General features: G+C 39.2%; 2 protein-coding genes, 1 non-coding gene and 3 pseudogenes across 5 annotated transcripts; 3 read left to right on the top strand and 3 right to left on the bottom strand.

Annotated features, from left to right (window-relative positions):
• Positions 1 to 19,815: 19,815 nt before the first annotated feature.
• LOC143534856 (seipin-2 pseudogene) lies at positions 19,816 to 21,815 on the top strand (annotated as a pseudogene).
• A 4,622-nt stretch (positions 21,816 to 26,437) lies between these two features.
• On the bottom strand, positions 26,438 to 28,021 carry LOC143534833 (aquaporin NIP1-1-like; annotated as a pseudogene). Its single transcript, XR_013135613.1, has 5 exons — positions 27,890 to 28,021; positions 27,372 to 27,596; positions 26,864 to 27,061; positions 26,718 to 26,779; positions 26,438 to 26,621 (listed from the first exon to the last, which is right to left on the bottom strand). The product of XR_013135613.1 is annotated as an aquaporin NIP1-1-like (transcript).
• Positions 28,022 to 29,588: 1,567 nt separating this feature from the next.
• On the top strand, positions 29,589 to 29,662 carry TRNAI-AAU (transfer RNA isoleucine (anticodon AAU)). Its single transcript has one exon. It is a non-coding gene; the product is annotated as a tRNA-Ile (tRNA).
• A 3,561-nt stretch (positions 29,663 to 33,223) lies between these two features.
• On the bottom strand, positions 33,224 to 35,242 carry LOC143534832 (uncharacterized). Its single transcript, XM_077029225.1, has 3 exons — positions 34,742 to 35,242; positions 34,247 to 34,664; positions 33,224 to 34,165 (listed from the first exon to the last, which is right to left on the bottom strand). The coding sequence occupies exons 1-3, from the start codon at positions 35,020 to 35,022 to the stop codon at positions 33,818 to 33,820; spliced, it is 1,047 nt and encodes a 348-aa protein (XP_076885340.1). The 5' UTR covers positions 35,023 to 35,242; the 3' UTR covers positions 33,224 to 33,817.
• Positions 35,243 to 52,173: 16,931 nt separating this feature from the next.
• Positions 52,174 to 53,875, top strand: LOC143534831 (heat stress transcription factor A-4c-like; annotated as a pseudogene). Its single transcript, XR_013135612.1, has 2 exons — positions 52,174 to 52,390; positions 53,157 to 53,875. The product of XR_013135612.1 is annotated as a heat stress transcription factor A-4c-like (transcript).
• A 321-nt stretch (positions 53,876 to 54,196) lies between these two features.
• LOC143534881 (uncharacterized) lies at positions 54,197 to 55,351 on the bottom strand. Its single transcript, XM_077029258.1, has one exon. The coding sequence runs from the start codon at positions 55,124 to 55,126 to the stop codon at positions 54,197 to 54,199; it is 930 nt and encodes a 309-aa protein (XP_076885373.1). The 5' UTR covers positions 55,127 to 55,351.
• Between the last annotated feature and the right edge of the window lie 16,738 nt (positions 55,352 to 72,089).

Genomic DNA, 72,089 nt, shown 5'->3' with positions numbered 1-72,089 from the left:
AAACTTAACTTCGCTTGATGTTAAGTTCGCTACAAGCAAGTCCGCCTACCTTAACTTCGCTGAACCATATGTTCGCTGGACTCTAAGTTCGCCGAGTCTTAAGTTCGCCGAACCTTAAGTTCGCTTAAGTTAAGTTCGCCTAACATGCATTTTAAGGTAACGAATCGGGCTAACGAATGAGTAGGTGAATAAAATAGTAACTTAAAATCCTAATAGGAAATGTGTTAAGACAGTTAATGGAAATAAAATTTTTCCAAGCTGACCTGGCAGCTCGACCCCAGCCAGGGGCTCTGCCCCTTGGACCCTGCTAGGGGCTGCCGCCCCTAAAACCCCGCTGCCAGGGGCGCTGCCCCCGGACCCCCGTTCGTTGTGGGTCATATAAAGATAGAAATACTACATGAGTAGTAGTAGTTAATTGATACATGTAAATATTATACAGTTAGCCGTGCACAGCTCAAGAAGGGAATAACGATTAACGGAGAGCGTAACAGGATTCAGGTGAGTTTCTAGCCCCATTTATGTGTTATGTTTTCGGGGCTGTGTGCATACTCAATATGTTTGTTAATACGCTTATTCTAAGAGATAAGTGTATGCCTTATGTGAATAATGTGAAATGTATGAATGATTGCTTGATGGCACGTGAACGATCTCCGGATATTGCACGTACTGTCAGGTTGTAACGCAATGTATAAGGTAAGTATGATATGTATGCTTATGTGTATGAACGTGATAAAGTTAATAAAAGAAGGAAATGATGGTTGTACGGTTGTATGGTTACGAAAAGGGTACCAAGCCCTAATAATACTCGAGGTATGATGTATGGTTGTATGGTAACGAAGAGGGAATCGAACCCAACTAATATTCGAGAACTAGGGAACCGAACCCTACTAATATTCGAGGAAAGATGGTACCGAGCCCTAATAATACTCGAGGAAGGAGGGTACCTGTAACACCCCGACCAAAGGCGGATTATACATCGGGGCGCCACATATTGTTTCATTACTCGTGACACTATTGGGTGTCAATATTTAATAAATACATTCATTCACGCACGCGCAACGTAAACACAAGATATAAATAAACCAACATAAATCAATATATTATAAATCATAATATTCGAACAGCAATAACTTGTCTTGATACATTTTAATCTAGGTCCAAAAGTAAAAACGTCCTATGTGTCCACAAGCTCCAAAACAGCTACTGCAAACCTGAACATGTGTTAAAATAAACGTCAAACACTTGCGTGTTGGTGAGAAATCAAGTTTAATACAATACATAGATAACAATAAAATCTGCGCGCAACACGTGTATGTCTGGTGTTTAACAAGGGTGCAATCAGATTGTGATCAAGCCTAAATAGATCATAGCTCATAGTTCATAGTTCAATCCGTGCTCCCAATTGAGCACAAAAACGAGAAAACATCTGTGCAAGTGTAAACAAAGAAAACCGTAAACGATAGGTCTCCCGTGTTCATCTAATGGATCCATGAAAACTGCGGAATAGGCCGAACAAAGCGGTTAATGATACACACATACAAATAAACAGCCAAGTAAACGTCCTCAACACATGGGATACTGCGCGACTAAAGCTCATAAACAAGTTTAAGACTCTAAGTTTGTATGAACACATGAACATCCCAAAACATTAAAAGCAAAAAGGGATTAGGTACGAGATTACTCACTTGATAAACGATGCGGTGTAAGATAAAGCAAGAACCAACTTTAAACAAGCACAAGTTAAACTATAATTAAAGGTTATTGTTTTAATGATCTGTTTTAAGTCTTGATTATAAGTTAGCATAATTAATAAGTAAATTATATATATAATATATTACCGGAAAAAGCAGGGCAGAACAGGGAGGAAGACGGAGGCAGAGAGGGAGGCGGCAGAGAGAGCAAGGAGCAAGAGAGAACAGGAGAGATTAAGTGTTTTGTGTGCGTAGTGTTAGGAAAAATAATACTATTATTTATAGAGAAACCCTAGGGAACACAATCCCTAGAAAAAGGGGAAAAGATCTCAAAAAGCAAAAGATTCCAAAAGCAAAAGATATCAAAAGATATGGTAGCTGCAGGGGGCAAGATAAAGCTGTCAGGGAACAGTAAAAAAGCATGGGCGGGTCAGATAAAGGTACCGGTCAAGCATGGCAAAAGCAGATCTCAAAAGATTATGTCAGTCACTTTATCTGCCAACCAATGGGGTTGGTGCGCATGCTGCGCCGAAAGTAACTTTTCAGACATAAAGCAGATTAGGTCAACAGCACAAAAGATAAGACAACACAAAAGCAAACGGCTAGATTAAACAGAAGAAAACTCAAAGGGTTTAGCGCGAGAAGGCTGACACAGAAGGTCAAGAGAGCGCGAAGGCAGACAGAACCAACCTTAACGCGTCGCGGAAAGAAATACATTTCTAAGCGCGCCGCGGGAAGAATCACATTTCTTAGCGCGCCGCGGGAGGAACTAAAATTCCTAGCGCGCCGCGGGAAGAACTATAATTCTTCGCGCGTCGAGGGATGAACTACGATTCTTAGCGCGCTGCGAGAAGAATTACAAATCCTTAGCGCGTCGCGGGAAGAACTACCGTTCTTAGCGCGCTGCGAGAAGAATTACAATTCTTAGCGCGCTGCGAGAAGAGTTCGTCTCGCGAATCGCTGTACAGGTGGTCTTCACGCAGGATTCCTTGTAAGGGAGTCTGGCGCGTGGAGCTGCGCAGACAACCTTAGGCGGGAAGGAACAAAGGACAAGCAAAGAGTTAGAAGAAAAAGAGGGAAACAAGGCGTAAGGGCGGGACGGCGACAAGAGGGAAAAGAAGGCGGAAAGAGAGAAGGAGAGGGACGGAACGGCGGAAAGAAAGAGAGAGAAAGAGGCGGGAAGGAAAATATATATTATTATTAAAAGTAAAGTATAAGCATAAATAAATACTAAATCATAAAAGAAAGAGATCGGGTCAGAGAAACGGGTACCTGGGTCGGGTCGGATCGGGTCAGATGTCACAGTCTCCCCTACTTTAAGAAATTTCGTCCCGAAATTTATCTCGAAGTAGGTTGCGCAGAGAACAGGTGCGGGTACTTGATCTTCATTTGATCTTCCCTTTCCCATGTAAACTCGGCTCCGCGCTTGGACTCCCAACGAACTTTCACGATAGGGATGCGACTGCGCTTGGTTTGCTTAACCTCGCGATCCATAATCTCAACAGGCTTCTCAACGAAATGCATAGATTCATCAACTTGAACTTCATCAAGTGGAATGTGAAGGTTCTCGTCAGCTAAACACTTCTTGAGATTGGATACATGGAACGTTGGATGCACATTACTGAGCGCGGGCGGCAGGTCAAGTCTGTAGGCAACTTTTCCTACACGCGCGAGAATCTTGAATGGTCCAACATATCGAGGAGCAAGCTTACCTTTCTTCCCAAAGCGGACAACACCTTTCCAAGGCGACACTTTGAGGAGAACAAGATCACCAACTTGAAATTCGAGAGGCTTCCGCCTACGATCTGCGTAACTCTTCTGTCGGCTTCTGGCAGTCAGCAGATGATCACGGATCTTGGCGACTTTATCGGTTGTCTCTTGAACAAGTTCGGGTCCTGTGATTTGAGTTTCACCCACTTCGCTCCAACAGATCGGGGAGCGGCACTTACGACCGTAAAGTGCTTCAAATGGGGCCATACCAATACTGGAATGATAGCTGTTATTATCAGAGAACTCGATCAAAGGCAGGTGCGAATCCCAATTACCTCCAAAATCAAGAACACAAGATCGGAGCATATCCTCAAGAGTTTGAATAGTTCGCTCAGACTGACCGTCAGTCTGGGGATGATATGCCGTACTCATGTCCAAGCGAGTTCCTAGCGCAGATTGGAGAGATTTCCAAAAGCGAGATATAAAACGGCCATCGCGATCGGATATGATGCTCAAAGGAGTACCATGGCGGCAGACAATTTCCTTGACATAAAGCTGCGCAAGTTGCTCAACACGGTAGTTTTCACGAATGGGCAGAAAGTGAGCAGACTTAGTCAAACGATCCACTATTACCCAAATGCTATCATGTTTGCTTGTTGTCAAAGGTAACTTGGTAATAAAGTCCATCGCTACACATTCCCATTTCCACGTAGGAATTTCTGGTTGTTCGAGCAAACCAGATGGGCGTTGGTGTTCAGCTTTTACCTTAGAACAAGTCAGGCATCTAGCTACGAACACGGCAATATCCTTTTTCATACCGGGCCACCAATAAGTAATGCGCAAATCCTTGTACATCTTATCAGCGCCAGGATGAATAGAATACCGAGATTTGTGCGCTTCACTCAGGATATCAGCGCGAAGATTCTCATCAAAGGGAATCCAGATGCGATTGAGATAGCAGAGAATTCCACTCAGATTAGGGACAAAGTGCGCTTCCGCGCCACACGCTAACTCGGCGCGAAGGTTACCATTACTGATGGATGCGCGCTGCGCGTCACGAATACGCGATTCAAGGTTGCTTTGAATCGGCGCAAAGTGAAGCTGCGTGCGCGGCAAGATACAGTAAAGCTGGCAGGGTTTTCGGCTGAGCGCATCGGCTACCACATTAGCCTTACCAGGATGATACCGGATCTCACAATCGTAATCGCTGATGAGTTCGTTCCATCGGCGTTGCCTCATGTTAAGTTCCTTCTGATCAAAGATATGCTGAAGGCTTTTATGGTCAGTGTAAAGGATACACTTAGTACCATAAAGGTAGTGTCTCCAGATCTTCAAGGCAAAAACAACTGCACCAAGTTCGAGATCGTGAGTTGTATAATTCTTTTCATGAATCTTGAGTTGCCTTGATGCGTAAGCGATAACCTTGCCTCGTTGCATAAGAACACAACCGAGACCTTGGTTGGAGGCATCGCAGTACACGACAAAATCATCATTACCCTCAGGTAGCGCAAGAACAGGAGCTTCACACAACAGACGCTTGAGCGTCAGAAAGGCTTCTTCTTGCTTCGAGCCCCAAATATACGGTTTACCTTTGTGCGTTAGAGCTGTTAAAGGCAAAGCGATCTTTGAGAAGTTCGAAATAAATCGCCGGTAGTAACCAGCTAATCCCAGAAAGGAACGGATCTCAGAAGGAGAGGATGGCGTAATCCAGTTCTTGATTGCTTCAATCTTGGATGGGTCGACATGGATACCCATCTTGTTCACAACATGGCCAAGAAACTGTACTTCATCAGACCAGAATTCACACTTGGAAAGCTTAGCATAGAGTTGCTCGGTTCGAAGCTTTTGCAACACCAACCGAAGATGTTGCTCATGCTCGGCCTTGGTCTTAGAATACACCAGAACATCATCGATAAACACGATCACAAAACGGTCCAAGAAAGGCCTACACACCCGATTCATTAGATCCATGAAAACGGCGGGTGCGTTGGTTAGACCGAAGGACATGACCAAGAATTCAAAATGGCCATAACGAGTTCGAAAAGCAGTCTTCGGAACATCTTCATCGCGGATGCGCAACTGGTGATAACCAGAGCGGAGATCAATCTTGGAAAAACAAGAGGCACCTTGGAGTTGATCAAAGAGGTCGTCAATACGCGGTAAGGGATACCGGTTCTTAATAGTGAGTTTGTTCAACTCGCGGTAATCAATACACATGCGAAACGAACCATCTTTCTTTTTAACGAACAACACCGGAGCACCCCAGGGCGAAGAGCTAGGGCGGATGAATCCTTTAGCAGTCAACTCTTGAAGTTGGCTGGCCAATTCTTGCATCTCAGCGGGCGCAAGACGGTAAGGAGATTTAGCTACGGGGGAAGCACCAGGGACAAGATCAATACGGAACTCAACTTCACGAGCGGGAGGGATACCAGGAAGATCATCAGGAAAAACTTCAGGGAAATCACGCACAACTGGGACATCGCGAAGCTTCTTTTCTTCAGCAGGTTTGACCACATGGGCTAAGAATGCAATACACTTCTTCCGCATAAGCTTTTGGGCTTCGGCGCAAGACATAAGCTTAAGACCACTGGAGGGTTTTTCGCCGTAGATGTGAAGATCACCATTTTCTCGAGGAATGCGAATCATCTTCTTGGCACAAATAACTTCGGCGCGATTCTTCGAGAGCCAGTCCATACCAATGATAACATCAAAGCTCCCAAGAGGCATGGGGATGAGGTCGATCAGGAAATCCTTTTCGTTAAGGTTAAGCGTGCAATTTTTAATCACTGAGTTAATTAAAACAGTTTCACCGTTAGCCAATTCAACTGAAAAATCTTCTTTTAAGTTATCGCGCGGTCGCGCAAGCTTCTGCTCGAAGGCGCGAGAGATAAAACTTCGATCGGCGCCAGTATCAAAAAGTATAGAAGCATAAAATTCGTTAAGCAAAAATGTACCATTAACTACGTCATTATTCGCTTGCGCTTGGTGCGCGGTTATGTTAAAAGCTCGTCCACGCGTCACTTGGTTCGAAATCTGGTTCACCGGATTCGCTTGCGTAATCTGAACTTGTAGTCTTGGGCACGCGTTCCGGAAATGACTGGGATCACCGCAGTTAAAGCACGATCTGGGTCGTGGGTTTTGGTAGGTTGGTTGTGGGTTCTGCGGGTAGACTGGTGGTGTTGGCGCAATTGGGTTGGCGAGAGGGACTCTACAGTATTCGGCAGAGTGACCAACGCGGCCACATCGGTTACATTGTCGACACGGGGTTTGGGTTGGGTGGTGAAGTCTACAGGTTGGGCAAAAGGGTTGATTTCCTGTGTAAGGTTTCTTAGGTGGCGGGGCAGGGAGTGCGGGATTGGTTAAGGCATAGTTGTGGACTACAGGAGGTGTTGGGTAGGCTGACAGTGGGTTAGGCGTGTAAACTGGAGGTTGGTAGATGGGTTGCTGGACAATGGGCGGGTTGGTAAGCGCATAGGCCTTGCGCCTGCGCTTGAGGTTGTTACGGTTTGAGGGTTCAGGTTTGGTTTCTGTTGGTTCAGGGGCAGTCTTGGTGAGTTTGGTCTTCTCAGCTCCCCGCAGGAACAGGGTTCCTGCTCTGACATGGTTGTCGCTGAGCACAGCGGCCAACTCGATGGCGTCAGAGAGGGTTACTGGGTTTCTGGCCCATACAGAATCTTGAATTTCCATGGGGAGACCCCCAAGAAATTTCTCTATGGCTCGGCGGGAAGGGGTAACAAGGTGAGGGACAAGCAGGCTTAGTTCATGGAAGCGCGTCGCGTACTCGCGCGCTTCGCCACTGTACTGCTTAAGATTCCAAAATTCTTCCTCCAGGCGCTTAACTTCGTTGGGAGGGCAGAATTCTCGCGTCAAGAGATCCTTAAATTCCTCCCAGAGTATGCTGGAAGCAGCTTCTGCGCCACGCGCATGAGCTACTCCATTCCACCATGTAAGCGCTCTGGATTCCAGGACACTGGAAGCATATAGGGTTCGTCTGTCTGAGGGGCATTGGGTGTGGAGGAAAGTGTTTTCGATTTTCTCAAGCCACTGGAGCATCACGGTGGCTCCTTCAAGACCTGTGAACTTTGGAGGGTTACCCGCGTTAAAGGACTTAATGTTATAACTGGAGGTATTGTTTTGGCTCAAGGCTTGGGCTATTGCGGCGGCCATTTCCTGGGAACGTTGCTGTCTACGCATGCGCGAGGCTTCTCTTCTCTGAAATCGGCGAGATAGCGGAGGCATTCTATAAAAATTTTAATTTTAGTTAATATCTTGGTTTTAGCACAAAGTATATCCTCGAAAAGCTTGGTTTCACGGAGTTAGATACTATCAAAAGTTAAAGTAAAATAAATACTTTAAATGCAGACTTAATAAAGGTAACAAATTCGAATCAAGAATCGACAATTCATGTATCACCATGACTTTCCGAATTCCCAATTTAAAATATACGGGCAAACGAGTATTGGAGATTGACGATTCATGTATCACCATGACTTTTCAATCTTCAATATAAAACATACAAGAAAATGAGTATTGGAGGTTGACAATTCATGTATCACCATGACTTTTCAAGTCTCCAACCTCAGAACATAATCATAAATGGAAATTGAAAATCAACTATTCATGTATCACCATGACTTTTCGGATTTTCAATCCCAACAAACGAATATGTAAGTAAAATCAATAAAAATCGAAATTCAGCAAAAATCGAAATATCGCGAAATAAAACATAAAATCATATACTGCGCAAGCGCGAGCATATTCATAAATAACGAGTAATTAACAATAAGCGCGCAAACATGAGATTTCTCTCATGCGCGAGAAGGGACTCTTAGGTATTCTAGGCCGTTACGTCTAACCACCTATCCTAAAGTCAACGAGCTCTGATACCAATCTGTAACACCCCGACCAAAGGCGGATTATACATCGGGGCGCCACATATTGTTTCATTACTCGTGACACTATTGGGTGTCAATATTTAATAAATACATTCATTCACGCACGCGCAACGTAAACACAAGATATAAATAAACCAACATAAATCAATATATTATAAATCATAATATTCGAACAGCAATAACTTGTCTTGATACATTTTAATCTAGGTCCAAAAGTAAAAACGTCCTATGTGTCCACAAGCTCCAAAACAGCTACTGCAAACCTGAACATGTGTTAAAATAAACGTCAAACACTTGCGTGTTGGTGAGAAATCAAGTTTAATACAATACATAGATAACAATAAAATCTGCGCGCAACACGTGTATGTCTGGTGTTTAACAAGGGTGCAATCAGATTGTGATCAAGCCTAAATAGATCATAGCTCATAGTTCATAGTTCAATCCGTGCTCCCAATTGAGCACAAAAACGAGAAAACATCTGTGCAAGTGTAAACAAAGAAAACCGTAAACGATAGGTCTCCCGTGTTCATCTAATGGATCCATGAAAACTGCGGAATAGGCCGAACAAAGCGGTTAATGATACACACATACAAATAAACAGCCAAGTAAACGTCCTCAACACATGGGATACTGCGCGACTAAAGCTCATAAACAAGTTTAAGACTCTAAGTTTGTATGAACACATGAACATCCCAAAACATTAAAAGCAAAAAGGGATTAGGTACGAGATTACTCACTTGATAAACGATGCGGTGTAAGATAAAGCAAGAACCAACTTTAAACAAGCACAAGTTAAACTATAATTAAAGGTTATTGTTTTAATGATCTGTTTTAAGTCTTGATTATAAGTTAGCATAATTAATAAGTAAATTATATATATAATATATTACCGGAAAAAGCAGGGCAGAACAGGGAGGAAGACGGAGGCAGAGAGGGAGGCGGCAGAGAGAGCAAGGAGCAAGAGAGAACAGGAGAGATTAAGTGTTTTGTGTGCGTAGTGTTAGGAAAAATAATACTATTATTTATAGAGAAACCCTAGGGAACACAATCCCTAGAAAAAGGGGAAAAGATCTCAAAAAGCAAAAGATTCCAAAAGCAAAAGATATCAAAAGATATGGTAGCTGCAGGGGGCAAGATAAAGCTGTCAGGGAACAGTAAAAAAGCATGGGCGGGTCAGATAAAGGTACCGGTCAAGCATGGCAAAAGCAGATCTCAAAAGATTATGTCAGTCACTTTATCTGCCAACCAATGGGGTTGGTGCGCATGCTGCGCCGAAAGTAACTTTTCAGACATAAAGCAGATTAGGTCAACAGCACAAAAGATAAGACAACACAAAAGCAAACGGCTAGATTAAACAGAAGAAAACTCAAAGGGTTTAGCGCGAGAAGGCTGACACAGAAGGTCAAGAGAGCGCGAAGGCAGACAGAACCAACCTTAACGCGTCGCGGAAAGAAATACATTTCTAAGCGCGCCGCGGGAAGAATCACATTTCTTAGCGCGCCGCGGGAGGAACTAAAATTCCTAGCGCGCCGCGGGAAGAACTATAATTCTTCGCGCGTCGAGGGATGAACTACGATTCTTAGCGCGCTGCGAGAAGAATTACAAATCCTTAGCGCGTCGCGGGAAGAACTACCGTTCTTAGCGCGCTGCGAGAAGAATTACAATTCTTAGCGCGCTGCGAGAAGAGTTCGTCTCGCGAATCGCTGTACAGGTGGTCTTCACGCAGGATTCCTTGTAAGGGAGTCTGGCGCGTGGAGCTGCGCAGACAACCTTAGGCGGGAAGGAACAAAGGACAAGCAAAGAGTTAGAAGAAAAAGAGGGAAACAAGGCGTAAGGGCGGGACGGCGACAAGAGGGAAAAGAAGGCGGAAAGAGAGAAGGAGAGGGACGGAACGGCGGAAAGAAAGAGAGAGAAAGAGGCGGGAAGGAAAATATATATTATTATTAAAAGTAAAGTATAAGCATAAATAAATACTAAATCATAAAAGAAAGAGATCGGGTCAGAGAAACGGGTACCTGGGTCGGGTCGGATCGGGTCAGATGTCACAGTACCGAGCCCTAATAATACTCGAGGAATGTAGGGCGTAATGCTCTTTATAACGTAAGATATGAAAGCAAGTTAGTACAAGAGAAAGTATGAAAGTATGAATGAAAGAATATAAGTTTGTGTGTATTGTATAATGTATGATTAACTAGAACTCACTCAGCGTAACTGACTTTTAGTATGCACGCAGGTGAGTAGGATGAGACAGCTCACTTGAGGGGACACGTGGCGTCGAATAAGAGACTGGCATCGGAAGGCTCAGGGCGTGTTATGTTTTAATTACTTAGTTTTTGAAAGACAAGTTGGTTGTTTAAGACAAGTTTTTAATTGTTGTGAAATGTTTTATTAAAGTTTTTATATTCCGCGAATGTTTTTAATTAACTCTGATATTAGAACTGCGTTTATGAGTAAATCCAACACGAAAGTAGGGCTACCGGTAACGGGGCCTTACATTTCAGGTTGAAAAATGTGTTGAATATCAGCAAAAAAACATATCTAAAAGAGGTCAAGATAAATATACTGCACTGTTACCGTAACAATCCGGTTAGACACCGATAGAAATATTATGTAACACCCATGTTTCGATCATAAAGATGCAGTACACTTTTATCACAAACTATAACAGAATTGTTTTGTAAGTTTATGTCTTTCAATATTATGTTTTCGTTTGAATATGACTTATAATTATAAATCATGTTGTTGTCTCATAAACGTTTAAAAAAATATGTTTAAAACTATGTGTGTTTAATCTACGATTTTAATAATTTCCGTCCATGTAGTACACGGGTCAATAACCTAGTTATAAACATACCAATACATTATCGAAAGTTTTGTAAGGAATTTTCCTAGTTACTACAAAATAACAATAATTTTATCTACTTTTTATTATTATTCATCAACACACGGTCCCCGACCTACTAATAATAACGAGTTTTTTACCCGCGTGTGGTAATAATGGACGATTGTACATAAGGGTGGTAAATGTGACCCGCTGAATTGAATGGGTTGTATTAAAATGTATATAATGGGTCGGAATGAGTCAAACTGTCAAACAAAAAAATTGATTGAAACGGGTCAAAACGGGTCAAAACGGGTTGACATTTATTTAAGGTTTTTTTTATGGAATGAGAAAACAAAAGAAACTTTTTAGTATTTTTACCTTTTTAGCTTTTTATTTATATTTCGAGTTATGATTTATTAATTATTTTTTCTATTTTTTAATGAGTGGTTTTTCAAATGGGTTGAGATTTCAAAAACCCCCCATTAAAAAATTCAAAAAAAATAAATAAAAAACTATAACTTGAAATATAAATCAAAAACTAAAAAAGTACAAATACTAAAAAGTTTTTTTCGTTTTTCTCGTTCAAAAAAAATACTATTCAGATGTGGTACATTTTTATTGTGATTCGACATTTGAAATGACAAGCATGAATAGTACATGCCAGATATGGCATTTGATTTGACAACACCTAAATTATCATTTTTTTGTTTATATATATATATATATTGTATTATATGTTTTTATTTTTATTTTATTTTTAAAAAGGCAAATAATTAGCATTGTTTATAAAATAATATAATTAACTATTAAAAATTAATTAGTATTATTAAAAAGACTAATATGTTTTTACTTTTTTTTATTTTACTATTATTAATATTATTATAAATACTAATAATTAATATTACTAATTAACATTAATTAGTATACTAATATTACTTTTGAATTAATAAATATAATATTAACCGAGTTCAGTAATATCTTTTTCGGTAGGTTTTTTTGTAATTAAAAGATATGACTGAACCTAGTTAATATTAAATTTATTAATTAAAAGTAATATTAATATACTAATTAATGTTAATTAAGAATACTAACAAATTTTTAATCCGCGCGTTGCAGCGCAAGGAGCGTCTGCCTACGAGTAGTCATTAGTTAAAAGCATTTTCAACAACAAACAATGGAGTCTTACGTGTGTGGTTGATAATCATATTATATATTGTGTAAGTATTATTGAAAGTTGGTTGAATAGGGAAATTAGTGAGAGAAAGAAATAAAAGTAAAAAAAAAACATATTAGTCTTTTAATAACACTAATTAATTTTTAATAGTTAATTATATTATTTTGTAAACAATGCTCGTTATTAGTGTTTAAAAAATAAAATAAAAGTAAAAACATATAATATACAATTAATATAAAAAGAAAAATGAAAAACTAGAAGTTATCAAATCTGGCAGGTATTGTTCACACTTGGCATTTGAAATGATAGATGTCCAAAAGACACTTGTCATTTCAAAAGATATATCACACAAAAAATGTACCGCACCTGCCATAACAAATGGCGGACCGCCAGGTACATGTCCAACTCACCCGAAAAAAACTTATAGGCTTACAGCCCTTGTATTTAATCAGAGATTCGTTATTTCAAATGATAGTTCACCTAGAAACCATTACCAATCTTTCTCTCTCCTAGAAATCATTTCTACTGCATCAAACTTCCTATATTGAAAAAAATTCCAAAATAATAAGTTCATAAATTGTTTGGATACTAAGAATAAAGCATTATCGCAAACACTTGATCGATTGGAGTGATAGTTGCCTCCGGTGAAAAAGAACAATAGAAAAGCAAATAATTAAGAGGAGGAAGGTCAAAGGAGTGATTAAACAGAAGTCTAAAAATTAACAAGAATACCTCCGATTCCGGCCACCGGTCAACACCAAATGAAACACGGTTGCAGAAGTCATGCAATGGCTTACGTTCACCGACAACGACACTCGCGCGCCACTGAAACCGTAACCAACGAACCACCGATCTTAGTCGCCTCCACAAATCTGCGGAAGTTGGTTTGTTGAAGGTGAGTTAGCCAAGTGAAGTCAAACACGTAATCTGAGTGTGGAAAAATGAGAGGTATTGCATGGTGAATTTTGTGGTTGAAATTCAATACACTGAATAGCATATTTATTGGAAGATTGAAACTTGTGGTTAAAACTTGATAATTCGATGAATAGTTGATTCAATGATAGAAGAAAATTGTGGTTTTTAATATATATATATATATATAGGATCAGGATAATGAGAGAATTTTTTTGAAATTGAGAATTATGGGAACTATTTTGGACCATAAAAAACTCAAAAATAAAAAAAAAATCATAAAATAAAAAAAACACAAAAATGAAAGAAGTAAAAAAACCAAAATTCTTATTTTAACATCCCGGTTTCATAAAAAAAACTCGGTTTAGCCAAATTATATACACATATGTATAATATATACATATATGTACATTTACATGATTTTTATACACATGTGTATAATTTAAGATAAATGACACTGTACATATGTGTATATTACGTAACTAAAGATTAAATAAAATTATACATATGTGTATAATACGACGTTTTTTATTTTTTTATTTTTTTTATTTTTTTAATGAAACCGGAATGAAATATAAGAATTTTGGTTTTTTTACTTTTTTAAAATTTTTGTTATTTTTTGTTTTACAAATGTGTTTTTAGTGGTCCAAAATGGTTCTCAAAGTTCTCAATTTGCAAAGGGTTCTCTCCTTACCCTATATATATATATATATATATATATATATATATTATAATATTTTAAACTTGCTATATAATTTCCCAAAGGTAACAAACCCTATATCTAGATCTCATAATACGGTCGACGATATTAAACGCAGAGATGGCGAATAAAAGGAAGATGGAAGATCCGATGGCAGATGCCAGGAAGACGGAAGATCCTATCAAGTTATTAATAAAAACAAAATTCCCTTCCGGCCTTCTTCACCTCTCCCTCCCTGCTGGCTACATGTAAGATTCCAAATCAACATAAAAACCTCCTGAAACCTTTTCCTCCGGTAAGTTGTTAATAATTACGTCATTTTGTTTGTTTAACTAGTAGCTAATTTCCTTTAAATTTTTATTTGATTATTAATCTGCCGGTGTATTTCTGGTATCAACTGCGACGGCCTACTCCACCGTACGCATCCAAGAGTCGAAGGCGTTCGAGTCATGGACGAAGAGTTACATGAAGCAATACAGAACCGAGGGTGAGAAGGTGAGAAGATTTTGTGCGTAATATGCGACGAATGGAGAGGCATAACTTGTTCGGGATTTATAGGCATCATCAGTTAGGTCTAGATTTGTATGCGGACTTGACTCCGGATGTCACACCCTCAAAATCCACTAACGGAGTTTTACCGTCAGAGGGTGTGAACTAACAGGATCAGAATCATTAGTTATAATCAAACATCATAAGTAAAGTTTTCAAACCACGAAACATTTGAGTGTAAATAAGTGCGGAAGCGTAAATTCATAAACCAAGTGTTGCGTCACGTAGGACGACTTAAAACCCAATAAATGACAGTTTAAAAACAAGTTTGCAAAAACGATAGAGTTCAATGAAATGCATGTTCCTATACCGCGCGCCCGCCTCGGCTACCTGAGAATAACATACTAAAAGTGTCAACACGGGGTTGGTGAGTTCACAAGTTTATATAAATAAATCGTTTGCGTTTGCGTTTTGCGTTTTGCGTTTGCGTTACCAGATAATGTTAAATCAATTATATATCGATAGGTAGCTAGCCTATACAACAAGTATTACTAAGTGTTCAACACCGAGAAGCTGACTGTTTATCAATTGCCTTGCCACCATGTCTATCCAGACCATGGAAAATGTGTTAGCCAAGATTACACCCGCTCGACCTCCAGTCGAGTTTAGCGTTGGGTGGGGTTTGTCAAACCCAGTAGTACTACTCAACAGTGACTCGCTATTATCCAATATTAAACGGTTCGACGTTATGAAGGACTTTAGTTGTTTCGTTTGCCACTTAATCTTTACAAGTGATATATAATCTAATAACAAAATTTAAAGCGTTTCGGAGTATGTATTCTCCCCCAAGTAAAAGCGTTTAAAAGAGAAAAGGGGGAAACGTGAAACTCACTGTTTGCGAAGAATTCAAAAACAAGTTAACCAAGAGATGCGCGTCACAGAAAATCCGCACTAGCGTTCTAAAACAAGAATGAGATTTTCTAAGTGTTAGAACTATTATTGAGTCTCTAGACTCGGCACATAATACCTATGCATAAGATACGTTTCGTGTTTCGTTTGTGAATTGTGTGTGACTCAACAAACACATTGGTGATACGTTACATGTGTGAACAACTACTTACGTGTCAAGTATTAATATTGTACATTACTAGCAATCACTCCCCACAAGGGCAATTTAGTCAAAAACATGGCAATTATCTAGCAACAAGCACGTTTCATGTATTTTCATATAGTTCAGCAGCTAGTTCTATCATGACAGATTTCTACTTGAAAGATTACTCTATTCAACAGATCATAACATATCAAATAATTCACCAAAAATCTTCTCAAAAGCACACATGAGTTAGGTTTCCAGAACTATTTTTATTGTATTTTTATTCCACATAGATTTCTCACAATGGTCAAAACATTACAGTAAACTCACAGCAGTCAGAATCATGCGCAACAGAATGTTATTTGTTATTCCCGTTAAATAAAAAATCCAATTAATGCAAGACCAATTGGGTTAGGTTCCTAACTCAATGTATTTTCTTCCAGAAGTGGAACCAACCAATTTGGTCTTGTAGTTAATGAGATATATTAGTCGCAAAACAGCCTAACAGCAGGTCTCCCAAATCAGCCTTGCACAACAGTTTTGTAAAATAATAAAAACAGAATTTTATACGTCCAAAAATTACAAACTCGGACTTTTTAGAAACTAGACTCGACCTAGTATACTGTAGAATCAACAATCGCATCATAACATAACATTAACATCGAGTTACAGTCGTCCAAACACGAATTCAATAATCTGTCCAGCATCAGTTTTCATCAAAACTCAATAAACAATTAACTTATGAACTAACATTCATGCATGTAACCCTAATTCATCAAGAAACAACATATGTAGCACTTAGGGTTTACAATTACAGGTTTAATCATGCAATTAATTGATGGAATGGATTAGATAAGGTGTTTGTTTTACCTAGTTAGCTTCTTAATCCTTCGATCAAGCTTGAAACCGACTTGTATACGTGTGTGTGTGTGTGCCTTGTGGCTCGGTCGACGAGAGAGGAGAGGGGAGGGGGGCTGCCGCCAGGTGAGAGGGGAGGGAGGGAGGGGATTAGGGTTTAGGTTATTAATATGTTGTTTATATATATAATTATGTTACACTTAACCCCCTTAAGCTTCTAATTTATCAATTTCTAGCATAACATAGACTTTTGCATCTTGAGTTAATGTTTTACATATGAATATCAAATAACACATAAACCTAACACATAATTCTCAAATACTTATTGTTTGGATGTTTGTCGTTTATTCACCAATGGTTTGCGTCAACTCGTTTGCGTTTCGGTGCAATCCCGAAAGACTACATGTGTAGTGATTGTCAAGCGTCATTTAAAACCCTAGTTTAAATGTAATGAGATGTGCGTTATAGATCAAGTGATCTTAAGTTTGAATTGACGGAGTTTGAATTAACGGAGTTAACCTGAAATTGACGAGTGTCACACCGGAGGAATTCAAATCTTATACTAGCTCTCCGTGTGAGGACAAAGAGGAGAATCATGCGGACGAATAAGACATTGTTGGCTCCGTCAGCAAAGAAGAGTAAAGTTGAGTATAAAGGCGTGATTTACAAGTCAGTGACTGTCTATGAAGTTGTCGTTCGTTAAATTGGTTGTATGCACACCCTGGCCATATACCATGTTAGTAAAGTTTTTATCATCTTCTCTTTGTTTATTGGTTTATCAGCTTGGAACAAGAACAAAGACGTGTGGTGGTTCAAAATATTGAGTTTAAAGGTGTTTCCAAGTTGGAAGGTTCGTATATAGCTACTTTTATGGCATTGGGGGATAATGTGTTGCTAGAGAGGTTTGAGACACCCGAGTTTGCCGCTATTGTTCATGATTTAGCGGCATACATCAAAGTTGGGGCATCATATGAGCCGTTTAATTTCCTAGATGATACTCGCCGCATCATGAAGCTGGCAAGGAAAAAGAAGTAAGATTAGTTGGCAATCATCTCGTCTGATTGTATGGCTTAACTCGTTTTAAAATTTTTAATCATCTGAATGTTTAGTCAATTCGATTTTATCAAAAGGTACAAATTATGGTTTGAATTATGTAAAGTGTGTTCATTAATCTGAAAATTTTGTAATTTTGAGGCTGTTTTTCCTTCTTTTTTATATTCTCCCGTTGAACAAAAACTATCAAAATTACATTAAAAGAAAACAAAAACAAAATGCAATTACATAAATGGAAACCAAAAGGTTTTGCAGTGGAATGCTCCTATGCAATACATCATATTATAATTTAAAAAACAACTCAAAAATACATGTTACATCGGCAATTTTACAAACAGTAGAATATACCTCAAATACCCCAATGTAAATATCTAAACCATAGTTCGTACGATCAAATTAAGAAAATAGACAAAGTTTTAAAAGTGGATTGTTAAATGCAATGAGAATTTGGCAACAACAAATGCAATTTTGACAAAATAAGGTCAAAATTGATTAGAACAGAATATGTAATGTTGACAATATAAAGTCTAAATTAAACATTAATTCAAAGGGGTTGTTTAAATGTATTCATCAACAAAGTGCGCCTTTTACAAAATAAAGTCAAAATTAAACGCTGATTGAACTCGACATTCAAATTTGACAAAAAAAAAAAATAATGTCTAAATTAAAAAAAAAAAACATCAGAGTGCTATATAATTTTGATTTTGGATTGGGCAAATTTCATATGGAAATATATGACATTATCCATGTAAAAATAATTCCAACCCCATTCTAAATATTATTAACAAACTTTTCTAACTATCTTTCATGTAAACATTATCATTTGAATAAGACCATACTCATGCTTTTTTACTCAATAACCGCTTCATCCTAAACCAAATCCATAACTCCTAACAACGTCCCCAAATCTTGTTCTCAATCCTTCAAACTCTAAATCAAAATCTATACATTAATCATGCTTACATCAAAGGTAATAAACTCTGCGCAATCGATTCAATCAGATTGTCTCTTCCTTGTTTGATTGTTTTCTCCCCTTTTTCAACAATCTTGCTTTCTGTATTTGCCGCTTTTGCCATTTTTTAAATTGCAACAAATTTATCGAAATTTCATTTCAATTTTTGTTCATTTGTTTATATAAATGACCTCTATGAAACCACCGACGTCAATCAATCAGCCCTCTCTGTAAAAACGATTTATAAATTATCATCTCGCCTCAACGTGCGGGTTGTCGTCACATATGACAACACAACAATAAACAGTAGCACTCGTCATCCTTCTATAGGTTGGATGGATATCACAATGTAATTATAGGTTTGGGAGCGCTAGCGGTTAATAAACTGAAAGATGGTTATTGGGGCACGACGGATGATAAATGGTATCTTTAAAAACCTCAAGCATTACAATATATGTTGGTTGAGTGAAGTACACATGTAAGATTTAGAATAGCAGTTGATATCAATTCTAAATGTAAGAGAGAATAATTGGTATCAGATCACGTTTGTTCTACGATTTGCTACTGTATATTATTGTTGTATTTACTTAGTTCATTTCTCTCTTAATTTGGTCAGGTTAGAAACTCGTGTAATATAGTTATGCATTTGGTTGTGGAATATTTAATTATTTTTGTCGCATTACTAAATTGTATCTAGAATTCACTATATATATCTTCTTATAAATACTTTGCTATTGGAAACATGGGCGAAGTATGCTTGGGGTCACCCCCCCCCCCCCAATGTGTTTTTTTCCGTAGTTGTTTGCATTTACCTGTTTTCCTCCGAAAATTTGTATACATAGTGAAAATTTAGTCGTTTTCGACTAAAAATTGGGGCCCGACCCCCCATCGTTTATGATTTTCTAAATAAATTTTTAGTTCAGGCACCCAATGTCTTAGTCCAAGCTTCGCCTACAATTGTAAATGATATATCAGTCATTATCCATTATATAAAGAACTGATTAATGCTTCAGAGAATGGCATGAGAGTCTCACGACATGTCTTCCTTTATTGAGTCACCCTTTTGAACTAGAGATCACAAATATCCCAGTTTTCTTTCATTAAGTCACTCATTTAAACTTGGGTCTTAATTGAAGAAAACATGTTTCTTGTCAGTTATCACTACACACATCAAAAAAGACAAGCCATTTTAACTCTAACCATGATGTATCTATATTAGGGGCTGTTTGGTTCATTCAGATCTGAATAAACCTCTGTCCTATTCAGCAACAACAATAAGTCTGAATGATTCAGGCGTAATTTTAACCATTCAGATGTTTTTCTGTTTAAAACCAAACAGTCTGAATTCTGAATAAATCAGATGGTCTCTTAGTTTAGTTTATTGTCCACAAAAGTATTGTGTTTTATGATCGTGGGCCTCGTGGCTCATAAACTAATGTATTAAAAAACAAATCATCTTCTTCCCCAAATTATCCCAAATCCAAACCCTCACCCTAACTCCACCCAATTCCTTCAATGGAACCACAATCACCAATCACCGATTTCACCGACGCACTCAACGAACTCCCTTTCACCGACGACACACTCTCCGATCAAGATTCCACATCCACCGTCATCTCCGACCACCCAACGGACTCACCATCATCACCCTCCTCATCCGGCCTCCGCCACCGTCGAGGCTACAAACAATCCCAGTTCTTTAAAAACAACCCAGATGGATTAATCGATATTATCCCACCCGTAAAGCCTTTACCCCGTTCGTTTAATAATAAATTAAACGAACGGGGACCCGCTTCGAGTTCGGTAATTACCCGAGCTAATAATAATAATAACAACTGTGATGAGTCAGTTACTGTGGACTCCCCAAATTATGCACCTGATATTAATAATGTTACTTCTATTTTAGTTGAATTAATTATTAAAGTTATTAGCTTTCAAACTAGATTTATATCAAGTTCGGTTACATTTCCAATATGGGTACTGCGTGTTTCGTATTTATTGATAACCAACCCGTTCGGGGTTATAAAGCTTGTTAGAGATTATACGTTAGGGAGTGTTAGCGAGGTTTTCGGGATTTTTTACAGTTGTGTTAAGCTGGTTAATCATGTGGTGTTGCGAAAGCACGAGTCGACGTTGCGGTTGTGTTTGAAAGTCGGGTGGGGTTTGTTTTGGTTTTGTTATTGCGGGGTTGTTTTGGTTAGTTTGTTAGTTCCGGCTTTTTTGTTCGGTGGTGTGGTGATGAGACGGATAGTGGAGGAACCGGTTAGGATAACGGAGGAGTTGACGTTTGATTATACGAAAGATATGCCGATGGCTTTTGTGCCGATAATTTCGTGTCCGGAGTCGTCGGTTGTTGTGCATAATCAGAAGAGCGTGATTGAGAGGGTTGATAAGTCATGGGTGATTCCGTTTGATCATGAAGTGCAGGCGACTGTTTCGTTAACTTTGCCGGAATCGGATTATAATGTTAATCTTGGGATTTTTCAAGTGCGGGTGGATTTTTTAGCTAGTGACGGTGGGCTAGTTGCGAGCGTGAGACAGCCGTGTATGCTGCAGTTTAAAAGTCGAATGATTCGGTTTGTGGCGTCTTTTTTAAATTTAGGTTCTCTTTTGACTGGATATTCATCAGAAACGCAAACTTTGGATGTGAAGTTTAGAGGATATACTGAAAAAGATGTGCATACTTCGTGTTCACGGGTTGTAATCGAGCAACGTGCGGAATTTGAAAGGAGGGGCGGTGTTCCTGAAATATACTCAGCGTCTTTGGTCATAGAGTCTCGGCTACCTTTTGTGAAAAGGATATTGTGGTATTCAAAGTGGTTGATATACATTTGGATTAGTGTTATGACATATATAACGGAGTTGTTATTCACACTGGTTTGTTGTCGGCCCATCATATTTCCATGGAAACGATCAGGTTTGGGTTCTTTAAATAATAATGAATCTCCCGACACGCCTTTTGGTTCAGGCTAGCTGCACTTGGAGGCTTCCATATGATGGTATGCAATCAAATTCTTGAGTAAAATAGAAATAAGTATACTTAATGTGTTTTTGTAGTTCAAGATTCATATTTGTTGTGTATATAAGGTGCCTACAAACTTTTTTTTTCTTTCAAATTCATGAGAAGTATGAACTTATAGATTTAGTACTCGTGTTTTAGCAAGGAAATGTGAAATTTGGTACCAACAGCGTGACACTGGAGATAACGAACATGAGATAAACACCAAAGATTGCAAAAAGTTATGATTTCAAAAGCGGTGAATTTGATCCTTAAAATCGATTATCAACATTAGATATCTCTGCTTTCGTGTGTTTAGTAATGGGCAGGGGTGTATACGATACCTGTAACTATTTTTGTTGTATTATATATGTATTTGATGTTTAAATTACAAGGAAGCGAGGGGATTTTGAGGTTGTCTTTATGCTTTTAGCATTAGCTACTGTGTATGGTGAAATCGGCGAAACCTGCTTTGTTTTGTATCACTTGGTTATAATCAAATATAATAAATACATAAGAATAAGGAATGGTATATTAGAATAATCCAACCAAATATTCTGTTTATAGAAAATATTCAAATAGTGTGACCATATAGTCACTATGTATTACATTGCTTGCAAGCCTTATTAGTTAGCTTCACTGGTAATATTATCTCATGCAGATAGACATATATATGACGAATCGATTATGATACAACTCCGTAAATCATTTGAGGCACACCATTGGTTATCTCACTCCCAAGGCTTATGATCTGTGAACCTTAAGGTGAATGCACCACCTATGGGTCCAATCGTCGGTCACAAAATGTAGACCCGTAACTCTTTGTACTTGTAACCCTGTGAGCATCGTATTAAGTAGTTTATCCAGTGGCAACCTCAGCTAGTTCTCCGGTCTGTGGTATTAAGCGAGTGTTTAAAATGACAATTTCTAGGAAGCTCGCTAGGGTGGCATCACATGTAAGTTGCTTCATTTACTCGTTCACATGATTATACATTCTTTATGTTATTCTTCGATCACCAGATCTAAAGCAATGCACATTCTCCTATTTATGAACTTTCACTGTTTGGCAATAGCCATATTGGCTTCTTGTCTAAGACCATCGCTAGTGGGGAGGGGGAAAACTACCCCGCCCCACCTCTATCCAACTTCAACTCTTTCTCCACAACGCTGGGAGACATTCGGGACTTCAAGTTCAAAACGCTAAGGAGGGGGGGGGGGGGGTTCCGGTTTCCCCTCCAAAGCGCTCCACTACGGGTGGTATAAGGTTTGTCTTATTCACATCATCCTCCTATAATTATCTCACAAAAAGTACGAATTGTTTAGAGGAAAAAAATATAAAAAAAGGTAACCTAGAACCTTAGTTAAGGGAAAAGTTAACGTGTTAACTGTGAGAATCAAGTAGCGTAAATATATTTACAAATAGTGTAATTATGTAATTACATCGTGCACTATGTTGTGTATATTTACACTACTTGATTTTCATAGTTAACATGCTAATTTAATGTGTATTTGATCCAAACTCATTTAGTTGAATCAAAAAATGTTAAGCTGGGAAAAGACGAGTGAGTTGAATTTTGAACAATGAAAGTTGTAAAAGGTCTTGAAATTTTACCTTTTTTTTTTCAATCACCCAAATTGAACTTTCAAAACCGAACCCTGATAAACCAGATTAGATGCTAATAAATTTTCAAATATTAATTTAATTCAAAAATAATTCTCAAGAAAACACTAATTACTAATATAAGATATAAAAAAGCCCAATGTCCAAATGTTAACTCGTAGGCCCAATGACCAATATCGAAATGTTAACTTTGTATGGACTTAATATATGGTTCAATGTCTAAATAGTGTCCAAACCCCAAAAAAGAATTTTCCCCTAGTTTTAAACCTTCTTAATAAAGAAAAAAAAAAGAAATATTGAAGTGACAAATACAGTGTTGCAGAAGACCGATCGCCATTGTCAGACACCGATCAACCCGAATCCAAACAGAATTCCAACTGGAACCGCTTGTTAGGACGTTAGGTTTGACATTCTAAATACTGAATCGTTGATTTAATGAATGATTTAGTTTGATTTAAAACGGGAATGAGTCACATGATAGAACAATTCCTCGAAAGTAATGGCTAGATTTTAAAATTTGAAATCTCGTATAGAACAACTTTTAAAAACTTTTTGCCCCATAAAAAGGTTTTCTGGGTACATCATTGATCAACATATGGTTTATGTATACGTATGTATTGCAGATGCACCATGGAATCACATTTTGGTTCAACCTTAGCTCGAAAGCCAACCTGACCCGTCCAACCCGCAAAACCCGACACCGACCTACTCTTTCATTGTCCGGTCCGTGAGTCACACTTTCCAAATTATCTGTTCTGGGCCGGTTCAGTTTTGATCCAATGCTCATTCTATCGATTGACATGATACACTTGTATCCCGTTTGGAATTTTGTCGCGTTAAAGATTTCACATCTTATAATAAAAGGTAGTAGTTAAAATATTATTTTGGACAAAAAAGAATATGTTCGGGCAACAAATGTAATAGTTTCGATCGATTAATTAGTAATAATCTGGCTTTACACAACATTAGACTGTGTGTTATCGTTGAAGTTGGGCTCCGAATTCATCCAATAATATTGTGTCATGCAATGCTAACTGGATGCTGACTGGACACTCGCTGAAGCCACTGCTGAAGCCGACTGAGCTTATTGTGGTCTAGACGAGCGGTGGCTTCAACGAATTATTTGATTTTTTTAACATAACATAATAATATAACCAAAACACTAATTTATATAAATAAAAAAACATTAAACATCTTAATAATATAAAAAAATACAAATTAAAACAATAATAAATTTAAGAATAAATATACAAATTATTCCCGATCTTCGTCCCCTCCAGCTCTTCGCCTTCTTTCTTGATTTCCTCTAATTTCCTCAAGAACAAGCGCTTGTTCTTCTTCATTACCGATCAGCGCATGGGGTCGAGGTTGCTAAAGTCCTTGGTAAGAAAGTCTAACTTCCTAAATCTATCTTTTAAAACTTTCACCCCGGCCGCAGCCTCGATACTAGTCGATATTATGTGTACATCTTCGACAAATGTGGGATCGAACTCGGTAGTTGTGGTTGATCTTTTTCCCGTATCCCTTCCGAGTGGTCAACGTAGGACTTGTGATAGATCTTGCCCATACACATTTAGGTCGATCCCTACATGAGCATCCGAGCTACAAGATGAGACATATGCACCAAACGAAGTAGTTTTCGTACGCTTTGGCATTGAGCCACCATCAATGTCCGATGTAACTAACTCGATCCATTTCGAGCACGACTTTAGTATCTGCCACAACTCGTCCTTGTCCCACGTTTTTACCGTTCCGTACTTGTTGAACACTTCGGCTTTCCACTCGTCGCATGTGAATCTTTAGACTTGAAGTCACCTCTCCCGCTCGGTCGCATTCGACGACTGCAACTGTTATTCAAATTTGTAAAATGTCCGACATATTTGCGAGTTTCGAACCATCTCCCCAATATCATATTGTCGGTACGGTACCTACTTCCCGCCAACCTATAAAACAACTTTTTCAGTTTTGGCCAAAATACACGATGCCATTAATAGTCCGCTACAATTAAATAAAGATAACTCACATTAATATTTTTAAAATTTCATCCGAAACAAAACAAAAAAAATAAAACTTTAAAAATACATGCTTTTCGATCTTCGGATATTTCAACCTAGGCACAACACAAATCATTTTTCTCTTCTTTTGTCCAAGGAGTTGTTTTTCTTTTTGGAACGAGTTCCTCGTCCGCTCGGCTTGAGCCTCCCGCCCCTCCATGGGTCTTTTTTTGGGCTCGTTGCCCTTAGCGGCCTGGGTACGAACCTCTTGTGTCTCCGGAACAAAAAAATAGGGAGAAGGTGGTGGCATTTGACTCGAGTTTTGTTCCATCTCAGTATTCCTAAAGCATAAGTTAAACTAAAATAATGGATGAAAATCCTCTAAAACTAACCATGAAACATTATCAATATTTGTAAATCAGTTATACTAACCAAAACAACCTCATTCAAAATTAGAGGATGTATAATGACTCTGACAATAACTTAAAAGTATCAGTTAAACCCAATAACTTAACTGATACTTTTAAGTTATTGTCAGAGTCATTATACATCTTCTAATTTTGAATGAGGTTGTTTGAGGATGTATAATGACTCTGACAATAACTTAAAAGTATCAGTTAAACCCATAACTTGTCAGAGTCATAACTGATACTTTTAAGTTATTGTCAGAGTCATTATACATCTTCTAATTTTGAATGAGGTTGTTTTGGTTAGTATAACTAATTTACAAATATTGATAATGTTTCATGGTTAGTTTTAGAGGATTTTCATCTATTATTTTAGTTTAACTTATGCTTTAGGAATATTTGGTTTTTCATCCATTTGACTCATTTATACTTTTATAATTATCTTTTCTCTCTTCTTCATTCACAATCACTTTTAAAAAAACATTAAAAATTATAAAGGATGAACAGTGTTCTTCAAATTTACTCATGATCAAAAGTTTCTCTATATCCTCTACTCACAACCATTCATAACTCCTCTATAAAATATAGAGAACATACTCACATACTTTTTGAAGGACCTGATGTGAATGCTCTAAGAGGTAATATCTGAATCATTTAACATATCTTTGAAGCTTAATTAACCATTAAGAGGTTATATGAACCATTAAGAGATGACTTTTTAGTGAACTTAATACACTTTATTTCTGAGTAATTCAGAGGTAGTCTTTAATGGAATCATCAATAGATAGATTTTAGACGTGCGCCGATTATTTTTTCAAGTTAGATTCTCAAATACATCGGCAAAACCTACTTAATGTTAACATAACTTGGTTATAATCAAATAGATAAGAACAAGGAATGGCATATTAGGATAATGCAACCAAATATTCTTTTCATAGAAAAGAGTGTAACTCTAGTCACTATGTATGTAGTACATCGCTAGCAAGTCTTATTAGCTTTACTTTTAATATTGTCTCATGCAAACACACATGTTTTTGAGTAGTAAATTAAGATACAACTCCACACATTATTGTTGAGATGCACCCTTGGTTATCTCACTTGAAGGCAGCCTTAGGGTATTGTACGCCCATGCACCACCTATGGCTCCAATCATCGGTCCAAAAATATAGACCCATAACCCTTTGTACTCGTTCCACACGAGCGCTGGCCCTATGCTCCTTGCCGGGTTCATAGATGCCCCTGATATCGGCCTGCCCTCAAAATACATGTTTAATTAAACCATGCATATATACTATTGAAAATCACATATGAATTATAGCCAATATATAATATATATGATAACGTACCCTGCGAACATGGCATTAAGTACAACGGTTGATCCAATGGCAACTCCGGCTAGCTGTCCAGTCTGCGTTAAGTACGTGTTTTAAATTACAATTTCATGCATAAAATTTCATTATGGTAACTATGAAAAGCTGAAAACAATACTAACTGCTCGATCATCTGTGGCGACGGCAGTGATTACGAACATGAGATAGAATGTGATAATAACTTCCACCACCAACGATTGAAGATGGGAATGTGGAGGCGCGTTTCCAACAAAGTGATCATGTTTCCCGCTTAATATTAATCGTAGGGTTCCGCTTGCTAGGATTGCAGCAAGGATTTGAGCAATCACGTAACCAGGTACCTAAACAACATGATCAATACTAAGGTAAATTGTTAAATAGGTTTATCATCTAATATCTATGGTACTTGTTATTTGATTTTTCATTTCTCTTATATATCCAGTTTGAATAATAGAAATAGTTATTCATATATCATTATCATTCTATGGTTAACTTTACTAACATTATTATCTTTGTAATTTCTCTATAGAGATCATATGTCAACTATACTTGGTTAAATAAAAATTTATTCAAGTAGTTAATTTTTTTAGTTCTTTCAGAAATATCATGACTTTGTATCCAAATGTCTTATTGATTCAAAATCAATATCACCTCTTTCCAAGGGAACCTTTTGCAAGAGGCGAAGGCAATGGTGACCGCAGGGTTGATATGTGCACCCGAAATATGGCCAACAGCATAAATCATAACCATCACAGCCGACCCCCACACAATGGCGATTCCCGGCTGACCCTCCAGATTGTTCTGGTCGATGTTCACCGCGATCACACTACAACCAGCAAATACCAAGAAGTACGTGGCAAACAACTCCGCTATCAACTGTCCAAACATTCAAACCAAAAGCAATCCTTAGGCTTGTTTGTTTGTTTGCATTTTGAATTAATATCATATTCATAGGAGAAAGTTAACGTACAAATGAAATTAACGTGCTAAACGTGAGAATCAAGTAGAGTAATTATATATACAAGCAGAGTAATTATGTAATTACACCATAGAGTGATTATATAATTACTTTTTGATGTAATTACATAATTACTCTGCTTGTATATATAATTACTCTACTTGATTCTCACGTTTAACAGTGTAAGGAGTAAAAGAACTAAAGAAAGAACCTTTTGTGAATATTGACGAGTGAACAATGGGGAGGAGGAACAAGGTGTGGTATCTTTGGTGTCATCTTATGTTATGCTCAAGGTGACTCCATGGTGCCCATTGGCAGCTCCACCGACGTCCACGGCCGCCATTGGTCTCAAAACACCAGAGAGTGTGTGTGCGCGCGCGTGTTTTAGAGATTATTACTAAGAGTAAGAATGAAAATGGAGATGGAGATGGATTGTGTATTTATAGAAGTAGTGAATGGTATGAACTATGATGAAAGGGTTAGTTAAAGTTTTATGTTCAACAGTTTATTATTCATTTTTTTGTCACAGATAATGAGTATTAGATCAGTTAAAACAATTATATTATTAAATAATTAACTAACTTTTAAAAATGTAAAATAAAATATATAGTTTTTCATTTTATTAACTTAACATTTGAGATAAAACAAACATAAAGTCGGTTTAGGTTTAAGCATCGACGTTGGAATCTAAGGAAGCTAAGCTAAGTTATATTGATTGAAATGAATATGGACATTGCCGTAAAGTATATTATCAATTTCCTAGACTATGTCGTTCACAAAGATGATTTAGATGAATCAAAACTAATCATATCAAACAATTAAATTTCCACTCATATATATTGTGAGAATTATTATAATTTTTTCCCTATAAGTGTGCTACTTTATATAAATTCTTCATTTTCATATAACTATACCATATTTAAATTTCATAAGATATAGTTTTATAATTTCTTACATAATCTTTTAATAATTTTTTTTTCTCACATTCATTCGGCCTAAAATGCAAAATTTTATGGCTAGATAGCTAATATTATTCATTATAATATTTATTTATTATTTCAACATTAACTAAAAAGAAGTTTACGACAAATTATAATGTAAACCAAGATTATAGATCATTATAATCCAAAAATTTTCACACGAGTCAAAAATAAAGTTATATACAGTTCGAATTCTATAATCGTGAGAACCTTTTAACCAAAAACTTATAAACCCTAATAATACCATATAACGAGTGAATAAAAATAGATAAAATTCATTTGTCGTAGACAGGTAACATTAGGGGTAGTTTAAGAATACTTACGTAGAATTTGTATTGTTTTTTGAATATGGTTTTGTATGAAAAATCAAAATATTGATAAATTGTTTTTAAAATGATAATAAGAAGAAAACTTAAAATGTAACGCAAAAATATCTTTGTTTTCTTATCAAATCAATCATCATATAACAAAACTCAAATAGTCAAGTTGCAAGTGTTTGCTTTTGTAAGAGATTTAATATTAAATCAAATTTTACTATATTGTACATCAAATAACACAAAAATCAAACGCATTAGGTTAATAAATGGTATAAATTCTTGTGAGCTTGTATGATTAATCGGGGCCAATGACAATAAACCGGTTTCAAAAATTAATGTATAAATTTGTGTATGTAATATGTATGATTAATAGCCAATGATATAAGAAAACAATATAAGTTAAAGGGCCTGTAATCCTAGAAGCCACTAAACTCACATTGGTATTTAGTTTACAAAACAGACCGACCACGGGTTTAGACCTGGGACTTTGACTTTCTTGACCTAATAGTCGAGCATATGTTGGACAGCTATGCCTTCAGAAATTACAATATACAAAATAACTAAATTCGATATTAATGAATAATATGTATGGATCTTGAAGACGTTGCATCAAGGCCTATTAGCTCAGTTGGTTAGAGCGTCGTGCTAATAACGCGAAGGTCGCAGGTTCGAGACCTCCATGGGCCAGTTTTTGGTTTTTTGTTATTGATTTACACGAAAATATTCAAGAACCCCCACTATCATTTAAACATTTATAGAACACATGACCAAATGATCAACTAATATTCACCAAAGTTCTAGGGTTCCCAAGAGGGAACTCAACATCATTTTGTATGTATCGCTCAAAACGAATACTTAAACAATCAATTCTTTATAGCTCAAAACACATTCTATATGTATCCTCTGGACTTCCCACGGTTTGACTACACCTTTCATGTTGCCACCACAAGCATACTTACACGATATCACGCTTTGCCTTGGGTCCATACCCGTGAGCCTGTACTTGAAACCAATTGGTTGTATTGAAAAGACTAAACGTGGGTGATGACAGCCCGTCTTGGGACGATTGGACTCCATATAGCCCACCTTGAACTGCTGAACAGCAAGGGTGAATCTTATATGTGCCCCAGGACCTCCCCCCATGGTTTTTTTCTCTTTGTAGCGTAAATTTACCATTTTTCGGCCAAACTTCGCTGCTGTTGAACCGGTTGGTGTGGCCCAGGCTTGGTCCACGTCATTCACTCTGTTGAATATTTGAATTACAGTAACGCCACTGATTATTTAAATGGTGACCAACACTACTAGAAAACTGGTCAATTTCCGACATCAATTTTTGTAGCAAAATTGTGGCAAATAGCCCATACCCACAAATTTCTGACAAAACAGTTCTGTGGAAAAAAAAAGCCGTGGCAAAGTCAGTTTCTGGCAATTTTGCTGCAAATTAACCACAAATATTAGTTGTCACTAACAATCCGACAATTTTGCCGCAACTGATTTTCCTACAAGCTAGTGACAAGTTTGTCACTGGTTATTAATAGGGATTACTCCATAGAATAGTAACCGACTTTGCAAGTTGTTCCAATCAGGTCACTGATACAAACTTTTGTTCCAATCAGGTCACTGAACTTTCATTTTTGTTCCAATCCCAGATATTTTACCTGAATAGCAGGTAATCTAAGCTTTTTTTTAATTTTCAATGTTTTTACTATGCATAATAACTTTTAAAGGTTGCGAAAATTAGTAAAAATGCGAAATATAATTTTAAAATTCCGAAAATTTGCAAAAAGAATTCGGAAAATTGAGGTTCGGGTTAGAACGGGTCAAGGTCGGAACAGGTCAAAACGGGTTTCGAGTTAGTTTTATTTTTTTTAACCAACGAATCAGCGCGTTTTCAACACGTTACAACTCGTTTTAACAGAAAAAGCTCGTTTAAGCGATTTTTTCAGTTCGTTTCAGCACTTAACAGCTCGTTTAAGTGATTTTTCAGGTCGTTTCAGCACTTAACAGCCCGTTTAAACGATTTTTAAGGTCGTTTCAGCACTTAACAGCTCGTTTAAGCGATTTTTAGGTTCGTTTCAGCAATTAACAGCTCGTTTAAGCGATTTTTAAGTTCGTTTCAGCACTTAACAGCTCGTTTAAGCGATTTTTTAGTTCGTTTCAGCACATAACAGCTCGTTTAAGTGAATTTTCAGTTCGTTTCAGCACCTAACAGCTCGTTTAAGCGATTTTTTAGTTCTTTTCAGCACTTAACAGCTCGTTTAAGTGATTTTTCAGCTCGTTAAGTGCTGAAACGAACTTAAAAATCGCTTAAACGATCTGTTAAGTGCTGAAACGAACTTAAAACGCTTAAACGAGCTGTTAAGTGCTGAAACGAACCTAAAAATCGCTTAAACGAGCTGTTAAGTGCTGAAACGAACTGAAAAATCGCTTAAACGAGCTGTTAAGTGCTGAAACGAACTGAAAAATCGCTTAAACGAGCTGTTAAGTGCTGCAACGAACTTAAAAATCGCTTAAACGAGCTGTTAAGTGCTGAAACGAACCTAAAAATTGCTTAAACGAGCTGTTAAGTGCTGAAACGAACTGAAAAATCGCTTAAACAAGCTGTTAAGTGCTGAAACGAACTGAAAAATCGCTTAAACGGGCTGTTAAGTGTTGAAACGAACTGAAAAAATCGCTTTAAACGAGCTTTTTCTGTTAAAACGAGTTGTAACGTGTTGAAAACGCGCTGATTCGTTGGTTCAAAAACGAACCTCAATTTTCCGAACTTTTTTTTTAAATTTTCGGAATTTTAAAATTATATTTCGCATTTTTTCTAATTTTCGCAACCTTTAAAAGTTATTATGCAAAGTAAAAACATTGAAAATAAAAAAAAAAATCTAGATTACCTGCTATTCAGGTAAAATATCTAGGATTGGAACAAAAATGAAAGTTCAGTGACCTAATTGGAACAAAAGTTTGTATCAGTGACCTGATTTGAATAACTTGCAAAGTTGGTTACTATTCTATGAAGTAATCCCTTATTAATAATATCTAAATTATTAACAATAATACTAACAATGATAAAAATAATTAAACACTAATGACAAACTTTAAAAATCACATTCCGACAAAAATGCCACAAAAACTCAATAAACGTTGCTACAAACTTGCCACCAATCTTTAATACAACTTGCTACAAATTTGCTACAAAACCATAATAAGATTTGCTACAAATTTGCTACAAAATCCATATAACATTTTCTACAAACTTGCTACAAAATCAAGATAAAAGTTGCGACAAAAAACTGCTACAATTATAGAAAAAAATTAAAAATTTAAAAATAGATTTTTAAATTGTCCAGAATTTGCTGTAGAAAATTGCATAATATTTTGAAAATTTCAAAAAAAAAACCTGTTTAATACAAATTAATTAATAAAAATAAAGCATATATTAATACAAAACAAAATTTCCAAAAATAACATACGTGTGACGTAAATATACGTTCTTTAATACAAAACTAACACAATTATCATTTCTAAACAACTAAAATAAAACTTACATTAACACAAAACGAAAGTTTTTTATTTCTTCCATCTTTCTTAACCATTCGGCATATTCGGCCCGTTCTTTTTCTTATTGTTGTTCCAAGCGCGCTTCTATTTTTCTCGAGTATCTCGCTCCTTCTCTAGTTCCGCTTCAATTTTTTGGAGCTAAAATTTACCAAAAGATATATAGTTAATACACATATTAACCAAAACATTGTTTTAGCATACTAACACACACATATATATTTAACAAAATGGGCTTATATGATTAAACTTCAAAGAATGGTAAGCGTCATTTTGGCATAATAATCAACACAGTAATTAACGGGTCGATTTAACAAAATCGTTGTGTTGTCTTAAAATCCTTAAAAAATCAACTATGTAAGAATACTAACCTCATAATTTACATGCTCAACATGACGTCACCCGTACAAAAAAAAAGTGAATAACCCGAAACCACACTTACATACCCTATAGACACTCCTAATAACATATATATATATATATATATATACACACATCCACATACATGCATATAGTCAAAACCAATCTAACTAGCCTGACAACAAGTCCTAGACAATAATAATAATAATAATAATAATAATAATAATAATAATAATATACAATAACAATAATGATAACAATACCTGTTTTGATTGTCATTGTGATTGCCACTACCAGCAAGACCAACTTGCTTTGTCTTCCCACCACGAAGAACACTACCACATCACGACCACCACTAGAGTTCTTTTTATCACCGGTCATAACGTAGACAACCTGCATTTATTAAAATATAATTAGTCAGATAGGTAATACAATATTGGCAAACTCTATGATAATAATTAATTCACAACATGCATACCATATGATAACTAAAAATAAGTACCCAACAGCAAACAATTTATGCTTCGAAAAATCATGGCTGTCTTCATCTGAAGAGTGGTTAGAATAAACCATTTGATCATCATCGTCACAATTATCTTCATCATTGACATCATCATCATAAAATGTAACATCTTCATCTCTAGATTCTTCCTCCTCTTCAGCCACTTGATATATTGTATTATGGTCCAAGTGTTCGGTCCCAGGAACTTCTACCGGTTACTCAAACCGTTCATCAGTCTGAAGAAAACCGTGTGATTCTGTGTTTCCATCGTTCATGGCATCAGTTTCAGGTGTGGCGACTTCGTAAATGTGTCGGGATTTTGTCTTGAGAACTGCCCACAGATCTTTTGTTTCACGTGTCACGGCAGGGTATGATGTGTAAAACACTTGTTCCGCCTGTGATGCCAAGATAAACTTGTCGTCACTTTGAAGTCAGGACTTGTGTTTGACATCAACCATATTATTTTTGTGAACTAGCACACCGTTTTTGTTATCAAACCATGTACATTTGAACAATACAACAGTTTGAGGCATGTTGGAATCATATTGGAGCTCTAGTATCTCGTCCAATAAGCCATAGTAGTCAGATTCTTCGGCATTATACGTTTCCCCTCTCACGCATACGCCACAGTTTGAGGTCACAAGTCCCTTGCCGTAGTGTTGTGTGTGGAACTTATAACCATTTACAAAGTACCCATTGTGAGATTGAGCATAAATTGATGGTTCAGTTGCTAAAACTTTCAAGTGTCGAGTGCTTCCATCAGGTAAGCCATTCGTTACCTACAGTGAAGAATATACACACAACGTGTTGGTTAATAATGCCTTATCATCAATCGTTATGAATTTAGTGGCTTTACTTACACGGTTTTCAAACCATTCAGCAAAGTGGTAATCTCTAAGAAGCAATTCTGGCTTGCCGGGATATAGTTGTGGCGCCACTTTATCAAACTCATCGATGTAAGGGTAAACTTCTGCGCAATTTAAAAGAACATAAGTGTGTGCCTTTTTAAGATCTTTAACACTCATGCGTCTCCGTGTTCCACCCTTTTGATATAATCGTCTAGATGGAACGTTAAACACACTTAGTTGAGAGCCTCCACTCAAAAAGCTATGATGTTGCGGTGCAAAATTCCGCGGCTCTCTATTATGGCGTGTCTCAATAGTCGGATCAAAGTATAGAGAGCAGTAGGTGGCGACTTCATTCACTAGGTGTTCCCTCATGATACAACCTTCCACCTGTGATTTATTTCTAATTCTTCTTTTTATCAAACCGAGCTTCCTACGTTTAGAAATTATTGTGAATGTGTTAAGAATGGTGAACCAAATTTTGTTTCTCATTACAAATAATGTAATTACCTCTCATATTGATACATCCATCTATATTGCACGGGACCACCAAGAAGAGCTTCATCAGCAAGATGTATCACCAGGTGCTCCATGGAATCAAAGAAACAAGGAGGAAATATTTTCTCCAACTTGCATAATGTTTGAACAACATTGCACTTCATTTTATGCAAGTCATCAACATGCAACGTCTTTGAGCATAAGACCCGAAAGAACATGCACAACTCTGTTACAGCCTCATATGTCTCTTTTGAAACAAAACCTCTAATAGCAATTGGAAGCAACCGTTGCATAAACACGTGACAGTCATGACTTTTAAAACTAAAAAAAGTGTTTTTTTTAAGTTTACACAATTTCCTATGTTTGACGCATACCCGTCAGGAAATTTAACCTTTTTCAACCAAGCACAAACTTTTTTCACGTCATCTTTTTGCAAACTATAATCTCCCCTAACTCTAGTTATCTTCCCATTGTTATCACATACGGGGTTTAAAAAAGGCCTATTACAAAAACAGTCAAGACTCGTTCAATGTAGCCTTACGTGTGCACCAACACTTAATTGGGCGCGTACAGTCATTGTGTAACGTGCTTACTAACACCGGTTGAGCTTCCAATGCCGCATTACGAGCATACTATTGCCGGGTTACATGTGCACTATTGCAAAGCCACACACTTACTGAAATGGTAACACGGTTATGCGTTCGATGTCATATTTTCATACATACCCCGCTGCATTACGCGGGCATTCAGCTAGTACTATATAATATACATATATACATGCGTGCATACATACATACACACACATATTTATAAATCATGCACATAGATACACACACACACACACACATACACACATACACACATACATACATACATACATACACGTATACATATTTACATAAATAAAAGTATGATTTCATTATAATTAGTTTAAATATTCATTAATTGAATCACAGTTGCAAGAAACTTGTAGCAAACTTTGCAAGTTTTGTCACAAGTTTGCCACAAATATATGTGAAAATACAAATTTGTGGCAAAATTTGCCAGTGTTCCGACCATTTTGTTACAAAAGTGTAGTTTCATTATAATTAGTGTAAATATTCAACAATTAATACGCAGTTGTCAGAAACTTGTAGCAAACTTCGCAAGTTTTGACACAATTTTGCCACAAAGTATGGGTTTTATAATAAATTATAAATTTGCAGCAAATTTGTGGCAAAATTTGCTAGTGTTCCGACCATTTTGCTACAAAAGTGTGTTATTTTATTTGAATGTTGATTTTTTTATTCTAAATGTTAATATTTAGTAAATGATTAAAGAAATTGTCGGTAGCTTGTCGAAAATGGATTTATGTTTTCCACAAAATTCCGACAACACTGTTTTATGCCGCTATATTGTAGGAAACTTGTGTGAAATTTTAAGACTTTTTTTGAATTTGATTATTGACGAAAAGTTGTGAAAAATTTGTCGGAAAATTTGAGTTGTGGAAAAATTGTAGAAAATGTTTGTAGCAAAAACAACCATTTTCTAGTAGTGCAAGTACTTTAGTCGTTTAAAAGCTAGGGATGGATGCATCATTAATTTATCATGCATGTGAAGGGCAAAGACTATTCAAGTAATGCCATAAAGGAATTATCTTATTAGACAATTTTATTTTGTTTTTATAAATAATAAAATTGTTAAATAATTTAACACATCGCATACAATTGCTAATGTAACTATGTATTCACATCTAGCTTAGTTATATGTGGTCAAGTTATCAAAGCTAACCTTAATATACCAGTTATATACTTATATCTAGTTTCGAAAGTGTAATAACATCATCTCTAATATGTAAGGTATCGATTTCATGCACATGGACTTCCTATTCCTTAGCCATGGTCTGCCATGGATCGTGACAACTCAACAACACTCGTATAAGGGACGAGTCATGAATGACTTGCGTATTCATATTTATTGAAATATCTTGTATAAGCTATTACTAATTAGTTAAACATATGTGAGTACTTTTTATCCAAGTAAAGTATTTAAGTTGTCATCATCAATTTAAAAACAAAATTGAAACATTACACTAAAATGTAAATTAAAATCATCTTAAAACTCATACAAATACAAACCAAATTTTTATAATAAAAAAAAAATAAAAATCCTAGATCTACATTAAAAAACACAGAATGTTTGATAAGAAGAATGAAGATGGTAGAGAATAACGTGGATATATTTTTCTATCAATCAAGTCTATATAACGTGTGCTTCTTTTTATAAAATATGGAAGAAACTTGGAGAATAGATTGTGTAGATCATGCAAAACAATTCACTTTCCAAATACCAATGGTCAGGAATGTCAAACCAAGGATGTAAGAAGTAGGAGTCATGTAGGACCCTTATATACTAAAATAAATGTTAATAGTTTAAAAGTCAAAATATATTACTCGTTATGTAACACATAAAAAGAAAACCGAAATGGACACATCTAAAAGAGTTTGGATTAAATATAAATTAAATTAACATGCTAACTGTTCGACTTAAATAAAGTAATCGGATATAAACATAGTGTAATTATAGTGTATTGTAATTACACTATAATGTGATTACACTACGATATAATTACATAATTACATTACTTGATTCTAACAGTTCATTCGCTAATTTAATTTATACGTTAACTTTTCCCAACATTTCAATAACACCACTTCAATCATTTTCTTTTCAGCAAATGCAATATAAGGTAATTAAGAATATAACTCATCACATAACAAAAACAATTATAATTTACCACAAGCGACCATATTAATGTTTTCTCACATTGATGTCTTTTCTATGAACAAATTAACCACGTATGACAAATACATATTTATGTTCCAGGTAACAAAACGCATCTTTGTTAATCTTTATATATTACTAGTTTAGTACCGTCGGGTCCGATTCGATACAAAGTTTTGAGTTTTCGATATCGGTACGAGACCGGTAGCGGTACGGGTCGATACGAATTTTGCACGAAATACCGGTAACGAACCGAACATTTCGGTACCGATACCAAATATTTCAACTTTTCGGGATCGGTACCGGTACTATCCCGAACTCATCCCTAGTAATTTTGGCATGTTGGAGTATTTTTTAATTAATTATCTCTATAAAGGGTATAATAGGAAAAATGGAACTTTCTTTTCTTTTCCATTCATCTCATAAACACATAAAATGCTTATTTTACTTTCCTTTCATTTAAACTCAGGAACACAAAATGAAATCACAATTTTCTTTTTCTTTCCTTTCCTTTTCCTTCTAATTTCCTTTCCTTTCTTTTCTATTGTTAAATGAAACTCGAGAAGAGTGTAAAAATAGTTTAGAACCCATGTAGTACATATATTAATGATTTAAAAAAAATTCTAAAGTATGTAAACATTAATATATAACAGGGTATCGAAAATACATTAATTACTATTTTATGTAATTTAGCTTCCATTTACTATTTGACTGAAAACAACAGTTACGTAACTAGATTTCAAAATTCTTAAGAATTTTAAAAATAAAAATGTTTTATTAATATGATTTGTATTTTCTTAAAAAAGGAATTATTATTATTATTATTATTATTATGGATATTGGTTTTTAATACTCTCAACATTCTCCCATTGGTAGATAACACTCCCAACTTTCAATTTGTCACCCACAACTCCCAACTTTCATCCTATTTTCCTGTACCACTCCTCGTCTAAATGAACACTAAACTCGTTAATGTTTTGGACTAAAAATGTAATTCAAATTAGTTGAGGGGGTAAAACAGAAATTTTATTTTTAACACACAACCTCCATTTCCGGTGACCTCGTTTTTCCGGCGACCTCTTTTTTCCGGAGAATTTGATTTTTCCGACTATCTCGTCTTCAGAAAATGGAGATGGTTCAGAAGTGTAAAAAGGTGATGGAGATCATGAAGATTGTGCACCGGTGGAGATATGATGAAGATGGTGCTCGCCGGAAACCTGCAACTCGATTTTCCGGCACGCAGTCGATCCCGGAAGGTGGCTGGGTGAGACACTGGTGGTGGCGGGGGGCGGGGGTTGCGGTTTTGGGGCGGTGGGCGGTGAAATGATGGATATGATGTTCGTCGGAAACCTGCAACTCGCCGGAAAACTCAAATTCATATGTGAAGCTCGGTGAAATGATGGATATGGTGTTCTGAAAGACGAGATAGCTGGAAAACTCAAATTCTCCGGAAAAAAAGAGGTCGCCGGAAAAACGAGGTCACCGGAAATGGAGGTTTTTTTTTGAAATAAAATTTTTGTTTTACCCCCTCAACTAATTTGAATGACATTTTTTAGTCCAAAACATTAACAAGGTTAATGTTCATTTAGACGGGGAGTGGTATAGGAAAATAAGGTGAAAGTTGGGAGTGGTGGGTGACAAATCAAAAGTTGAGAGTATTATCTACCAATGAGGGAAAGTTGGGAGTATTAAAAACCAATATCCCTTATTATTATTATTAAAAAGAGAGGTGTAACTAGGCCTTGTGCAAATGTTGTCAGTTCGAACCCTGAGTCCACCCGTGTTTTCGTCCCACCGTGTGTTGCGCCAGAGAATTTTGCTCTTGTGGTGGCACAAAACTGTCAAGTGGCAGTCGGCAGTATGGTATCCCGGGGGAACGCCCAAGACAAACTTTAAAGCCAGCGTGGATCCGGTTAAGAAAACATAGTCTGGCCAGATTGTGGTATAGGAGCTCTCCAAATTTGAAGAGTGTGGTAGCCGTTCTAAAAATAATTTACTAAACGAGAGATACGAGAAAAAAATTGATACGAAGACTGAAGAAACACTAAGTGACCCCGGGCAGATTATAGGTAATCTGGGGGCTAAGTAATGTTTCCCACGAAGGTTAGGTCCAGCAGAGTAAGTTGTACTTCAGGGAACCTGCAAAACAGACACCGTAAGCTCGTCACTGAGAAGGGGGGGGTTCCTCCTTGTGACCACCCTCCGGCGTGAGAATCAGTCTATATTGCTCTTTGAATATAAAAGTATATGAATACTATTAGAGCAGTTATCAAGTAAGTTATACGAGATAGTAGATGATGAAATGATAATACCATTTGCTGTCTTTTATAGCCGAAGGTGGGTTTCCAAGGGGTTTAGCCGGCCCAACACGCTACCAACTGTAACCTATGCACGTGCCCTACCTGTGAGTGGTGGATAGGTAGCGGCTGATACAGAGCAGGCGTGCCGTGCACTCTTCGTCTTCTACCAACTGCAGGCTAGGCACGTGGTCTGGCAGGAGTTGGTGGGCAGGCGGCGGCTATTGGTCACAGTGCTGTGGCGTGCTGTCTGCCACGCTGCTGTCAGTGAGCTGTCGCATTCTTGGTCAGATCTTTTGTCTTTACCTCGTCAGGTATCACGCAAAAGATCCTCCATCATACGGACTGGCCCATTTTGGCGGGAGTTTTCCCCCTCCCGCCTTTGCTCATTCTTTCAGGTGACACTGAATATTTGTAAGTGTTAAGCCTTATGCGTGTAGCTATGCTGTGCGGGTAGCCTTCCCTGATGGCTTGTATCCGCAACTGCGGGAACAGGCGGGTTACTTTACCATTGGGAGGCTTTTCCCTGCGTATGCAGCTTGCATACTGCGCGTAGGCTTCTCTGAGCATGGTGGGTCCTGCGGGAGTAGATGGTCTTTGCGCAGACATCCCTGTTCAAGGTGAGTCATGCGGGACCAACTGAGCCCTGCTGGGACCTACCTCTTCAAGTCCCCCCAGTCCAATGTTCTTCTCACGAATGTCTAATAAAGTGAGGTGAATTTTTGGACTTAAGCAAAGGGTTTTGAAAAGGGGTTTTTGTAAGGTTTTCCATGGGGGTTCTTCCCGCGGAAGTCCTTGTCACTTGCAGGAATTCCCGAGTTTCCTGCTTGGTCTTTGGGTATGATGCGGGTAGGTCTGTAACCTCCTCGCAAGTCAGGAGCATTGAGTCTTAGTTGTGCGGATTCTCCCTGTGGTTCTGGTAGTTTTTGAACATAGTGATCAATTGTGTTTAAACCACCAATTCCATCTTGGAGCCTCAAACAACGTAGTACTCGATGTTCCCGCAATGCGGGGATATTACTTCCGTTTTCACAAGCATTGCCCAGAAGATCCTTCTTGGTTTCAATTCTCAGCGGGTGCTAGGTATGTGAAGGGTTTTGCCTTTACACTGTACCTGCGTCCGTCTTACGGTTACTTTACTTCCAAGGTATTCCTGGCGTCCATTCCCTGCGGGTGCTAGGTATGTGAAGGGTTTTGCCTTTACACTGTACCCGCACCCGTCTTATGGTTGGTTGCCAAATATTTTGGCTTCAATTCCCTGCGGGTGTTAGGTATGTGAAGGGTTTTGCCTTTACACTGTACCCACACCCGGCTTATGGTTACTTGTTTGCCAAGGTAAGGGATATTTTCCCGCTTACTTTTTTGAACCTTAGTCTTCAAATTTTTAAATTTTGAAATTTGAAGAGTTGGATGGATAACAACCCAATACCTCAAACGTCGTGCGACGGTTTCTTCTGACTGTGTCAGGACGTGCCAGAAGTTATGGCGACATGACATTATGTGGTCATTCCAGTTGCTTTTTCAGGCGCGTGGGCACGGGATTTCGGGCGCGTGGGCACGGGATTTCGGGCGCGTAGCCGCGAAATCTCTGGCACACGTCCTTTTTGACAGCTGTTGCCAGTTTGCTTTTGCCACGCGTCATAGTTTCATTGCACCTTTGATTTCTCTCTCTTCCGTATTAAATTCATCGCATTAATTGCGATTGCTATATAAAGGGGGAGAAGGTTATTTGCAATTCACACTTTCCACTTTCATCTTTTCTTCTCCAGTAATTTCCGGCGAATTTCTCTTTTTCAGTAAAGCATTGCTCTGAAATCTCTTCTTTCTTCCACCATGTCTTCTCACGATGCTGATGATCAGAAGACTGCTGGCGAATGCCAGTGTTATCTTCCTGTCGAGCTGTACCAGTATATCGTCAGGAAGTTCATGCTCGAGTCTCTCGAGCCTGAGTTTCCTGAGCCCCACCATACTGTGTACGATGCCCCTAGTGGCAAGATCGGGGTTTATGCTGCATTCTTTGTCTACGGGAACCTTAGGTTTCCGTTGACAAAGTTTGTGTACCGTGTCCTAGAGAGGCACGGTGTGCACCTGACAGAGGTGCACCCCATGGCCATTGCCAAGGTCCGGCACTTTGAGTGGGTGTGCCGGATACTGGGCCTTGAGCCCCTCGTTGACCGCCTGATGACCTTCTATACTTGGAGGTGCATCCAAGGGTGGTACACTCTTACAACCCGTATCAAGGGTTTAAAGATTTGTACCACCGAGCGGAGTCTTCGCTCATGGAGAAGAGAGTTCTTCTTTATATCCGCTCGAGCCATCCCCATTGCCATGAAGTTCAAGAATGGCCAGCCGCTTCCGAACCTTCCCGCCATCAACTACGAGGAGGCGGAATGGTTCGCGAAGATATCCCGGGTCCAGTCTCCGGTTTTCCGTTTTCCGGAGTCGGCGATGGTGATGCTGGGGATGAGCCGGGTGTGGAAGGCGGCGAATGCGGATAAGTTTCCGATCGTCCTTGAATATGGTTCGAACTCTACCCCTTATGGTATGTCTTGTTTCTTTTTTGCTAACTACGATTTTTTCTAACTTTCTTGTTGATTTCAGAGGGTAACGATCTTCAGTCGCTCCTGAATCCGCGGGAGGAAGATGGTCCTGCGCGGATGGGTACTTGTGCTCTGGACGAGAACGAGTTGCCCATCTTAGAGCAGACTGTGGGTCGGTTCGTGGAGGTTTACCCGCCAGGCCAAGAGATCCTGAGCCACCGACGGCCAGGTAAGCCTATCTTCTACCCTGAACCTCTCAATGCTGTGCCTGCTGCCGGAGTTCATGACATTTCTTCTTCTGAGGAATCCGCAGAAGGTCCTCCACTGGTGCGGAAGAAAAAGGCTGCCGTCGGGAAAGGCAAGGAGAAGGTGGCCTCTACGGCCGACCCGGTAGTCCTATCTGACTCGGAGTCAGATAATGCAGAGGTGGCGGGGAAGCCCGGTGGTGAGGAGACCACCGCTCCGGAGGCTGCAGGTGTTACCTCCGGGGAGGCAGCGACGACGACGGTTACCGGTGTCAAGAGGCCGGCTCCATCGGGTTCGCCCCCGCTCGTCCGTGCGTTCAAGCTCAAGAAACCCCGTAAGTACCCCCATAATTCTTGTCTAGATTTGTTGTTTCAAATAAATTTTTCTAACACTTTTGCTTGTGCAGGTGTGGATGTTGACGCATTCCAGGGTGGAGTTGGAGTAAGTATTCCCCCGCCAATGACGGTAGGCTCGGTCAGCCTTCCCGAGGCGTCGACCCGGGCGTCTACGCTTGCTTCCGCTGGTTCCAGCCTTCCTGAGGCTGTTCCAGCTGAGAAGGTGTCTCCGCCGGCCGTGAGTGCAATTTTTACAGCATCTTTCACGGAGCCGGCGGTTACTGTTGCTGAGGAGACAGCGCCAACAATGGCTACCACGGCGGCTGCCACTAAACCTGCGCCACCGGCACCGACGGCCGGACCATCAGGTACGCGCCGGGCTTCCCGCCGATCTACGCCACCTTCCCGTCTGCCTGACCTGTTGGATGGATTTCCTTTAGGTTCAGGTGATGGGTTTGGCGGCTATCGGCCTGTTATTGACCCTACAGGTACGTAGGGTTCTTTTTTCTTTGTATATTTTTGTCATCTTTTCCTAACTGCCTTTGTTTCTTTTGCAGTGTCGGATTCCAATGAAGTGTATGTTCCAAGATGGAACATACGCCGAGGAACAACCCTTCGCACCCCTGTGGAGTGCGTGGACTGGGCTCGCCACGCTGCTCCTCATGGTGCGTTGGGGGAAGCCATGGCTAGCTACCAAGAGGGTAGGCTAACCAATGAGCTTCGGGTTCTCCAGGCCCGAACGCAGCCCCGCGTCGAGCTGCTTTGTCGTGAAAACGACAAGTTAAAAGCAGCTCGCGCCAAAGATGTATCTGAAGCGCGGGCTCTTCGGGAGGAGAACCGGCAGTTGGCCGCTGCCGCAGCCGAGAAGGAGAAGGCATTCAAGGCCCTCGAGGTTGAAGTCCAGGCGCGACTCGAGGCCCGCTCCAAGGCTGCCCAAGCTGTGAATGAACAGCTTCGGCTGGCCAAGGAGACTGCGCGAAACTCAACTGAGAGGGCTGCCAAGGCTGAAGCTGTTGCTGAGCCACTTCGCGAAGAGAATGAGCAGCTTAAATGCAAATTAAAGGCTCTTCAGCATGCTCATGACGCCTTGGCAATGGAAGATGCCAAGAAGCTGCAGGAGATCCTTGACCAGAGGGGGATGCTTGACCGTACTGAAAGGAAACTCAAAAGCGTCGAAGAAGCTGCCGCCAAGGAAGTTCAACTTGCCAACCTTGATAAAAGCGGAGCCGAACGTGCTTACAAAGAAAGTCAAGCTACCCTCCAATGGCTGCTTCGAGAAGCGTTGCCTGAGGTATCTTTATCTTTTTCTTTACGCTTTCCGCTCGTAATTAGAAAATGTTCTAACTTGTAATTTTCTTTTGTAGGTTGTGCGTCGGGTCCTTTCAGAGACCTCTTACGACGATGCAATGAGCGCAGCCCTCAACGCTTCTCATGAGGATGGGCAGAAGACTGGCTTCCTGCTTGGTCTAGGGTTTGCTGAGAGAGGCTTTCCGCCCTCCAACTTCCCTTTATTCAATGTTAATACTGAAGCTGCTTATGACCAAGCTGTGAATCAGTACGCTGCCTTCCCGCATCCAGTGGTGGAGAAGGTGAATGAAGCTGCTGCTGCTGATGATGGGCTAAGCATCCTTAAGGCTTTCCTTGGGCAGCCGCGCTCTGACGGTGCTGGTCCAAGCGGAGGTGGCCCTGAAGCCTGATCCTGAAGATCCCTTCCCACTGCTAGGATAGACTTAGCCTTGTATAGATTTCTTTTAGGCGGGTAGTTACCCAGCCATTCTTGTAATTGATTGTGAAATATTAATCTCTTTGCGTATAAGATTGTTATTTCCTTCCTTGGGTTCTTTGCTTTATAAACTTATGACTTGCATACTTAGTTTAAATTAGCAATTTCCCAAGTGTTTAGAATAAGAACCTTTGGACGTGGTTGATGATGGGTTAAAGTTTCGCCTCCTCCTTCGTGATTGTGCGGGTAAAACCGTCACTTGCACTTGGTAGGATGGCTAATCTTTACCCTCTATCTGACCTGCGTGTAGGTTTTCCTTTTCGAAATTTCTAAGGCATTAAGTTAAACCTTTGAACGTGGTTGATAATGGACTAAAGTTTTCGCTCCCTCTTTCGTGATTGTGCGGGTGTAACCGTCACTTGCACTTAGTAGGATGGCTTTAACTTTAGACCTATATCTGACCTGCGTGTAGGTTTTTCTTATCCTTTAAGTGTTCATAAGTTAACCTTTTAACGTGGTAGATGGTAAGTTAAGTTTGGCTTCCTTGTTCGTGATTGTGCGGGTAAGACCGTCACTTGCACTTACAAGGATGGCTAAACTTTACCTACATCTGACCTGCGTGTAGGTTTTCCTTAGAACTTTAACATTTTGGCGTTGTGTTTATGCGGGTATTGCCGCCTTCCACACGCAACTACTTCTTCCCGTAAGGGAAGTTCATAGGTTACAAGCTATTAATACATCATGAAAGGAGAATCATTTCCATTAGAAGTGGCTCTAGGCCTTTTCTTTACAAGTTGGAATTGATCTACATATAACATTTGCGTAATTGAGCTCCATTCCATGTTCTAGGGATGGGAGTGCCATCGAGCCTTTCGAGCCGGTACGCGCCCTTTCCCAGAACTTCTTTGATAATGTACGGCCCTTCCCAAATCGGGGCCAACTTTCCTGGGCGTTGTTGGTTCGAAGCCTCGTTGTTACGCAGTATGTAGTCTCCTTCCTTGAAGTTGCAGAGTTTTACCCGCGTGTTGTAGTATTTTTGCATTTGTCGTTTGTAGTTTTCTTCACGCACGGCGGCTAAGTCTCTGCGCTCTTCGGTTAGCATAAGGTCTAACCGTCTTTCCGCATCATTGTCTTCTGGTTGGATTAAGACCCTTGGTGAGGGTAAACCGATTTCGACTGGGATCATGGCTTCAGTGCCATAAGTGAGACTGAACGGGGTTTCTCCCGTACTGGTCTTCTTCAGCGTTCTGTTTGCCCAAAGGACGTGTGGAAGCTCGTCCACCCAACCGGATCTATGTTCCAAGAGTCTTCTCTTTATGCCTTCGACGATGCTCTTATTTGCTCTTTCCACCTCACCGTTACCTTGCGGGTGTGCCACTGAGGTAAAGGTGTGGGTGATTTGAAGTTCTTTCAGCCACTGCTGTAGCTTCTTGTCAGCAAAGTTGGTGCCATTGTCGCTTACCAAATTCTGTGGAAGTCCAAAACGACAAACAATAAATTCCCAAATAAATTTTTTGATATGCTTTGCGGTTGTTTGGGCTAAAGGTTTCGCTTCTATCCATTTGGTGAAGTAGTCAATGGCTACCACTAGGAACTGAACATTCCCAGCTGCTGTTGGAAATGGGCCTGTCACGTCAATGGCCCACTTCTGAAATGGCCACGAGGAAGTGACAGGAACAAGTTCATTTTTCGGGCGATGCGTGTTGGGTGCGTAAAGCTGGCAAGATCTGCATTTTCTGATGTATGCCAACGCGTCCATATGCATCCCCGGCCAGAAGTATCCCGCGTTGTTTAGCTTGGCTACCACAGCGCGGGGGCCTGCGTGTACTCCACAGATGCCTTCGTGAACCTCCCTTAGGAGGTAGTCAGCATCTTGGTTGTCCACGCATCTTAACAATGGGCCAAGAAAGTTACGTCTGTAAAGGGTGTCATTGACCAGCTGATAATTCAATGCTTTACAGCGTAGTTTTCTTGCCTGTGACTTCGACTCTGGTAACGTTCCTGCTTCAAGGTATTTTATTATTGGGGTCATCCATGTTTCTGTACCGGTTTGGATGACACAAATTTCCTTGTGCGGGACTGATGGTGTTTCGAGGAGTTCCACGCGGATGTCCTTTCCCAAGTGGGTGAAGGCCAGTGATGCAAGCTTGCTTAACGCATCCGCAGATTTGTTTTCGCTGCGCTTGACGTGTATCACTTTACAATCATTAAAATCGCGCATGATGGCTTTGGCCTGGGCAAGGTACAGGGCCATTGTGTCGTTCACAGCCGTGTACGTCCCGTTTATTTGGTTTGCCACTAGCATGGAATCTACATGGGCTTCCAAATTTTTTACACCCATTTTACGCGCAATCCTCAATCCGGCCAGGAATGCTTCATATTCAGCCTCGTTATTTGTACTTGGAAAATCCAGCCGAATAGCATAAGTATATTCCTGGCCTGCTGGATTTGTTAATTTTAACCCTGCGCCTGAACCCTCGTTACTAGCTGCTCCATCAGTGTAGAGTCGCCAGACCTCATTGATTTCGTGTGCTGGGGAGGGTTGAACCTCCTCCTGGCACTCTTTCTCCCGTGAAGCGGGGACTTCTGCAATAAAATCAGCCAGGACCTGGCCCTTAATGGCTGGTCTCGGCTTGTATTGAATCGCATATTCTCCCAATTCAATTGCCCACTTGGCTAGACGTCCCGATAACTCGGGTTTGCCTAGAACATTTGAGAGTTTGAAGTTGGTGAGAATAGTGATTGGGTGACCCTGGAAATATCGTCTCAACCTGCGTGAAGCGTGAATAAGTGCCAAGACCAGTTTTTCCAGGGTAGAGTACCGGGTTTCCGCGTCTGCCAGCACGCGGCTAACATAATAGATTGGCATCTGGATGCCTTTTCGTTCTACAAGCAGGACTGCCCCGGTTGCTCTATCTGTTGCGGAGAGGTATAGGATTAACTCCTCCCCCGCTTGTGGTGCTGTGAGTGTTGGGAGTTCGATCAGGCGTGATCGAATCTCCTGAAAAGCTGCTTCCGCTTCTGGTGTCCAGCGGAAGTGCGTTTTCTTTAAACAATTTCTTAGCGTTGACACAAATGGGAACGACCTATCCGCATGGTTTGCCAAAAAGCGGTTAAGCGCGACTAGTCGTCCATTCAGTGTTTGAGCCTGTTTTATGGTGGTAGGTGATTCCATTTTGACAATGGCTTCGACCTTTTCAGGGTTCGCTCTGAAGCCATCTTTAGTAATAATGACTCCCAAGAACTTCCCTTCTTCCACCCCAAATGAACACTTGCTCGGGTTGAGCTTCATGTTTATCTTTCTAAGTGTGTTGAAAGTTTCCTCAATGTCTTTCAACATCGCCTCTGGCTCGGGGCTTTTGATGACCAAATCATCCATATAGACTTCCAAGTTTCTCCCAATTTGGGCGTGAAACTCTTTGTCCATTAGTCGTTGGTACGTGGATCCCGCGTTCTTAAGTCCGAATGGCATCATTTTATAACAAAATGTGCCATCGGGCGTCCGAAAGGCGGTTTTGTCCTGGTCATCTACAGCCATGTGGATTTGATGGTACCCCTTATACGCATCCAAGAAGCATTTAAGGCGAAATGGTGCCACCGAATCCACCTTGAGATCAATTTCTGGCAACGGATAACAATCTTTGGGGCATGCTTTATTCAAATCTTTGAAATCTATGCACATGCGCCATTGTTTGTTATTCTTCGGTACCATTACGGGATTTGCAACCCACGTTTGATATTTGCTAACGCGCACGATGCCCGCATCAAGGAGTTCCTTGACTTGGGTTCTGCACGCGTTGGTTTGCTCGGGCCCCATTACTCTGCGCTTTTGTACGATCGGCGTAACGGCCGGATCGCATTTGAGCTTATGCTCTGCCTTACTCCGGGGTACACCAGTCATGTCGGCTGGTGTCCACGCGAAGATGTCTGCGTTTCGCTGCAGTAAGCGCTTGAGTAAGGTGCGTGTTGGATCAACAATTGTCGGGCCAATGGTAACGGCCTGATCGGGATATTTCCCATTGAATGCCCACTGTTCAGGTTCAGTGATGGTTTGTTTGGCCATCTTCGGTTTGGGTTTAGAGGAGACAGATGCGATGCATACCTGGGGAATGCCCGTGATCATCGCTACGCCTTCAGTTGTTGGCCATCCCATCATGCCGTGGACTGAGGATACCACGGCGTTGAATCTTGCCATCCCGTCTCTCCCGAATAGGATGTCATACGTATGATGTGGTTTTTTCATTACAACAAAATCCACATCCTCCGTGCGTGAATAATTCCCATCGGTGAGAGTCACGGGGAAAGATAGGATGCCCAAGGGTGTGTTCATGCTGCCGTCAAACCCTTCCATTGAAGCGTAGACCGTCTCCAGGCGTTCCTTGTCTTCATCGTCGAGCTTGTCGAAGAACTGCCTGTACATCACTGTCGACGATGCGCCATTGTCAACGAGGGTGCGGGAGGTGATGTAGTGCCCCAGCTGGCTTTTAATGACAATGGGGCCTTCTTTGTTTGGGCCTCCCGGCACTCGCGGGAAGCGCACTTCTGCTTCCTTCCATGCACATGGTTCGGTTATCGGTCTCTTTCTTCCTCTGACCTTACCCTGGACCATGTTGATGCTAATGTCGACGGGCTTTCGTCCGTTACCCCTGTACCTGTTGTCGTTCCTTCCTCCCTTCTTGATAGATGCCACGAGGTGTGCGAGCCTCCCATCCTTGACAAATGTCTCGACGATGTCCCTCAAGGATGTGCACTCCTCAGTGCTATGGCCCTTTGTCCCATGGAAGTCACAAGACTTGCTTTGATCCGCATTGGGTTTCTGTCGGATCGCTGGGGCTTTTGGCCATGGCAGTTTTTCCGTGGCAAATATCTCCGTGACGCTCTTGGTGAGTGGCGTCCAACGGTTTTTCCGATTCGAAGGGTGCGTGTTGTCCCTTCCGCCAACCAGAGGGCGAGAGCTTGAGGGGGTGTCAAAGTTTATCCTTGACTGCCAAATACCTTGCCGCCTCTTTTTGTTTAGCCGGGCGGTTCTCACATTGTTCTCCCTTGTCCTCTGCGTGTAGAGGTTTGTATTCTGGGGGAGATCTCTTCCCAGCTGTTTCTCCGTTTCGGCAAAGCGTTTGGCTGCCGTCATTATGGCATCCCACGTGGATGGCATGCCATCTTTACCCGTCAGAGTGCGGATGAGTTCTGGGTATTCAGCGCCCTGAATGAAAGCGGCGCGAACGAGGTCTTCACTGATGTTGCCCAGACTCAGCTTCTTGGAGTTGAAGCGGGTGATGAAGTCCAGTAAGGATTCATCCTCTTCTCTCACACAGTTGAGGATCGTCCACTGCTCCTCAGTGTGCTTCCTCTGTTGACTAAACTGTTGACTGAACTTGTTCTGGAAGTCTGCCCAGTCATAAATGTGGTGGACCGGTAAACGGTCGAACCATGCTCTGGCTGCTCCTACCAGAGTCATCTGGAACATGTAGCACCACGTGGGTTCCGTCCAGTTACTGACGGTTGCCCCCGCAATGAACCTGTTCAGATGGTCATCTGGGTCAGATATACCATCGTATGTGCCAATATTGGACATTTGTTTGGCACTCCTCGGGGCGATTGCTTCTGCAATGTCCCTTGCAAATTTTGACCTTCCTGCGTTTGTGGCAGTAGGTCTAAAGGCCTTGGAGAAGTCACGCGAGCTTTTTTCCGTGACTGGTTGGAATGCTTCCCCAAAATTCCTTTTTGGCTGGGGATCCGTTTCCTTACGCTTCCCTTTCGCCCTATGGCGAGGGTTCGCGTCGGTGTCGGAATCTTCCCTCTCGGCGTCTGAGTACTCGTACTCACTACTCATGTTGAGGTGCTGGCGAGTACTACCGAATTCCTCAGCTTGTTGGACTGAACGCAAGCGTTCGTCCAATTCAGCCTGAAATTCTCTTTGACGTGCCTCGGCCCATGCCTTCACTTGATCAAGTGTTTGGCGAGGGGCTCGAGTTCGTTTTTCCAGCTGGGCATCAGTGAATCCCAGTGGAATATTTACTCCACTTGCCCCTACATGAGTGACTGGGGTAGTGTTCGTAAAATGTACTTCACTTGCCCCAGCTTGGGTGGCTGGGGTAGTGTTTGTAAACATTGTGTTGCCGGTGTTTACCCCAGTGGCTGGGGTTGTGGTTACCGGAATTTCTCTAGTCATCTTGGAAGTTTTGAAAAACTGGAGAAAGATGTAGTTCTAGCTTTATGCACGGATGGCGCCAATGAAGAAACACTAAGTGACCCCGGGCAGATTATAGGTAATCTGGGGGCTAAGTAATGTTTCCCACGAAGGTTAGGTCCAGCAGAGTAAGTTGTACTTCAGGGAACCTGCAAAACAGACACCGTAAGCTCGTCACTGAGAAGGGGGGGGTTCCTCCTTGTGACCACCCTCCGGCGTGAGAATCAGTCTATATTGCTCTTTGAATATAAAAGTATATGAATACTATTAGAGCAGTTATCAAGTAAGTTATACGAGATAGTAGATGATGAAATGATAATACCATTTGCTGTCTTTTATAGCCGAAGGTGGGTTTCCAAGGGGTTTAGCCGGCCCAACACGCTACCAACTGTAACCTATGCACGTGCCCTACCTGTGAGTGGTGGATAGGTAGCGGCTGACACAGAGCAGGCGTGCCGTGCACTCTTCGTCTTCTACCAACTGCAGGCTAGGCACGTGGTCTGGCAGGAGTTGGTGGGCAGGCGGCGGCTATTGGTTACAGTGCTGTGGCGTGCTGTCTGCCACGCTGCTGTCAGTGAGCTGTCGCATTCTTGGTCAGATCTTTTGTCTTTACCTCGTCAGGTATCACGCAAAAGATCCTCCATCATACGGACTGGCCCATTTTGGCGGGAGTTTTCCCCCTCCCGCCTTTGCTCATTCTTTCAGGTGACACTGAATATTTGTAAGTGTTAAGCCTTATGCGTGTAGCTATGCTGTGCGGGTAGCCTTCCCTGATGGCTTGTATCCGCAACTGCGGGAACAGGCGGGTTACTTTACCATTGGGAGGCTTTTCCCTGCGTATGCAGCTTGCATACTGCGCGTAGGCTTCTCTGAGCATGGTGGGTCCTGCGGGAGTAGATGGTCTTTGCGCAGACATCCCTGTTCAAGGTGAGTCATGCGGGACCAACTGAGCCCTGCTGGGACCTACCTCTTCAAAGACCATACGAGACATGAGAGATCATACTTTATTATAGTAGACGGATTTTTACTAGAATGTTTTCTTTTGTAACTCAAGCAATTCATCGAACTCCTGGGGTGCAATGGATTGGTTTACTTTTTGTTGTATTAAGTTGATCCAGTGTACACGTGAATTATGTCTGTTTCTCAAGACAGTATAAAGTGAGTTGCTTTTGCTTTAAGCTTCTAGAAACGGGTTGCTGTTTATAACGACTTTGATGTTTGATTGCACCTTCTTATCATAATAGCTTTAAGTGACCACTTCTTTTTTATTTTTATTTCAAGCAAATCGTCGAACACTTTATGTGCATTCATTCAAGTCACTGTTTTTTTCATAATTGTTGGTATTATTAGTATGGATGATGCTCAAAGTAGTTCCACTAGTCTGCCTCCATTTATTGTCAAGACTTATGAAATGGTAAATGATCCTTTAACCGATCATATCGTCTCGTGGAGCCCGAATAACCGAAGCTTTGTCGTCACCGACCCGCTTGAGTTTTCCGGTGAATTGCTTCCAAGATTTTTCAAGCATAATAATTTTTCGAGTTTTGTCAGACAACTAAACATATACGTGAGTAATCTCTCATTCACGGGTTTCATCGCTCATTGACCAGAAAAGTCAAACTTTGAAAATTATTGACCTGAACGGCCGTTCGAATAATATCATAGGAGGTCAAACTTTGAAAATTGTTCGTTAGAACAGCTGTTCGAATAATATCAGGACGGCTAGCCGTTTGAATAATATCAGAACGGCTAGTCGTTCGAATAATATCAGGATGGTTGTTCTAACCTTTTTTTTGTGGGGGGGGGGGGCAAACTTTGAAATTATTCGTTAGAAGTTAGAACGGCCTTTCGGCCAATATCCAAACAGCCATTCTGACCATAGACTGTCAAACTTTGAAAATCTTTATCAGGATGGTTGTTCTAACCATTTTTTTTGGGGGGGGGGGGGGGGCTTGAAAGTTTGAAATTGTTCTTTGAAATGATTCGTTAGAAGTTAGAACGGCCTTTCGGCCAATATCCAAACAGCCATTCTGACCATAAACTTTCAAACTTTGAAAATCTTTATTAGGATGGTTGTTCTAACCATTTTTTTTTTGGGGGGGGCTTCAAAGTTTGAAATTATTCGTTAGAAGTTAGAACGGCCTTTCAGCCAATATCCAAACAGCCATTCTGACCATAGACTGTCAAACTTTGAAAATCTTTGGTCAAAACGGTCGGCCGGCCTCTATCTGGACGGCCGTTAAAACGGCATGGGATCAGATGATAGACAATGTGTGTATAGCTTTTGTTATTCGATCGTTTCCTAAATTTGTTATGGGTGCTTAATCTTATAGGGTTTTCATAAAATCGATCCGGAACAATGGGAATTTGCAAATGAAGACTTTATTAAAGGTCAACCTCATCTTTTGAAAAACATCCATAGAAGAAAGCCCATTTACAGTCATTCAATCAATGAAGCTTCTGCATGTTCTCCATTAACTGAATCAGAAAGAATTCAATACAAAAAAGATATCTATAGGCTGCAGTACAAGAAAGATTCATTATATATAGAGCTTCAAACACACCGAACAGAACAAGAAGATATTGAATTGGCAGCACGCGCGTTAACCAAGCGTTTAAACATCGTTATAAAACACCAAAAAGACCTCTTGTGTGCCTTGGATAATACATTGCAGAAACCAGCAAAAAGTGCAGTCACAAATGACCGAAAAAGACGGTTTTCGTCTGAAATTAATGATCAGGTGAGCTCATTTGATGTCACAGTTTCCGAGTCCCTTAATATAGATGCCCTTTTGGCTTTAAATTTAGAAGTAGTTGAACAATTGGAGTCTTCTATAATGTTTTGGGACAAATTATTAACCAAATTTCATCGAACATGGTCAGAAAGTTGTGCCACAACTTCTGAACCAGTTGAAGTTGTGAAAGGGGGTGCGAATGATGGGTTTTGGGAACAGTTCTTGACCGAGAATCCTGGTGGTTCGATGACTGATAACGACAACCAAGGGTTGATCAATACGGGATATTTTGGTGGCAACACGGAGAGTGTAAATAGTCTTACAGAAAATAGTAAAAATAATGTTTTTTCTAACTTTGGACACAAATAATTACATGTTATAAACTTATAGTTATGTATACTGTTACTAAATAACGCGCCTGTGATCTCCTTATTTATAGCTTTCCGACAAGATAAGAGGTGTGCATAAAATGGAGCGAAGATGACTGAGATATCGATCCTTAAAGGGTGCACACTTCCGTTTTTTTTTTTTTTTTTTTTTTTTTTGAATTGTTAACATGGTAGAAGTGAATAAGAAATTTACAAATTCATTAAAAGTTAGGCAAAGTGCCAAACAATGCTTACAAATAGTTCTCAAAACTAAAAATAAAGATCAAAATACATTTGGTTTAATTCTAACCATACATCTTTAAACACCTTAACAATTAGATGATGATATGCATCACAATTCAATGTCAAATAGCAAGCCAAAAGCTCTTCAAGATCTTCTCTTTGCCTGATTCCATGCTCTACAATCATTTCCATCATTGAGTCTCTAAAGTCTTCTTGTGGATCATATGAACTTTTTAAAATTGCAAAACTATCAGCATAAGCTCTAAATGCATCTTTAATTACCCTCTCTTTGTTCATCTTCATCCTTACTCTCTTCATATCTTCAAGTGCTTTGATTTTGCATTCCGTTCTCGAGAGTGTTCTCGGCGTGTAAGCGTTGACTTTACATCCCCGTTTTGACTTTTTCCTATTTGATTTCTTGCTTACATCAACACACTTTCTTTGTTCATCATTCTTTAACATGATCTCATTGATCCTCTTGTTTTTCAGCTTTCTCCATTCTCCCGAATCCAACTTGCTACGCCGTGTTATTGATCGTGTTCCTGAATAGTCAACGGTTGACTTTGACTTCACACAATCTTCAGAATTGTTTTCAAACACAATCTTTTTTACTTCCTCAGTAGAACCCACTCTCTCTTTTCTTGATTCAATCTTTATCGTTTCAAACCGTGCTTCTTCGCTAATCAACTCTTTAATCGTTCTTCCATTCGACACCATTTTCTTGAAACTCGAAGCACTCACCGGTGAAACATTAAGCCGACGCTCCAAATTATGCAACATATCCTCATCTTCATACATCCAATTCTCAAATCTTGCATTTTCTGATTCGGGTTCACCGACATCTTTCATCTTCTTGAACCTCAAAACAAGTTTCTTTAATGAGACATTTGGCATCATATTAGAAGTTGTCTTGATCATTTTGGACTTTGCTTCTTGGCCTTTTTCTCTATAGAACATGAGAATGTGTTGATTTTAAGGAAGAGTTAAACTTATAGGTGTAGTTAGCATTTAGCAATGTGAACAATTGAAAAATTGTTTGCTGTTATATTTGAAGTTTAAAACAAAGGCCCGCCATAGATCTTGTGACCACTTTACTTCACTTTTTTTTAACATAATTGTGTCCTGTCCTTTGCTTTTTTGGCCTAGCTGTTCTAAATTAGGGGGACCGTTTTTGTCATTGTCTTTTAGGAAAAGATTTGATTTTTGTTTTATGTTTTTAAGTTTATGGATGTTTAAGTCTCTTGTTTACACGCGTGTGTTTGAATATGTTGTTTTATGGGCATGCTAGATGTTAACGCAGGACACGTAACAAGTTTTAGATCGAAGCATTTTGCCTGAAAGCCATGACAATAGGTTGAATGTTACCAAATATAACAAGCAGGATCAAGAACCCTCATGAAGATCATGTTCTTAAGAACCATAAATATGTAGAGAAGTTTCATGTTATACTTGACTAACTCTACCAAGAGGGGTGTTAATTAATACTTTGATAGTAAACATATAATTACATTATTTGTTTATGCTCTTGACAAAATATAAAGTTATATAGGTATATTTCTCTCATATATTATCCTACTTTATAGATATATTTTGTTGATAGTTTATTATTATCCTAATGGGTCATGTAGTTTTAGGTTGCTTTTCTTACTCATCTAACTATTAAACAAGAACTAGAAACAATATATATATATATACTAGTTTTTATTCCCCGTATTACAGGGGTTGTTTTATATTGTTTGTTCTAGTATTTATTTGTTTTTTTAATTTATATTTTTTTATTGTATGAAAGTTAATAATATACTTATGGTTTGAGATAAACTGTTTCACATATAAATGAAATGTTATAACCCGGTTTAAAAGCTATATGGTTTTGATGAGACCCAAGACCCGTTTATTTTTTTTACTATGAAATTGGTTTTTTAATTATAAATAATATTTATGAAAGTTAATAATATACTTATGGTTTGATGAGACCCAAACCCGTTTATTTTTTTTACTATCAAATTGGTTTTTTAATTTAAATAATATATATATATTTTTTAAAATAAATAAGATATTATTTTTTATTATATCATATTTTATAGGATTTTTACATAAATAATTTGGTGAGAATAATTTTGAATTTAATGAGATGTTATAATCCGTTTAAGAAATATCTGGGTTTGGTAAGACCCATACCCATGAATTCGGGTCAAATGCATGAGAAGTCTCCATTTAAAAATCAAACAAATCTGGTGACTCCAAAAAAGGGGGATTTTTATGTCTTCGTTTATATTATATATATATATATAGAGAGAGAGAGAAATTGAGTCGGTATTAGAGTCTTTCTAGCCCATTCATACAAAAGTGTAAATGAGCCGAGTTCGAGCTTGTTTGAGCTTGAGCTCGAGCTCGACTCGTTGAACTTAACAGAGCTCAAGTTTGGCTTTTTTTCGAGCTCTCTGTCAAAGCTCAAATTCGATTCATGGGTAATTTTTAACGCTCGAGTTCCACTTGTTTATCGTTTATTATTATTTTCTCACTTATTATAAATATGTAACATAATGTATTATTTAGTTATGTATCATAACTAACTATATATGTAACTAGGTTAGTTACCCGTGTAGCACACGGGTTAGAATAAATAGATTTATTTATAAAATAATACAATATAAAAAAAATATGTTCAAAAGATATAAATATAAATTATATGATAGAATAAATTACACATTACAAAATATGGAAATAAAAAGTTGTTAGAAATTCATAAATCTTTAAATATTTCTTTGTACACAATACTAGTAGTTTTATTTGTATCCTTATTTTCTATGTAAAAACTTAATAGTTTTACATCGTTTTCTGTTTCTAACTCAAAATAATGCAGCACATAACTATCATGAGTTAAAATAAACTGTCTAAAAAACAAACCAACCATCTATAAGACTATACGCTATGGGGCTTGGTTGGCTGAGGTGGCAAGGGGCGATGGGCGGGGAACACCGCCGTGGGGCGCGGTTGTTCCTTGGGCGTCGTGGATTCCATCGTTCAAACGGCCGACGCGGTTGGTGTGGTTTTGGTCCCCCCCCCCAACGTTCATGTTGAACGGCTAGTTTTAAAAAAAACAAAGAAAAAACTAATTATTTTATTTATAAATACTAACTCATTTTATCATTCTATACACAAACAAATACCAAATACTATCAAATTTCAAAACAAAAAACTAACTCTCTACCATGAATCATTTCTCAAATTTCACCGGCTCGAGCTCAAACCCGAACCCAAACCAGAACACGAGCTCGAGCTCAAACCCTAACCCTAACCAAAACCCGAACACCAACCCAAACCCGTGGGATCCGTCTCAAAGGTGGTGGGCTAGTTTACTCGCAAACAATGACCCTACCAACCCTTACTTTGCCAACCAGCATGTACCCGCAATGCCTCCAAACGATATGTTTTATCAAATGCCAATGCCGTTTATGCCTCTGCCACCACACACCCAAACATCCCAAACACCCGAAACCCAAGTTTTGGAAACCCAAATTCCCGAAACCCAAGTCGATGAACCCAAAGTTCGTCGCAAGCGAAGCCATAAAAAGAAGGTCGTTGCCGATCAAACACCAACCGAATTGTACGACAGGAAGAAGTGGGAAGACGATGAGGAAGCGGCATTGGCGCAAGCGTGGATCGATTCATCCGAAGACTCGGTGTTAGGTGACGGTAAACGCACCGCGATATTTTGGGCAGAAATACGTGATAAGTTTTTTGAGATAATGGGTCGAGGTCGCTACCGCGGGGATGATTCCGTCTCCAACAAATGGAAGGCAATGGTTTTAAAAATGAACCACTTCTCCACAATTCACACTCGCCATAATAACAACAGAAAAAGCGGCACGAACGACGCCGACCTTCTTGAGGCTATGTTGAAACAATACAAGGGCCTTCATGGTCACAACTTCAGCATGGCGATGTTTGAAATTTGGAGGAAATGCACGAGCTCGCCAAAGTGGCTTCCGATCCCGACATCTTCACCGCGACCGTCCAAACGGTCAAAAACAACGTCTACTTCGGCCGACCAATCGCCGTCTCAAGCCGCGTCGGATGCTCTTTCTCAGTTTAACTTAAACGAGAGTGATCCCGATTTTCTTTTTGATGAACCGGATGAGTTGCCACGTCCGGTAGGAAGAGAAAGGGCCAAGGTGGCGGCTAGAGGTGGGGGGTCTTCGTCTAGAACGACATCCTCGATGAGTTCCGACGTGAGCGCGTGGTTTGACAACTTGGAGCTTGCAATTAAAGAGTTTCGGGAGGGAAAAAAACACTCGAAAGAGGAACTCAACGTCAGGGCCGGCTCTAGGCTAGGGCGAGCCGGACAACCGGCCGAGGCACTTAATTTTTAGGGGCCTGAAACTTTTTATATATTTTTATTTTTTTTTACAATGGTAGAAGTTTTGTTGATGTGAGTTGCAGATACAAAGAAATGAAGAAGAAGAAGGTTGGTTAGAAAGAAAATTGTTATTTTATTATTAATCGAAAGTTGATGGTTTCTGACAAAAATTGTTAATAGTCACCTTTATGCATCACTTTTATGAAGGTGTGAATATATTATTAGTTTGTTTTTCGTACTAAAGGTTTAATTTACTTTAGTTTATTTATTAATAAATGATTTAATATGACAAATGACTTTTTTTCTTTCTAATTCTATCTAATCAATATATTTTCTATCAGTCTACTAATTTTATAGGCTATAAATTTATGACTTACTCTATTTTTTAATAAACAAAACATATTTACTTTTTTAAAAATATTTCTCTAAAAGAATATATTTGTAATAAAAATCTTAAACAATACTCGAGTTTCATTCTATCATTTAAAAATACATGTGAAATCAATATATATAGAGAGAGAGAGAGCTAGAAAGTTTTAACTTTTTTGAAAAGTTAAATTATTGGTGATCCTATTTTGACGTAAACCGGTTAATGATTATTTATCCAATAAAAGAGAGAAAGTAAGGAAGTAATACTTAATCGTATGCCTTTGATATTTAACATGTGGATGCAAAAAACAACAATTTGTGACACTCTAGTTAAAATGTTTTAGTTCTGTCACTAATCTAGATTTTAGCTCATTTAGTTTAAGTAATATTATGTGTATTTAGTTGGTCAATTATGCTCTAAAAAATTTTAACAGTGAACATCCCAAATTAATTATATATTTTTTCATAGCCCAAACCAAATTATTAACCATGTAAGAGCTGAGTTTTTTTAGTTTTATTATTTATTTATGTTCTTTGTTTGCGTTTTGTAATATTTTCGGCCCCTCAATTAAAATGTTCAAGTTGCGTGACTTTAGGTACGAATCTAGCATTTAAAAACCTTTTTTATCCATAGTCTGTTTAAGTTATACGGGCCTTTTTATTTCTGCTCGGCCGAAGTATTTAAATCCTCGGAGCCGGCCCTGCTCAAGATAATACACGAAGAAAGAAAAGCGATGCATGCAGAATACAAAGCCATGCATGAAGAAAGAAAGAAGGCTAAATCGGAACGGCAACGAGAGAAGGACTTCAAGCTCCTCGCAAAGGATCTCTCGCATCTAGATCCGGCCACGCGTGCTTTTTTGGAGAAAAAGAAAGAAAGGATAATGGCAAAATACGCAAACGATGACTCGGACGCCGAAAATTAGTTTTATTTTTTTTCTGTTTGTATGTTTTTTTATGTATTTTAGTTTAATTAAGTTTGATTTTTATTATATTAAGTTTGTTAGTTTTATTAAATTTAAAAAAATAAAAAAATTAAAGGGGCTTCGAAGCCCCGTCACCATTGAGGGGCATCTTTGGGGTGGGGCTTTGAAGCCCCCAGTGCATATGTGACGCTGACGTGGCACTGGGGAGGGGCTTTGAAGCCCCTCACCATAGTGACCAGTCTAATGATTGACCTTAACTTTTATTAATCTTTAATGCAAAACAAAAAAAAGTGAAAATTTCATACTTTGAAATTAATTATTTTATCTAAAGGTATATGATTTTTTTCTAAGAATAAAAATGTGAGTTCCAATATTACTTTCGTATATGATCTCGGCTTCTATAACACGATTATCATGTTGTATTTTCACATGCAGTTTAGTTTCATTGCATATACCAATTTTCTTGTTAATATTTTAAGCAACATTACTTAAACGTCGACTTTTAGGACTAATCTATAACTTGACAACCTTAGATTTTAAGGTCATTTAAAACATCAGGAAACTAATACTTTCTTGTAACGTATCATTTTATGGCTGATAGAACATGGATAGCGAACACTTCTAGTTTCTTGAGTGACCTCATTTTTCGGTGCAAGTATAAATCGCTCACCAAAGAAACTGTATTTTTAAAATCTTCAATAATAGAAGAATATACAAAGTCAAATTATCATATGATTAATAGTGTGCTAATGTCTAACATGTGTATTCCAAAGATAAGTTGTTTTATCCACCTGAAAAACCAAAACATGTAGTCTAGTGTTTATATTTTTGTGGATTTTTAAGATTATTAACTTAACATAAATGATGGGTTGATTAAATAGTTAACTAAACAAAAGTTGTAAATGACTACTTTTTGAAACCAACCCGTGGAACGGAACTCATTTTAATCATAAACTGTTTTGACTTTAACCATGTATGATATTTTAATCTGTTAAAGAAACCCGCTCGTTTAAGTTAATATAAACACTAAGAATACATCAATAGTGAATATGTATTTTCATGGTTTGAAAGTAAAAGACTTGTAATTTAGTAAATAATTATATATATTTAATAAGTTAAAGTTTATTGAAATTTAATTTTAAAATTAATGTTGCCTGTTCATCCAATAATATCGTTTCTTATAAAATCTTAATTAGTATAATATATTTAAAACCTTTATTTTTGGAATCAATATTCAATATCAACGTGAAACTTGGTTACCTATAAAAGCCTAATATTAATAACTAATATACTATATTTATGTAAAAAAACATATTTATGTTGGTATTTAATTGATTAAATCAGGAAATAATTATTAAAAAGAGAAAATGAAAGATTAAAAAGTAAAAAAAAATGAAATACAAGTTATTTTTAGCAAAGAATTATTAAAAAGAGAAAATGAAAGATTAAAAAGTAAAAAAAAAAATAAATACAAAACTATTAATAAGAAAAAGAATTGTCAAAAGTATTTAATATGAGATAGAGGAGGGAAAATTTTTGCACTTAATAAGTTTTATTTATTATATAGTATAAATAATAGAGTTTTTTTCCCAAATAAGTGTTGTGGGGAAAACTATTTACCAATTTGGTGTTGCTTTAAAAGTAATTACTAAAAATGTGTTCATTAACTAACTTTTTTTCTCACTCATAATCTAATTGGACAATCTATATTTTTAATAAAATAAAACATATTTGAACAAAAAAAAGGTTTTGTTTTATTAGATAAATTTATAATTTAAATATTTTTGTTCTTTTTAAATATTTGTTATATTTTATTAATAAAATATTTATGTAAAAAGTAATAAATATATTCATATACAGTATAACTTGTGGTAAATTTCGAAACCCATTTTATATTTTCATGATTATGAATTTCATTTTTATTACGATTATAGAAAAATAATAGTTTTACTACTACCCTTGGTTATGCAATTTATTCCTTTTTTGTCCTTCACGGATCTTTTTCTATATACATAAATATGTTAATTACTTCATATGAAAGGATAACAAATTTTTATTACAAAAATCCATGTTATAATTATACATAATTATGTTAACAATATGATATAAATTGTTAACAATACTATATTGACTTAAGTGTATCATACTAAATTTAAAAATGCTATATTGATTTGTATCTTTATCTAAACTTAAGTGTATCATGCTAAATTTTATTAAAATTTTTATATATAAATAATAGATCGTGAGACACAAAATTAATAAACACTAAATATATATTTATTTAATAAAAAAACTAAACAAAGTTTTAAAAATATTAAAACAAGTTTCTTTTATTAAAAATATTGGCCATCCAATTAGATTAAGAGTGAGAAAAAACTAGTTATTAAATAAACACATTTTTGGTAAATATTTTATAACCAACACCAATTTGGTAAATACTTTTCTCCATAACACTTTTTTGGGAAAAAACTCATAGATAATATTCACTATATGAATAAACATATTTCATATACATGTATGAATAGTGGACTATTTACACTCGCGAACATAATCTTGGTAAATGAAATTCGAACTCAAACGTGTTTATTAAATAAGCTTCAATTAAGATTAAGATGTGTTTTAATAAACTTAACTTATAAACTTTATCTAGTTTACACTCCTTTTTTCAACTTTAGTTAAATTGAGGGATTGAGAGAATAAACTTTAGAATATAGATTCTGACATAGGAGTAGGATACCCTTACACGTAAGAGGATGTTTCATGTCTGTATAAGTTACAAATGGGTAACACACTAGACTAGCTATGAGTGAAGTGAATAATTGATGATATGAGTAAACTGGTGACTTTAGATAGGACTAAACATGTATGTCATGAGATCATGTGAGTTGAAATAAAGGTTGACTTGTACAGGATTATCAGTTTGTGTCCAACATTATTGCACAATTATTTTTGTGGTACTAAATTCTTTTTATATTATGAATTGTGAGATCTCCTGGACGAAACGCAGTTCGTGAGTTTTCACGTTTCGGACAAAGTTAGATGTGTTATGATAGGATGAAATGTGATTGTGGGTAAGTAAAGAGAAATAATCAGGTTTTTAATTTAAATAATACTTGAATAAAAAATGAAAATCCTAATCTTCCTAATTGTGTCATTCCACCCCCAAGAATAGTGTTGTTGGTGTTCAATCTATAACAAATTAGACGAATACAAAGGCATCGAGTAAACCCCTCAAGTGTTATCGGGTCATGGGTCTCCTATGACTTATTCAACACATAATGTACTCCTTAATCCCAACTCTAGCGGTGAACGACAACGTCATTGGAATAAAAAAAACGGATGTTAACTTGAACATTTCGATCTTCTGAATGGTTTGTTTGGATGTAATTGACACCAAAGATCGAGGGAATGTACGCACTTAAGTGATTCCCCACGAATAATTGATGATATGATTAAACTTGTGACTTTGAATAGGACTAAACATGTATGTTATGAGAATTGAGATAATGTGAATTGAAATAAAGCTTGACTTGTAAAGGATCTCCATACTCGTTGTATAAATTAAAACGAGTATCTTGCAAGAAGCTAAATCCAAATTCTCTTGAACAACCAATACTCCTAAATCTTGTAAGGGGTATTGAGAAAATTCCTTCTTTCAAGACTCGAACTCATGACCTCTCCATGAAGAAAACCTTAAGAAAAACCTACATGACCATCCCATCCAAATGGTGATGGTGAAGCTAAAGCCCATTACAAGATACAACTACGCATAAGTAAAATTGAAATTACACTTATTTTATCATTTGATTTGAGAGATTCAGGTTTTCACCAATAGAAGACCAAGAACCTTTACTTCTTCACATCCCTTGATATGGATCGGCAACGTGTTGTCATTTAAAACTTTGTCAATCGTTTCTTGATTTACAAAGACTTCAATCAAAGTATGATTCTAATAATCGCGAAAACAGCTTGTTGCCTGTTGGATAGGAGTTCATCAACATACCAACAAACAACCATATAAGTTTATGTTTTAACCATCAATCAAATACAAATAATATTTAGTTATTTGTAAAATTAAAATGGAACATTCAAAGAAATGTCATTACGACTCCGGTAAGGTGGTTAAGATGTAAAATAAAATATCATAGATTCAAACTATATAGAGTGAAAAGATTTAGTCATTTTAAAAGAAGAAAAAAAGCACTCAAAGAAAAATGAAGACTCCTAATGACTGTAAAAATGCTATCAAACTACCCATGCCATAAAAGTTACTTCTACGTTGCATATTTTAATCCAGACTCATATAATAAGTAATCCATTAAAATAAAAGCGATAACAAAAAAACATGTTTACCCCTTTCATAATTAAGGAAAGTTCGTGGTTGAAAGTTTAAGTCTAGTTTATGAACTTTTTTAACAGATAACCTTCTAATCCAATTGTATAGGAATGATAGTTAAAACTTGGGATCTTAGGGTCTCATGTTTTACACCTGACTCAAAGAAGTTTTCTTTTAGCGATGGGTTTCCTTCTTGATGGTAAAACTGAATACTGGAGCGTCAAAATTAGCATAAACGGATGGCATCCCATCTTAAGAGAATTCACTCGGGTATCGGAAGATTCCAAGGTTCTTAAAAAAAAGTTTATGAACCTCTTTAAGGTTTAGTTCGATTCTCCCACCCTGTTTCCAGCCCCAGACATGGATATATACAATATTAAATTAAATCATTTTTTATAAAGAACACTTTCTAATGGGATCTGAGCCCAATCATTGGAAACCCTAACACTATAAATACCACACCACCTCCACAAGGGGAGGTAAGCAAGAAAATACATTCTAAATCCTTACTCACTCTCAGATTATTATTATTCTCCTACAATCTCTTATTCTCACACCGGAGGGTTACCCCAAAGAGGACCCCTCTGTCCCTTTCTGAGGGGTAAGTTCACGGTGCTGCTCATTTTGTAGGTGGAAGAATTCATACTCCGGAGAACCATCGGTGATATAGCACACTCATACCCGAGGAAAGTTGATCGTCTACCAGTGAGCCGATCCACGTTTCTTCATTGGCGCCATCACCTGTTACAACGGCAACAAAATCACTATCTCATCAGTTCTCTCTGAAAAACTTCACCATGGTTTCCGGTATTCGAAACAGCGATCAAGTTCTGGAGGATAATGAGCTTGAGGATGTTAATGAGGGACAGCAGTTTTTGAGGGCGCCGCGTGATACTGCGCGCACCACCAGTAACCATCCCTTCATCACAACACCTCATAGCCAGACTGAAACTCCTCCAGACGATCTCACGTTCCAGAATCTGACTGGCGCAAAACAAAAAGGACCAATGGGTCCGGAAGTTGAAACCAATGACCCTAAAGAATGGCTCATAAACGAACAACGGCGTTTAATGGACAAATACAATGAGCTGGTCAAACACAAAAAGTTAGCTGACTTAACAAAGAGGCTCGCATTTGACAAACAAACCATTCAGGGGACAACAAAAAGGGCGCGCGCGCCGGAAGATGGTCACTCTGTTCACACCGAACATGCTGATTTTAGTGATGAAGAAGTGCACAGCATGAGGAAAACGCGAGATACTCATGCAGGAGGCTCACAGCTCCGCGCGCACATGAATATAGCGCCCGGTGCCAAAGCCGATATGGATCTATACACACCGTACAACCCACCAGCGAGAGGGCAAGTGGACGTAACCACACCATATAGGCCAGCCATCTTGGTGAAGCATTCAAAATTCACTGAGCGCATCGCGAAGGCTCCCATTCAACACAAAACCAAGATGCCAAGTGGTTTGGGCAAGTACGATGGCACAACAGATCCAGACGATTTCTTACAAGGTTTTTACAACACTGGAAACCTAGAAAGCTGGACGATGCCAACATGGTGTCACATGTTTGCTCGCTGCCTCACGGGCGCAGCGCGTGTCTGGTTCGAAAGCTTGCCGACTGGACAAATCGATGGGTTCGAAGAGCTATTGGAGAAGTTCCAGGCTCACTTTGTACAGCAGCGCAGACACAGGCGCGACCCCGATGACATCATGCACTGCGTGCGCAGGAATGATGAAACCATTGAAGACTACATAACCCGTTTCAATCAGGAATCTCTTGCAATTGGAGGTATCACTGAGCAACTCTTGCGCGTGGCCTTTATACAAGATGCGCGCAGTGATCAACTCCGCAGAGCTCTCGTGAGCAGAGATGGCATGCCAACCACCTGGGCTAAGCTAATGGAAGCATCGCGAGTCTTCGCGCGAAATGAAAAACAAATTGCCCAAGATAGAGCAAGAGATAGAGGGCATCAAACAGAAGCACCACGCAACAATGAAAGAAGGGGCAAACAAAACTCCGTATGGTCCAGGTTGCAACAAACCAGTTTTTCTCCCGCAGAAAAGCAGGCGCAACCAAGTTCACCCCAGCCCCAAAAAAACATTCGTAATCGCGGAGAAAGTGACAAGAGGGAAGGCGGCAGAGAGCCCAACAGACCTCTACCAAGAATATGGACTCCCCTCACTAAAACGCCTTCACAAGTGTTAAGCACAGAGAATGTCCAGTTTAAAAGCCCCAAGCCATTACTCCATAAGGGACCACCAAACAGTGGCAAGTATTGTGAGTTTCACAAGTCCACAGGGCACAACACCGATGCATGCCACCATTTGAAGGATGCGATTGAAAGAGATGTGAAATCAGGCAAGTTGGCTCACCTGGTGAAAAACCCAAGACCAGAGAATGAACAACCAGATGGAGCCTCACCCAGTAAAAAATTCAAAAGAATCTGTGTAGCCGAGGGAGGAAGGCAAGGGCAAAGATCGAGAAAGAGAAGCGCGCAAGTCCAAGGAGATTGGCGCGAGCAACAAGTAATCTTCCCAAGAATCAGAGGAGGCCCGTCTATCAGCAGCCCTCTAGTCATCACTACACACATTGCTCATTATGAGGTGTCAAAAGTCCTGGTGGACACCGGCAGTGAATCAGACATCATGTATGAGCAATGTTTCAGGAAGTTGGATCCAGCAGACCAAGCAAGGCTCGAAATTGTGAATGCACCAATCTCGGGTGTCTCAAATGAAATTATTCACCCCCTAGGTCAGATACAATTCGAACTAACTATGGGGGATGAGAAACACAAGCGAGCTGAAATTGTCAACTTCTTGGTCTTACCCACCACTTCATGCCATAATATGATCTTGGGTAGAGGAACGATTGCCCAATTCAACGCCATACCGTCACCAGCGCACGGCGCGTTGGGGTTCCCAACACCAACAGGTGTAACATTTGTATACCGAGATCATTTGTGCGCAGTGACAAGTATACCGCGAGAGGGAAGAATGAGACTTCCAATGGCAAACAACGCGCCGGAGGAATGGATTCTCAACCCAAAATTCCCAGAGCAAACAATCACAATTGGAGCTACGATATCAGACGACACAAGGTTGAGAATGAAAAGATTGCTCACAACGTATATGTCGGTCTTCGCGTGGCAACATTCTCATATGACTGGGGTTCCGCGAGACCTGGCGCAACATTCTCTCAACACGTTCAAGTCTGTAGAGCCAATTGCTCAAAAGAAGAGAGTCATGGGGGATGAGAAGGCAAAGGCCATGAATGAGCAGGTAGAAGATCTACTGCGCGCAAATATCATCCGCCCAATACGATACCAAACATGGGTAGCCAATCCTGTGATGGTAAAGAAGAGCAACGGGTCATGGAGGATGTGCATTGACTTCAAGGACCTCAACAAAGCATGTCCAAAAGATTGTTACCCCCTCCCAAACATTGACGCGAAGGTGGACTATGTGGCGCCATTTAAACTCAAATGTTTCCTGGACGCCTATAAGGGTTATCACCAAATTCAAATGGCACCACAAGATGAGGACAAGACTGCCTTCAGAACCGACAAGGGTGTTTTCTGTTACACAAAAATGCCCTTGGGTTTGAAGAATGCAGGAGCCACTTACCAAAGACTCATGGATGCGGTTTTCAACAAGCAAATTGGAAGAAACTTAGAAGTCTACGTGGATGATTTGGTGATTAAAAGCAGGGAGGAAAAACAAATGCTCAAAGACATCGAAGAAATCCTTTGGCGCCTAAAGGAAGTAAACATGAAGCTCAAACCGAGCAAATGCACATTCGGCGTAGAATAAGGGAAATTTCTCGGTGTAATGGTCACCAAGGATGGTTTCAAGGTAAACCCAGAGAAGGTGGAGGCTATCCTTGACATGCCCTCACCATCCACCATGAAGGAAGTTCAAAAGTTGAATGGTAGATTGGTATCAATTAACAGGTTCCTAGCGAACCACGCAAGCAAATCTACCCCATTCGTCAACACATTGAGAAATTGCTTAAAGAAAAGCCAATTCAAGTGGACGCCCGAGGCCGAGCAAGCTTTCAGTGAGATAAAAGAATGTCTGATAAATCTGCCTGCGCTCACAGCTCCACTACCCGGCGAAACTCTAACGTTGTACCTGTCAGCAGGAGAGCGCGCCATTGGCGCAGTGTTGTTGGTGGATCGCAAGGGAATCCAAACACCAATCTATTATGTAAGTCGGGTGCTGACAGATCCTGAGACGCGCTACACCATCATAGAAAAGTTAGTTTTATCACTAACACACGCGTCGCGCAAGCTTCATAGATATTTCAATGGTCATCCCATTGAAGTCCTGACTGATTACAACATCCAGCAAGTCTTGCGACGTCCCGCGCTCTCAGGAAGGCTGACAAAATGGGCGCTGGAATTAGGAGAGCACACGATCGCCTATAAGCCTCGTCCAGCAATCAAGGGACAAGTCTTAGCTGATTTCATCGCAGAAATCCCTGAAGGAAAAATTGAAGAGGCTCAGCGCAAGGTAGACCCTCCGCAAGCCAATAATGAAGAAAATGTTTGGAGATTATTCACTCATGCAGCTTCAAACAACGAAGGGTCCGGCGCAGGCCTCAAACTGGTGGATCCAGAAAGTCATGAGTATACTTATGCAATCAGGTTGGATTTCAAGAGCACCAACAATGAAGCTGAGTATGAAGCCCTGCTGGCTGGTCTGCGCATCGCGCACAAGTTCGGAGTTAAAAAGCTAGAGGCTCATGTCGATTCATACTTGGTAGCAGCACAGGTCAATGGCCTTTATGATGCCAAGGAGAACACTATGCCTCTGTATTTAGAGCAGGCAAAGAAGCTCACCGAGCAATTTGACTTCTTCAAAATCATACATATTCCGCGCAGTGAAAACAAGTCCGCCGACGCGCTGAGCAAGATGGCATCAACCAGCTTCGATCACTTTGGCAAAGATGTCAGGGTGGAAGTAATGAGCAACCCGTCGGTGGGAGCGAAGTCTGTCCTTGTAATTCATACAACACCTTCATCATGGATAACTCCATTAATGGAATTCTTGAAGGAGGGAAAGGTACCGGACGATCGCGCACAGGCGAGGAAGATAAGACACAAGTCGCAGAACTACGAACTGCTTGATGGTACGTTATATCGACGCTCTTATCTTGGACCGATCATGAAATGCCTGGATGCCGAGGAAGCAAGCTATGTGATCAGAGAGATACACGAAGGAATCTGTGGAATACATGCTGGCCCACGCATGGTGGTTGCCAAGGCAATGAGCGCAGGTTACTATTGGCCAGGCATGTACTTGGACGCATTAAAAGAAATCCAAAAATGCAAAGCGTGTCAGAGCTATGCGCCAAACACCATGCGGCCAAAGAACAACTTGATTCCAGTGACCTCCGCATGGCCTTTCCACAAATGGGCAATCGATATTGTGGGTCCTTTACCACAAGCGCAAGGGCGAGTAAAGTTTTTGGTAGTGGCAGTAGACTATTTCACAAAATGGGTTGAAGCCAAGCCACTAGCAAAAATCACAGCCGAGGCAATGAAGCAATTTATCTGGAGCCACATCATATGCCGTTTTGGCCTGCCAATGGAAATTGTGAGCGACAATGGCAAACAATTCACTGACAGGAAGATATCCAGTTGACTCAAAGAATTGCGCATCAACCAAGTCTTCACTTCAGTATACCACCCTCAAGGGAATGGCCAAGTGGAGCGCGCGAACCAAAGCTTGCTGAATGGGCTGAAAAAACGGTTGGAGGGAGAATCCCATTCATGGGTCGAGGAGCTACCTAATGTCCTGTGGGCGCACAGGACATTAAGCAAAACCAGCAATGGCGAATCCCCGTTCAGCCTAACCTATGGAACGGAGGCTATAATTCCAGCAGAAATTTGATGCCCATCCTATAGAGTGCTCATGATGAGTAAGATGGATAACGAGCGCGAAAGGAGGTTGGATCTCAACTTACTTGAAGGGCGCAGAGAGGCAGCTATCATCAGTGAAGCCAAATACAAGAAAAAACTAGAAAAATATTACAATCAGCGCGTGAAAGAATGCCACTTCAAGAAGAACGATTTTGTCCTTCGGAACAACGAAGCTAGCCGCGCAATACCTCCGGGAAAAATGTCCCCCAACTGGGAGGACCTTATCAAGTCTCGGAAGAATTGGGAAAAGGCGCATACGCTCTAAAAGATTTGAATGGAAAGAAGATCCCGCGCGCATGGAACGCAGCATAGCTTAGAAAATGTTTCATGTAAAAATTGTCAAGTTTGTAATCAAGGCTTTTTAAGCCATTATGAATAACAATACGCTCTATTTTCTCTTAATGTGTGTTCTATTACCTTTTGCATACATGTTTCACACTTCTCTTTATTAATTTTGAGCAATATGACAACATTGTATTGACATCAAAACTAAAAATAAAACGAAGTAAAACATACATGCGCGAGCTTCAAGCTCAAACGCGTTAACGAGTTTTAACTCTAAAACGTCAAGGCCTTAGCCCAATAATATGAGCCTTAGCTCAGGGCCTTAGCCCAATAATACGAGCATTAGCTCAAATCACTCACAACATCCATCCAACATGCTGCGCAGCTAAACCATAAAATACCTAAGCACAGCTAAGGCAAAGCACATGCCAAAACATAGTTGTTAAGGTCTCAGGTCGAGGTCGCGCATGGGATTGTAATGGATATCAGAGTAGCACATACTGACACGTAAAGGCTAAAAAAACTCATTCATAATTCCCTATAATAAATGCGCGATAACGTCGCGCAAAAGAGGAATAATGAAGTGCCAAGGCACGTGTCAGCATATCCAGAATATTGCAAAATAACTTGAAATATGACAAGGATTAAGTAAAATAATTTCCTTACAACCTTGTTCAAGTTTCAATGTTCAAGCATATCTTATATTCAACAAGCAAACACATGCAATATAAAGTGATGAATTGGGAATGCGCAAGATGCGAATAAGGGAAAAACAAAATTTCATTCCAAAACATAGAAGTTTACAAATTTACAAAATGATGAGATACAAACTACAAATAAAAAAAAACATGAAGGGCTTCTCAAGTCTCTATATCAACATCGGCCTCTTCATCGTCCTCATCATTAGCTCCTCCCTCAGCATCTGGCGCAGCCCGCTCCTCGTCATCTCCAAACTTACCATAATCAAGCTGTTCATCTTGAATGGAGTCGTCTTCTATCACGATAGTGTCAGGAGTAGGTCCTTTGGCCACGCCAGAGCCGCTAGCAGAGGCAGCATTGCCCGCGCCATCATCGCTGCCACCAGCCCCTTCACACTCGTCAAGTAATTTCTTTAGTGCGCCGAGATCGGGCTGGTCAACAAGCGCGGCTATCTGCAAGTCACAAGGAAAAGTATGAGTACAAAAGACTAGGAAAATAAGTCAAGGTAAACTCATTAAGGTTAAAATACCTGCTCAAGGATGGGAATCGGAGTATTCAAATACTTCTCCCCCACCTCGGCCATGTCAGCTCAGACAACGTCGAGCTGATAAGGGTAGTCGGATGGGTTCTTCTTCAGCATGCTATATTCATAGCCATCCTTAAACCCTTCAGCTCGACCCACCAAGCGCGACGCAGCGTTGCAATCCATCACAAGGGTCTGAAACTCGTCTGAGTATTTCATCGCGTAAGCGCAACGAGTCACACCCTGTGAAACTAGCCATTGGCGATCCTGCGCGAGGGAAGAAACAGACGTCTCAAAGAGCAGGAATCTGAGAGTTTAACAACTCAACAGTTTCCTTGGTCTGTTTTAGCTCTTCTCTGTCGGACGCTGCTGCCGCCAAGGCCTCATTTCTTTCCGCTCACGCAGCATCGAGCTCTTCGCTGTTGGACGCTGCTGCCGCCAGGGCTTCATCCTTTTCTGCCCGCGCAGCTTCGAGCTCTTTCTTCAGGCG

This window comes from Bidens hawaiensis, unplaced genomic scaffold (genome assembly GCF_021521415.1).
Source record: "Bidens hawaiensis isolate Kalapana, Puna unplaced genomic scaffold, B.hawaiensis_p1.1 tig00010347_1, whole genome shotgun sequence".
NCBI classification, from domain to species: domain Eukaryota; kingdom Viridiplantae; phylum Streptophyta; class Magnoliopsida; order Asterales; family Asteraceae; genus Bidens; species Bidens hawaiensis.
The sequence above is the reverse complement of the archived record's forward strand: the minus strand, read 5'-3'. Positions and strand labels throughout refer to the sequence as shown.

What these genes read in the sequence shown, in the direction of transcription:
- LOC143534832 (XM_077029225.1), bottom strand. Translation starts at nt 35,022, where the DNA reads ATGCAACGGTTGCTTCCAATTGCTATTAGAGGTTTTGTTTCAAAAGAG. An exon ending in TGGATGTATCAATATGAGAG is followed by an intron (nt 34,665 to 34,741) that starts GTAATTACATTA and finishes TTCTAAACGTAG; the next exon opens with GAAGCTCGGTTTGATAAAAA. An exon ending in CTGAATGGTTTGAAAACCGT is followed by an intron (nt 34,166 to 34,246) that starts GTAAGTAAAGCC and finishes TCTTCACTGTAG; the next exon opens with GTAACGAATGGCTTACCTGA.
- LOC143534881 (XM_077029258.1), bottom strand. Translation starts at nt 55,126, where the DNA reads ATGTTCTATAGAGAAAAAGGCCAAGAAGCAAAGTCCAAAATGATCAAG.